Genomic DNA, 70535 nt, shown 5'->3' on the forward strand with positions numbered 1-70535 from the left:
AAGGCGCTCCCATTGCCTGAGCAGAGTTAGCATCTTGCAGGATTGCCCCATGGCATCTTCTCTGAGAGCACAGAAATGTTGATGCTTGTAACCTTCCCACCGCCGGGTAGTTAAAAGCCCAGTTAAGGTGCAAATGTCTCCCCGGAAGATGGAATAACCTTTTTTCTGCAGTCTGATTACTTGTGTTGAACGTACACAGTCTATTTCATGGCTGGTTTGTGTGATTCACTGTGTTACTCTAGTTATGGTCTGAAATGCTGACCTGCTCCTTTGGGCTTAAGAAACAGCTACATTATGAAAGAAAATAAACCAGCACCCTGGTGAGATGCTGACATGAACACACAGCTCAATGTTTGCTCTCTGATGTAACATGGACACATCAAACACAGCTGAAAAGAGTGTGTCAGGGGAAAAAAATCCCCTCCAGTAAAGTCCCTTTATGGTTGCCAAAGACGCCCCTCTGTGGTGTACTTGCAGTCGCTGTACAAACAAAGTGACAAGCTGAACCAATGCTAGCAAATTGACACTCAACATTCCATCTGTGTTTTGGCTTTTACTTGTGACAACACACTGTGTGTGTCCATCCATGCGTTTAATACGGCACAAAAAACTTGGTTAACTTCAAAATCGTAGGGCTAATTAATAATAGTCCATAGCTCATCTGTCTTGTGTGGCTCTTCAGCAGTAGAGCTCAAAGTGCTCCACAGAGGAGGTCAGTATCGGTCTGTTCCTTAGCAACGCAGGCAGACATGTGCCAACGTGACTAGTGATTTAGGTGCCTGATTTAAGCCACCTGAAAAAGGCCTGTCAGGAAGATCAGGCCCCTTTTTAAGGCATCACACGTTGTGCACCCAGGTTGGTACTGAACCTCCCAGGCTCAAACAGCAGAACTCAAAGGAATCGCTAGTTAAGGCCACATCACGATCAGTTCCCAGCCGCTCAGGACACACCTGCCACTGCTCACAATCTCAGCTCCTGCCCACCAGCCACAGCTCCTTTCTCCTGCTGAATCCACAGAGACGCTTTTCCTGGGAAGTTCTACACTGGGTTACCTTTGCCTTTGACATGCTGACGGCACAGCGTTAGTCCACAGGCAGGGACTGGACTCCGTGAGGTGCTCAGCCCCGGAGGGGAGACGATTTCATTGGGAACTCAGGGCTTGCAGCGCCTGTCAGGATTGGGCCCGGAGGGAGTGACCCTTACACACACACACACACACACACACACACACACACGTGCGAATACTCCAGTATGGTACATGCAGCGAGGAGGGTGAGGAAGGGCTGCAGCAGCTGCTTGGGAAAGGTGCTCAGTGCATGGCGCTGTAAGGAATTCCAGCACACGCTTTGCACCATACTGCACGCAGGGAGAAGGGGCTTTTGATAGCACCAGGTCTCTCGGCCAAAGCTCTGTCACGAAACAGCAGGCTGCTCATTCTGTCCTAGTCCGTCGCACTGCCCCCGACAAGCCCCTGAGAGGCCGTGTTTCCAGAGGCCCCGTTGCAGAGTCACCACAGTTGACTTCGAGCTAAGGCCTGATAAAACACGTTAATGTTTTTAACAGTCCCCGGCCGGCACGTCTCAGGTGTGCCGGCCCGAGACCGCGTCGAGGCTTTTCCAGCGGTCTGCCCGAACGTTCCCAAAGGCGGGAGGGAGACGTGCCAGTGGCGGGTGAGCACAGGACTTAGCTGCAACAAAGAGCAGTGCCCATGGTTATGTTCGTGCTCAGCCGCGCTGTGCAGATGTCATTGCTAGCGCCATCCCTTTGGCCCAGTCGCATCAACCCAATGCTCAGCTGCACCCGGCCAGGGTGAGGAAAAGCCCCCCTCCCCTCCTGATACTGGGGCCCAGATGGCCCCTGGCATAACCCAGAGCACCCCTTCCGGTTAAAACTCCTGTGCTACCCATGGGGACAGCTCCTGCGGCCTTGGTCCCCCCAGGGCAGTCCCAGCAGGCCGCTCTCGGGACACGTGCAGTCACCAGCCAAGCGATTCTGAGCTCCACACGATTCCCTCTCCCAGCATTCCTGCTGTGGGGCGCACATGCTTTCTGAGCGCCCTGGGTTGCATCAGCAAATGGCAGAACCTCCCAGGGCTGGGCTGGTGCAGCATGATACACAAATTGCAGTCTGCTGGGTAGAAGGAAAAGGTGAACTGAGGCCTAAGGGGGAGGATGGTGTGTACTAATGCACTGGATTTCGAGCTTACCCAGAGCTCTTCTTAGGCTCACGAGCTTGTCTCTCCCCACAGAAACTGGGCCTATAAAAACTACCATCGCCCTGCCTTGTCTCTCTAATATCCTGGGACCAGCAGGGCTACAACGCTGCCTAAAGCACAGAATGGCTGGGAGTTGGAACTATATTCCGCTGGAAAATGCAGCTCCCCAAACTCAAAATGCTTCCTGACATTGGGTTGATTTCCCCAGAATTTTGTTTTGGAAGAAAACCAGGGGGAAAATTCTGACAAAGTGAAAACATCCCATTTCAACATGTTTGAACAAAACGTTTCAGTGTTTCAATTTGAAATGGTATTTTAATTGTGAGTGTTTTAGTTTGTCACATCACATGATACAAAGTTAAAATAAACTCCAAATCAAAACAAAATGTTTCGATCAACCTGAAATGAAATTTTTTCAGCATTTTCCTTTGTGTAGAATTTTCAAATGTTTGTTTTTGTTCCAATTTGGAATGAAGCCAAATCCTCAAAATCCTTTCTGAACTACAATTTCTATCCTCTGTTGCTCTAGAGACACCAGAAGATCACAGTTCGGTTTGCAGGGCCACCACCAACTTCCTGTGTGTCTCCAGCCTTGGTTCCCCCGCTGTAAAATGGGGATAATACTTCACACTTCGCATCCAAAGTGCGCAAAGTGGCAAAGGAGTTTTACCAGCAGTAACAATTCCTTATCTCCGAGGGCTGTTGTGACACTTAATGTTTGCAAAGTTTTTTCGGAGCCTCGGCCGGAAGGTGCCACAGAACAACGTATGCCCTCTTGACTTACCTTACCCGCTATCCTTAGATTTCCTTATATACTAATAGGAGAAAGATACCAAGAAGCCTCAGTTTCCTGAGGCCACTTCACAGCTGTTTGAGAGCAAAAAGGTGCGGGAGGGAATCTTTTATTGGACCAACTTCTCTTGGTGAGAGAGACAAGCTTGCAAGCCCACAGAGCTCTTCTTCAAGGCTGGGACGGTTCCCGCTATTTTAGTATGTCAGGACAAGAGGAGCACAGTCACCTTGTCGAACTCTTTGCCAGATGATGTTGTGAAGGCCAAGGCTATATCAGGGTTTAAAAAGGAACTAGATAAATTCATGGAGGACAGGTCCATCAATGGTTATTAGCCAGGAGGAGCAGGGATGGTTTCTGTTTCCCAGAAGCTGGGAATGGGAGACAGGGGCTGGATCACTTGATGATTCCCTGTTCTGTTCACTCCCTCTGGGGCACCTGGCATTGGCCGCTATCGGCAGACAGGACACTGGGCTAGACTGGCCTTTGGCCTGACCCAGTGTGGCCATTCTTATGTTCCTAAGCCCATCGCAGGATTTCTAGCGGATTTTTGTCACACATACCTGGCTTTTGTCAAGTAGACAGGCATGAGCTTCAGCTCCAAGTGCCAAACGTGGCTGCCTAAAGGAAGGCCCCCAAATCTCTCGTTAGGCCCTTCGGTAAAAGAGGGATAATGTTGAGTGCTGCTGAGCAGCCTGCAGTGGCCACTGGAGTCGAGGTGAGGAGTCGGGCTCAGAACCCCCGGACACTTCTAGGCAAGAGCCTAAATATGGGTGTTGTAAACCCTAAATTTCAACAACATTTTGAAAATTCAAAATCTGGGGAGGGACGTGAGGGGAAAACCAGGAACATTTTCATTGCCTTTTTTTTTTACCAGTAATATCACTGATAACATTATTTGAAATTTGACCCAAAAAAGGGCAAGAATTTTTTTTAAAAATCCATTGTTTCCACACTGACCTTTTTTTGTCTGAGGGGGTGGGGAGGAACCAGGTCTGGGGCAAGGTTCCGGAGAAAGAAGCGAAGACTTGTCCCAAAGACTTGATGATACAAAAGCCAAGGTGAGTGTGGGGTTCCTGGTCATGTTCGAATCAAAGCACTGTGGTGGGGTAGCCATGTCTATCCCAGGATATTAGAGAGACGGGAGGTGGGGGGGAGATGCTATCTTTTAGTGGACCAACTTCTGGTGGTGAGTGAGAACACAGCTTTCGAGCTTACAGGGAGCTCTTCTTCAGGTCTCCTTGTCTCTCTCTAAGAAACAGTGAGTCGTTAATGTGTAAGTGCCGAATCACAGGGTACTAACCTAGCAGGGAAAGGCCAAAAAAGAACGAGTGGCTAGAAGCTGAAGACAGCCAAATTCCGACTGGAAATCAGGTGCAATTTTTAAACTATTTATTGATTTAGAAAGTTTTAACAAGTTTACAAATCTTTGCCATTTAATATCAAAACCAAAACAATCATTACAACAGAGAGTTTTGTTCATAGAGAGATTATACAGGCAGATAGTCAACAAGTCTTTCTGTTTAACTGCGTGTTACCATGGGACCATCATTACAACACCTGCGTTGTTTCTAGTGATTGTATTCAGTGACATCTCAATGTACACATCTACCAGACCAGGCATGTCTAGAAAATATTAATATTCAAAAAAATTAGTTGTGCTGCGGATTTTGCAGGTGACTATTGTGTGTGACTATTGAATAAAAGGTAACCAAATATTTAAGTATCCATCGGTCCTCTGTCAACGTTGCTGGGTCTGTAATTGGCGTGGTAATTTTTCCATAGCCACAGGCTCCCATATTTTTTGGAACCATTCCTCTATCGTTAGACTATTTTTCTTTTTCCAGTGAGAGGCTAAGGCACAAATGTTTAACACGGAGGGTGATGAACCATTGGAACAAAGTACCAAAGGAAGTGGCGGATTTTCCGTCTCTTGATGTCTTCGAATCAAGTCCGCGTCTCTCTGGAAGATCCGCTTTAGCCAAACACAAGTTACTGGGCTCAATACAGGGGTGAATGGGTGAAATTCTCTGGCCTGTGCAATACGGGAGGTCATGCCAGCTGAGCTAATGGTCCCGTCTGCCCTTAACCTCTAGGGATCTAGAGGTTTGCTCAGCATTACATTATATTTAACAAATCAAGGCTCGGCTGCTATGATCGAAATACGCACTCTGAGAACAAGCTGACTTGCAATTGCAAGTGTGTGTATATCCCACATTTGAAACAAACTACGACCATACGCGTTTAGTGAGGAGGGTGGCGTGTATTTGTGCTGAATCCCATGCAAAGGTTAGGCACAAGCCTAAGGAGAAGATCCTCTCCTAACTTTCCCCACACTGTGCTATAAGTAGAATATGTACCATGTCTTTTGGTCTTCTGAAAATCGGTGGCTGCCATCAAGTGTTTCTTGATCCAATTACAATCACAGATCTAGTTAACATCAATGGGTGAGCTAAGGCCCCTTTCTGACATAATAGGAGGAGCAATTAGGCCCCTTTGAGTCAGTGAGCTACAAACAAAGGAGGAACTGCCCAAGGCCCATGGCAGGTCACAGCTCAGCTGTGCGGCCTGAGTTATATAAGAACGGCCATACTGGGTCAGACCAAAGGTCCATCTAGCCCAGTATCCGGTATTCCGACAGTGGCCAATGCCAGGTGCCCCAGAGGGAATGAACAGAACTGGTAATCAGCAAGTGATCCATCCCCTGTCGCCCATTCCCAGCTTTGCCCAAACAGAGGCTAGGGACACCAACCCTGCCCATCCTGGCTAATAGGTCCATCAATGGCTATCCTCCATGAACTTATCTAGTTCTTTTTAACCCTGTTATAGTCTTGGCCTTCACAACATCCTCTGGCAAAGAGTTCCACAGGTTGACTGTGCACTGTGTGAAGAAATATTTCCTTTTGTTTGTTTTAAACCTTCTGCTTCTTGATTTCATTGGGTGACCCCCTAGTTCTTGTGTTGTGAGGAGGAGTAAATAACACTTCCTTATTTACTTTCTCCGCACCAGTCATGAGTGTATAGATCTCAATCATATCCCCCCCTTAGTCGTCTCTTTTCCAAGCTGAAAATTCCAGATTTTATTAATCTCTCCTCATATGGAAGCCGTTCCATACCCAGTGCCAATTCAGGAGCTAGGAGATTGGTTTTGCAGCTGGGTGTGTTGGCGCAGAAAACCTGGCGAAGCAGTGGTGAGTGTAACACCAAGAGGAAGCAGCGTGACAGGACTTCCTGGGCGCAGAGCTTGCCGATGTGGCAGACTTGGGGATTTCTGAGCAGGGAACCTACCTACTGCTGCTTGTTTCTGCCATGTTCAGGGGAACAGGACTCGGGGCACATTGTCTGTAAATTGCACCAGGAATGTATCTGACTCCTAGCATTGATATCCTGCCTAATGGAAGCAACCCTGCAAGGGCCCGAACACCGGCTAACGGTCTGGGCCAAAGGGACAACAGTATTTCAGGGCAGTAGGCTCCTCCTTAACTCAGCAGCAGTGAGCTCTGCCATCTTGTTCGTGGTGCTGTCAGGGAGGTGAAGCGAGCAGCCTCTGCTCAGGGTGACTAGAAGAGGATGCTTGTTGCTAGGGAGAGTGAAATTCTTCTTTTCCTTTCCCTGCTCCACGTCAGCCCCGCTGCTCCAGCAAGGGCAGTGGCAGGAGCAGACTGCGGAGGGAGAGGTTACCAGCCCAGTGGAACGGGGCTGGTTCAGACTAGGCAGGACTTTCCGTTAGCTGGTCTCTCTGAGTGATGCAGGGCTTGTGATCCTCACGCGCCTGGCTGAGACAGGTCCAGTTTGTGAACCTGCCTCACGTGGAAACGCTTTGGGGAGGGAGCTGATGTGTACGGCTCTAACCAGCCCCACTGCATTTGACCCCACGAGTACAGACCTCAACCCACCTCCTACTACTGCCTGAGCTAAAGCATTAAGTGTCCAGACCAGCAGCAGTAGCAGACTCCTTCACTTTCTCCGGGGCTCGGCCAGCAGGAGGAGCCAGAGCGCCCATCCCCTAGCTTGGGTGATGTGGTCAAGGGAGAGCTCATTTTCCAAAGGATACAGTAGCCCTGCAAAGGAACCTGGCCGGCGGCAGGTGGATCAGGGAGATGCTGAGCCCTGCAGGCCCCCGTTAGAACAGGTTTGCTTTGGAAACAGAGCTGTGTTCTCCCGTTCTCTCCCTCCCGCCTGCTTTTTTAGTGCCCAGATGAAGCCAATGCAGCAACTTCTTTCTTTACAGCTTTGTTTTTTCTCCGTTCCTTCTTCCCTGCAGCGATAATGTCCCTGTGACTCAGAACTCCCTCCCCAAGAGGGACTGGGGCACATTGGCGTATTAATCAAATACGAAACCTGAAGGCGAGGCTCCGGCACGCCTCTCCAGGTAACCATTCTTGGGATTGCAGTGCAGGGCTCCCAGCAGGTGAACATACATCCCTGGCCTCGGGGCAGGGCACCAAACAAAGGAATGCTTTATACGGCAGCTGGTTCTGCCACATACTTGTCATTACTGGTCACAGGTGGGGCTAAGTAGCACTGGCTATAAAAGCCCAGGGCTCCACTTTTAGCCACAGTGAGCTGAAGAATGCAGTCCCTGCTGGTCCAGCAACCTTGTCCTACCTGCTGGGCTCAGGGCCAGGCTCAGGGCCAGGGGAGGAGGGAGGGAGAGGATGACGTGGCAGCAGCCAGCTGCCATTTGGTCATTCTCAGCTCACTGACCCCTGACTCAATAACCTCGCCTAGGCCTCCCATTGGCTCTTTGGCTGGAAGGGGGAGTTGGTGCTTTACAAGTTGACATGCAGCAGCCCTGGACTCAGGGGCTGCGCCCATCTCGGCCATGGCTGCTCAGGCCTGCTGCTCGTGCAAACATCCAGGCTAGAGCTGAAAGGGCCACACGGCTCATGTTCCTGCGGCCGGGGGGCTGCTCCGAGGAGCAGGGGCTGAGCCACTGGCCCCACACAGGCACAGGCCTTGGGTCTGTACTAAAACAGCCAGATGGGAATGCGCGGGCTGGCTCCCTCAGCCCCATTGCTAGTGGGGCCTGAGCGGCCACTCTATGGGGGGTGGCTCCGTGAGCCTGAGACACCAAAGACATGAGTCAGGCCCATTCCTGCATATATACAGAACTGGCCGCCAAGGCCTGTTCCCCTGAACATGGAAGAGCAAAGCCAGGGCCAGCAGGGTCCTGGCACAGCAGTCCCAGGTCTGCCGCTCGGGCCAGCACCATGCCCAGGATACCCTGGCGCTCTCTGCTTGCGCACAGGGTCACACCCACCATGCCTGCCTAGCCGCTGCTTGCAACCAGAGACACCCCTGTTACTCGACCGGGGTTAGCCCTGGCCTGACACAGCTCGTTGCCTTGGACGGTGGCCACCTGCTTTTATAACGGGGCTTGGTTGCGCCTGTGCTGGAGCAAGCGGGTGGCGGGGGGGGGGGGGGGGGGTGTTGTTGATGCAGCCACTGGTTTCAACGAGGGCTGTGAGCCAGTAACAGCGTTCAGCACGACGTGCCCTAAGCGCCGAGGGAGCCTTGCACAGACGCAGGTGACGACTCTCTCTCTGCCCTGAGGTGCTCACCAGCCGAGCGCCTGACCCTACAGGCTGTGCCGGATGCAGGATCTCTGTAGCTGAGCCACACCCCATTGCCGGCAGCCAGGTGGGTCCAGGTGTCTGCCCATGTCCCACCGCCTGCAGGATGGAGCTTACGCCCAGGCCCGACCCTGTACATAAAGCCAAGAAGCCAGGCCCCAGTGGGGGCAAGGGACAATGCTAAGACCCCACTGGGGGCCTGCATGAGATATGGGCACAGCACAAAGGTGCCTTTACCGAGGGGGGGAGGAGCGGCTGGATCAGCGGGCAGGTATTTTTCATGAGGGATGGGAGAGGGGCAGTAGGTGGTGCATGGGGGGGCAGGGCCAACTCCAGGCACCAGCCTGGCAAGCAGGTGCTTGGGGCGGCCGCTCCAGAGAGGGTCAGCACATCCAGATATTCGGTGGCAATTCGGCGGACGGTCCCTCACTCCTGCTCGGAGCGAAGGACCACCCGCCGAATTGCCGCCGCAGATTGCGATCGCGGCTGTTTTTTTTTTTTTGGCTGCTTGGGGCAGCCAAAACCCTGGAGCCGGCCCTGATGGGGGCGGGGGGGAGGGGGGGCACAGCGATGCAATTGGTGGAGGACAAGGCGCAGGGTACTGAAACTGGTGACCAGTGCGGGGAGGAAGGGAGGATGTAGAAGGATCCAACGCTGGAGTCATGGATGCCGGGGCTGGGAAAGATGGCCGAGGGGCCTGTGAGCATAGTGCTGGGGGATAAAGACGGGGGGGCATCCAGAAACCTGTTGTTGGGGGGTTGGAAGGGACTTGCCCTTCCACTGAACGCATTTCAATAGCAGGCGTGTCACTGCGCTCACTGCATTTTGTGGGCCGCGTCCCCGCCCAGCTGTACGCACAGACCCACCCTGGGGCCAGCCCAGCACCGGCGTGCCAGGGACAGTAACATGCACCAAGTGTTTAATGTGCCGCCTTTTTATTTTATTTTTTTAAAGCATCTTCATGAACTGTATCACCCAGCGTCAGCGGGCTGCAGGTTCTCAGCAAGTCTGCCTCTGCCCGGGGCCAGCCTTCGAGCCCCTCGCGACTAGATGTGCGCGTTTAGTTTAAGTTCAAGGTGCACAGCGTGTGCGTTTATTCACCATTAACACACGTCGTCTATACATGGCTCTTGTGATGGCACGTGAGGCCTGGTGGCACCATTGCCCAGTGCCAACTGCCGTGTCTGGGTGTGCCAGCAAGTTCTGCCTCTCGGGCTGACCTGGCGTGTGGGTGCCAGACGTACTGTGCAGAGGCGGTGAGCGGCCGTTGGCGCGGGTGTTGTAAGTGTTCGTGCTCCACCTGGGGCTCTGAGTAGCGTCAATTCCTGGGGTCAGGGCACAGGCCCTCCCCTGGGCAGCTGCACTGCACGCTCTTGGGCGGTGCTAGCGCTTGGCAGCGATGGGGCACTGACATCAGACTGGCACAGCTCAGCTCCCCTCTCGGAAAGCCCCATCTGGCACCATTGCACTGTACGGCAGGAAGTGGTGCAGCACGTCCCACTCCACCCACCAGCGATCCATGGTGCTGGGGCCTGCCAGACAGGGCCTCCAGCAGTGCCCAGCACGTGCCCGTGCTTTGCTAGCGACCCACAGGGCCTCCACCCCTCAACACACACGGCTGCATCCCCAGGCGCGCCGGCCAAACTCTGCCCCGGGGACGGGAACCCACTGGCTGCCTTCCCCACGGCCTTGGGGGAGGGTAGCTGCCAATCTGAGCTCTTACAGGAGACGGGCAAAGCACACACACACCCCAGCCCACTCCCCAAGTGCCAACACCATTCACTGGCATTGTCTAGCTGAGAAAGAGCCCAACTGCTCAGGGTGCCCCCCAGTGAGGCCAGACTGGAAACGCAGTCCCCACCCCCTCTTGCCCCGCAGCACCGGCCTGGGAAGAGCCCCAGCGCTGCTGCTGTCTCACACACACACACCCCAGTCTGGAAGAACGGGGGGTGATGAGCCCCAGAAGCGGCAGTGCTGGAACCGGGCACACGTGTGGTCAGACGTGAGGGGGAGGACAGAACTGCCAGGCAGGGGACAGGACAATGGAGGGGGTGATCTTCTGCAGCAGGGGGCCAGTCTCAGCTCACCCAAGAAGTGCCGGAGCGTTGGCAACATTAAATGGCTCCACACACCCTGTCCAAAAATGGGCTGGGTTGCGGGGTTCGGTTTGTTGTTTTAAAACGACTGCGTCCTATTGCGGGGGGGGGGGGGCTGACCTTACTCCTTGCCGTGTTGGGATTGGCCCTACTGCACCACGCAAACTCCCCCCTCCCCCCCCCTTGTCGCCTCGCTGTGTCACACCCATCACCCTGCGTGTTAGAACTGGGCCGCCCCAGCTTTGTGTGTGCCCAGCTCATGCTGTGTGTGGACCCGCTGGCCTGCAGGGCACCGCCCAACCCAGCACACAGCCACTGTACCCAAGCGAGGGCTTCGGCTGGGACCGGAGCAGGGCAGGGGCTGTGGTCTCCGCCTAGCTCACATGATGGAGCTGGGCATCAGCTGACCAAGCACCATGTGCTGGAGCCCATAGAAAGGCACATTGAGGGCTGGGTGTTAGACCCTGTGGTGACTGTCGTGCATGGGGCCCTCGCAGAGCCCTAGGGACTGCCCAGGAAGGGGGCCTTGGGGGGGTTGGAGGGGGGGGGGGTGCTGCCTGCCAAGCTTGCAGAGGCTGGGCCACTATCACCCAGGGATTTGTGTCATTTTTCAGCTGATCGTGAGCTGTTTATTAAGAAGACGGGTCCTGAGGAAAGGGCATTTTTGCGCTGCGTGGTGCTGGGGCCACCCGGCTGTGTTGCTTTGGGATGTGCCTTGGTGGTGGTGATACTGAGGAAAGGGTTGGGGACACGAACTGGCAAGATTGGGCATTACTGTTGGCTGCACTGGCTGGCAATTCTGCCCCCGGCCAACCCGAACAGCTGCAATCTGTTTTTGAAGGCGGGGGGGCGGGTGCTTTGAGTGTTATGGCTGATAGGGCGTCGGACTGAGCTGGGCAAGTGGCTGAGGCGCACCCCAGCTAACGAAGAGTTTGGGGGACGCGTGATGAGCTGGTGGTGCCGCAGGACTCAGACTGCGCCCGCTGCCTGTTATGCCAGTTGCTAACATAGGGGTTCTGCTGGCTCCGTGACTGCAAGCAAGTCTGGAAGGAGCCACCTTTTCCCCCATATATCTTGGGCAGTGCCTAGACCTTCTGCTGGGCTTACCCCTTCCCTTGTCCCCGCCGGATTCGATTAGCGCCGTCTGTCATGGCACAATGCACATATGTCATAGGAAATAGAGCAGCTCCACCGGGAGCGATTGGGGGCCCCACCCCAGAATAACCTATAGACACGTAGGGCTCAGACCCAGACTCTACTCCAAATCAGGCAGAGTGGAGATTTGAACCTGGGTTTCCCACTTCTTAGGTGGGTGCCAGCCAGGAAGTGCTATCGGGGGGAGGGGCAGCTCTTGCTTGCAAGACGGGTTGGCCTGGCTTAGACACCTAACTCGAGGGGAGGGTTCATGATCGAGAACCCCAAATGCATGATGGGGGAGGTGTCTCTCCCACCTGCAGTTAGGGCCTAACTTTCTTTGATGCCCCACCCCTCTCCTCCACATTTCCTAGTGGCTTGCTCGGCTGGCTTCTGTGAACCCCTTTCCAGGCACCTGACTCTCCCTCCTGCATTGTGCAGGGAGCCCTGGTGCCCAACTCAGGGTTGGGAGCTCCCCTAGGCAGCAGAGTATCTAAAAGGCACCTAAATCCCCCTTGTGACACTCATCCTTAGGAGCCTAAATCCCCTTGACTTTGTTAGATTTACTCAGAGCTCTGGTGGACAGACTTGAGCTCACGCCGCTTGCGCTACCCCACTCAAAATAGCTGCATAGCCGTTCAGGGAGGGAGGCAAGTTCAGAGCCCGAGCTCCAGCCCAGACCCCGGTGCCCAAACAGCTATTTTTAGTGTGTTAGTGCGAGCCCAGGTGTGACGACTTGAACTCGGAGCCTCACTGCCACGGGCTGTGCAGACGCACCCTGCCTGGCAAAGTCGCTTTCCAGAGTCTACCTATGTATCTTTGAGCAACGTTAAGAGTTAATCATAACAGCACTAGTGTAATGGTGTTAAATTCTCTGCAGCGGTTATGAAAAGACGACACAGACAAAGATTTTTGGAAAATCCATATCAAACTTTTTTTTATTAGCTATGCAGTATTTGTAAATTTCAAAAGATTTTCTTTGTGAATTCTTCCTAATGAACAAACCAAACAATTTGTTTGAGAATAGTTTATTATCCCTTTTGCGGTGATCATTATTTTAAAGTTAGCCTACAGACTACGCAGCACACCATCTAAATAATCTTCCCTCATCTGATTAAGACAACAGTAATTCCTTGGATGTATAATTTGCTCTCTTAACTCAAGAATATCCACATTGCCCCCCAGGGAAGCAGAATAGTTGTTCCTGTTTCTCATTGCAAAGTGAAGAGAACGTTTACAGTGACTGCCTGAAATACTGTTCTTTTACAACAGACGTTAAGGAAAACCCTTACGATGAATAAGTCCCAGAGCTGTGTTTCTATGTACCAGGAGATTTTGTACTAGGTCTGTTGCTGTCTGGATCAAGAAGAGAAAATATTTTGGTTCAAATATTCAAATTCAGGTGCTTAAAATTAAGCGCCCAAATACAGCTTCAGGTGTCTAACATTAGGCAGCTAAGTTTGAAAATGTGGCATGTATCTTTCAGAGCGTCAGGATTTTGAGTTGTTAGACCCTGTTCCTGCTTCCATTGAAGTCAGTGGCAATTGGCCTATTGGCATCAGGGTGTCAGAGCAGCACGTATACGTATTTGTGACCTTAAAAATGCTGACGCAGCTTGAATTATTCTGTTCAACGTGGTGAATTTTACCAATTCGTGTATCTGCTTCTTCTCCATTCTCACTCCCAGTGTTGAGAAAATGACAGAACATGTCACTCGTTTTTCTGTCTGTCTTGCCCAAAGAGCCAACAGACACACTATCGCCTTTCTTTGACAGTTGCTGCAGAATATGGCCCTGATCCTGCAAGCAGATCCCTGCAGCTTTGCAGAGCCCCCATGAAGTCAGTAGAGGTCTGCATGGAGCTGAATGCCGGATCGGGGCCCCTTTGAGCTACTCTGCATGTGGTTTATGTAAAATTAAACAATCCCCAAGGAAGTAAGCTGAAAGAGAGAGGAAGGCAAAGAGATGGGCCATGGTGAATGATGTCGTTATTTGTAGACCCCAGGAATGAATCAAGGTACTCAGTTGGGAGGCTTTCCTTTGAAAGTTTCATAGAGTTTGAGGCTAAAAGAGACCATTAGATCATCTAGTCTGACCTCCCTGAATTTCACAGGCCAGTTAATTTTCACCCAGATACCCCGATATTAAGCCCAAAGACTTGATTTAGACTAAAGCATTTCAGTCCTCAGGAGGCTAAACTGTTGAGACCAAAGTTCCACCAAAGCCCGAGGCTCCCTTCACTGGCAGGGGATTGAGAGATGCCCTTGATTCATTCCAACAGCTGGCCCAGTCCCAGGGAGATCGGACAAAACAGAGAGAAGTAAAGCAGGTTCCCAGTTCCCTACAACAAAACTGTGTCTGACTTAGAAGACACCAAAAAGAAACCATTTTGCTGAAAAATAGATATCTCCAGGCTGATTTTTTCTTCGTTGTCATGGTACCAAGTCCAAAGCAATGTATAGTAGTCTGTACATCAAAGTATACCAGTGTAAGATGAGCAATCATGTAACGACGTATGCTTGGATCGTAACTGGGAAGGATGCTCAAGAGGGATTCCTTAAGGCTTAGGGGAAGCTTTGGAGGTTTTATGATGATTTCCATCTCAGCAGAGAGAACCCTTTATGGATCACGTACGTCAAGGTGGCTAAAAATGCAAATACCTACAATGGAAACAGCTGGAGTCAGCTACAGTTAATTGCTAAAGGATATTGTTTGCTTACACTGGATTTGCACTTTTATTTGTGTTTGCCCATTCAGCAGTATTCGTATTAACCAGTACAGTACTTGGAGCCCAAAAGCAGTGACTCCATTCCAGAGTTGCTCAGGGTAAGATTTTCAAAGTCACCTAAGTGATTTAGAATCCAAGTGTCACTGAAAATGGGGGTCAAGTTCTTGAGTCACTTAGGTGCTTTTGAATTGGTTTCCCTGATCCTCACAATTAGTATTGTGAGTATCTCACAATAGGCGGGGTCTCAATCTCTGGTGGCGTCTCACACACTTTTCCCCTTTCTCAAATGGCTGCCATCTGCCATTTCTTTCAATGGGGCTGAACCAGGGGTGAAAGTAACTTACAGGTACTGCCGGAGTCCTGAGGGAGGCATGGCCTCATCTGGAAGAGGTGGGGCCTCTCAAGATTTAAAGGTCCTGGGGCTGTGGCAGGGCCTTTAAAACAACCCGGGGCTCCCAGCTGCAGAGGTGGCTGGGAGCCCCGGGGCTCACGTGCAAATTAAAGGGCCCAGGGCTCCGGCCGCTGCTGAGCTCCGGGCCCTTTAAATCCCCACTGCAGTTCCAGCTGGGATTTAAAGGGCTCGGGGCTCCCCGCCAATACATTTTGTTCACCCCTCCACTGTGAAAGCTATTTGACACTTACCACTGCTGCAATGTCTTCCTGGTAAATTTTAAATTGAGAGGCATTGTCGCTGTTGGATTGGGCCCCAATGGTGGCAGTGGCTTGTAAAACAGCAGCACTCAGGTAAAACAGAGCAGCCACTGAATGATAGAAAGCATCCTAGAAAACAATAATAATTAACAATCATTTCCAGGAATGCCATTCAGGTCAGAGAGGGAAGAAGGTACTCGAATCAAACACACACACTCTTCCGGCAGCGTGATGAAAGCACACACAGCCCCCACACAACTAGTTCATTTAACTTAAGACTCAGGCCAGAGTGGTTTGTGCAAATGTGATCCTGTCCAAGTCTGGCAGGTTGGCAAATAGATTTTGGCAGGAGCTGCACTGTAGCCCAGATCCTCAAAGATATTTAGGTGCCTAATTCCCAACGGGCCACTCCGAAAGGGAGTTAGGTGCCTGTATACTTTTGAGGATCTGGGTCTTTGCATCTCCACCTGTGATTCCATCTCCACTGATATCAGTGCCTCTTGTACGTGATATAAGAAGTGTTGCAGGGGCCAACTGGCAATGGGCAAATGGAAACCCATTTCTGCCACCATATGCTGGAAATTCTGATCTCACTAAGATGGGCAGGTACTCTTTGTTCGGTGTTTGTACAGCACCTAGCACAGCAGGGCCTGGCCTGTGACTGGAACTCCTAGGTGCTACAGTAATACAAACAATAAGTAAGAGAGCAGACAGGGGGACTCAAGGCAAAATCCCCAATTTTCCACAGGGTTGTGGTATATGGAGGCTGTTCTCCCCCATGTTGCGCCTGTGTGGAAGGCCACTCGGAGCAGGCCTCATTGCAAGGGAGCTGAGCTCCCAGTTACCGCAGGCCATGCCCTTCTGCTGAGACAACAAACAACAAAACCACCAATCCCAGCGGTACCACATCTCTGCCACTGTAGCCACGCTGCCTGCCCTGGGCACTGGGGTGGGGGCAGCGTGCGGAGCCTCCATGGCCGCCCCAGCACCTAAGGGTTGCAGAGACCTGGCGGCCACTTCCGGGAGCCACGCGGCACTAGGGCAGGTAGGGAGCCTGCCTTAGCCCCGGGCCCCCACTGCGCCGCTGACCGGACTTTTAATGACCAGAGCCATCAGGGTCCCTTTTCGACCGGGTGTTCCAGTCAAAAACCAGACGCCTGGCAACCCTAAGTGAGGGCCCAGTGATCCCAGGGAGGAGCAGAGCAGTTACATCCCCACCTGGCACTGTCTTGAATGGTACAAGGGCCTGGCTAACATGCTGCTCCGTGTGCCAGGGCCCCCGGAGGGCATGGCCAGTCAGTATGGGGCTATGGCAGGAGGGGCAGGGCCCCAGAGCCCAGGAGCCATCTTGTCCTCTTCCACCAATGACTCCTGAGGAGACTGGCTCCACCCTGCTCAGCTCGCCATCAAGGAGGACCTCTTCGTCCCGCCTCCCAAGACACTGGAGGAATGTTCCAGTGGAGAGGGAGGGAGGGAGGGAAACTTGGGATTCTTAGATTTTCTAGGGCACTCCTGAACCGTCATGTCTGAGCCCCTCACAACACCCCTGAGAGGGAGGGAAGTAGCTTTCCTGTTTAAACAGATGGGGAGACTGAGGCAAAGAGATTTGCCTGAGGTCATTCAGGGAGTCTGTAGCAGACCGAGAAACAGAACTCGGGTCAGGACAGAGCAATAATCGGAATTGCCATCCTATGGGAAGTTCTGATATTTCAACTCCCCCTCTCCCCGCTGAATTGGGACAAAGATGAAATATTGAAATTTTCCCCAGAACAAGTTTTCAAAACATTTCATTTTGGAAACAGTGAAAAGTTGCATTTCAGTTTGTTGAATTGACCCCTAAACATTTCACTTCAAGTCAGTTCAACATTAAACTGCATTGCCTCATGGGAGTTGTAGTTTGGGCATCTCAGGCCTCCATTCTCCCCAATGGGCTGAGCTCCCCAGCCATACTTCATCCTCCATGATGCACCTGAACTCATGTGTCTCACATGGTGTGCGCCATGGGGCTCCGTCAGAGTAGAACCGGTGTTGCACCATGGGAGGTGTGGTCCAGCCAGGGAGATCCGCCCATAAGCGAATGGGGACATGAGCAGTTTGAATTACAGTTCCCATAGGGCAATGGCATCCCCATTGGGAATGCAGTTTAGTGGTGAATTGACCCAAAGCAAAAATATTTTGTTTTGATTTTCCTGAAAGAAAATTGAAAAGTTTCAGCAAATTCAAAATCATCTTGTGGAAAATTTTAATTTTGCAAAAACTATTTCCCGTGAAAATAATTAACAGAACATTCCCAACCAGCTGTAACTCTGATCTTCCAAGTCCTGTGCCAACATCTAGTGCATAAGAACATCCTTTCCCTGCATGTGGCGCTATAGCTTATCAATGGCTGACATCTCAGAGGGGGCAGAAGGCTCCCCGGAAAGAAAGGGCTTTGGAGGAGAAGAGGGAAGGGAGGTACATCAGGAGGGGTGTGGACTACAGTCCCTTCCTGGGGCTATAGTGAAATGCAAAACACAGCTTTGCTAATTGCTCATCAGAACAGATGCAATATGCACAACTGCTGGGCTTCCTGCACCAGCAGCAACGGAGGCTGCTTATTCTGGATTCAGGGCCTGATAGCAGCTTTTGATAATCCTGCAATGGCACAGTGAGAGGCATATAAACCCAGTCTGCCAACACACATGCTTAACTTCACTTGACACCAATGAATAGTCCCATTGATTCAAGTACATGCCTAAGTGTTGGCTGGATCAGGGCCACAGTGCTCAGACTGTATGTGTCAGTGAGCTATACAAAGACAAGATCAGCTTACCACTGCGATCCAAGGAGATTTTCCACCATGAGCGCCACAGAAATAGAGGCACATGAGAAGAGTTGAAAATGTGAAGCAGAACACGGAGACAAACATAACCCAGCCTTGCAGTAATGGAGAAGCTACCCTGGTTGAGGCCACCAGGATCCAGACAAGGCCTCCAAAGACCTACAAGAAATAAGCAAAAGGGAAAGAGAACAGAATAATTCAGATTTCGTATCTTCCATCATTATGTGTCATGTTATGATCTCAAAAGACATAAGTCCATTGGTCTCAACCTGAAAGCTGTACATCAAGATTGCCTTCTTTCCCCAAGAAACTAATAGGGATATTAATTTAACAAACCCCGTCTTAATAAAATACAGCAGTTCCACACCTAGATTTCCCTTCTTCTCAGTCAATTCACAAGGCAGCAATCATCTAGTTCTGCAATTTATTGTCGTATGGGGGGGCAAATCGCCATCTCATACATGAATACAGGCAGTCCTCAGACTTATAACACAATTGGTTCCTTACAATTGCGTCGTAAGTCGGAACGTTGTAACTCGGAACCGCAACTACTCCATTGTGGGATGAGCGTCGTAAACTCAAAACCTATAGTCGTAAGTTGATTCAGGGTGTCAATCTAGAAGCATTGTAAGTGCAATTTGACTTAAATCGAACGTCATAAGTCTGAGGACTGCCTGTATTTAATAGCCCCAAAACAAAACACTTATGAGGGGAAGTGTTTCCTCCATGGAGTCCAACACTCAGACATAATAGTAGAGAAATTTTGCACAACCCAACTGCTACCTCTGGCCAAAGTTTGCTTAATTTTCCATTTTTAATGACATTTGTTGTTGAAAATTAGATTTTCTGTTAACAAAATAAATTCCAATGAAAAATTGTGTCTGCATCTTGGGGGGTTGTTGACCAGCAACTGGGCTCAACACTGCATTTGTTGAAATGTAAATAAGTAAATAAATAAGTAAACAAACAAAACATTTTTAACCCTTCCTGTAATATTGGTACTGGTTTTCTAGCTAGCTGTGCAGCTGCCATTGGTGTGCACATAGGCACTGTAAGTGCACTTGCAACAATAGACACACAGCTTTACATTGGCTCCTGGCTCTCCTGCTTTAACAATGTGGCTCTTAGAGTCAAAGGGCTGGAAGGGACCTCGAGAGGTCAGCTAGTCCAGTCCCCTGCACTCAAGGCAGGACTAATTATTAACTAGACCATCCCTGACAGGTGTTTGTCCAGCCTGCTCTTAAAAATCCCCAATGATGGAGATTCCACAACCTCCCTAGGCAATTTATTCCAGTGCTAAACCACCCTGACAGGAAGTTTTTCCTAATGTCCAACCTAAATCACCCTTGCTGCAATTTAAGCCCATTGCTTCTTGTCCTATCCTCAGAGGTTAAAGAGAACAATTTTTCTCCCTCCTCCTTTTATGTACTTGAAAATTGTTATCACATCCCCTCTCGGTCTTCTCTTCTCCAGACTAAACAAACCCAATTTTTTCAATCTTCCCTCATAGGTCATGTTTTCTAGAACTTTAATCATTTTTGTTGCTCTTCTCTGGACTCTCTCCAGTTTGTCCACATCTTTCCTGAAATGTGGCGCCCAGAACTGGATACAATACTCCAGTTGAGGCCTAATCAGCGTGGAATAGAGCGGAAGAATTACTTCTCGTGTCTTGCTTACATCACTCCTGCTAATACAGCTCAGAAGGGTTTGGCTACACAAGGATTTACTGTGCACTAACTTTAGGCTGTGTGCACTGACGGGTGTCTCTACACTGCACTTAGACACTCGTGGCTGGCCCGTGCCAGCTGACTCGGGGGCACAGGGCTTGGGCCAAGGGGCTGTTTAATTGCGGTGTAGACATGCAGGCAGAAGCCTGAGCTCTGGGACCCCATGATGGGGGTGGGTCCCTGGGAGGGCCGGTGCTACCATTAAGGCAAACTAGGCGGTTGCCTAGGGCACCAAGATTTGGGGGCGCCAAAAAGCGGTGCACCCAATTTTTTTTTTTTTACAGCGTTCCTGGGCTGAGCTGTCGGCGGCACGCTGACACGTGCGGCTCAGACTCCCTCTCCCAGTGCAGCGGCCGCTCCATGCAATTATTGTCATTGCCGGCGGGGGCGGCGTGCTTGTGGAGGGGGCATAGCAGAGGTGCGCTGGGGTGGGGAGGCGCTTCAGGACGGGGGGGGGGAGCTACCGCAGGGCTGGGGGGGGCGAAACTTCCTTGCATCGGCCCTGGTCCCAGGCTCCAAGCTGAGCCTGGCTGTCTCTACAGCAATTAGAGAAACAAGGTGGGGAGATCAGACCTTTTATTGGACCAACTTCTGTTGGTGAGCGAGCTTGTCTGGGACCAGTATGGCTACAACAACACTGCATGCTACACTGCAGCTAAACCGCCCCATAGCCTGAGCCCAAGTCAGCAGGCATGGGCCCGCTGCCGGTGTCTAACTGCAGCGTAGACACATCCAACTTGGCTTTCATACACACCGTACAATTCTTAATGCGTTCCAATGGGCCAGTGAATACTCTTCAATCCACTTTGAAAGTGAAGTGAGTGTGACACACCGTACCTCAGAATGACACCCTGTAGCCCCCACAGATGTCATACAAAGCATGCCATGTAAGGTATCAGATGAAAGGTCATGATCTGCTGAAACCTGCTTGTCTGTCCAAATATGTATATCGTTAGTGTGTATACAGTTATGAGATTGTACTGTATGGTTGTTAGTGAAATATGCTGCAAGTTTGCTAGTGACACATGAAGGATCCCTGCCCAACGGGGTGTTGACCACCCATTAATCAACCTTGTGACTCAGCCATGCAAGCATCACACAACGGGAATTGCTCAGTCATTGTGACATGGGGACTGATTGTTCACTGTGACTCAGCAAAGCCCACCAGGACGTGCCTCACTAGTGTCTGCCAGGCACATGGGCCAAGGGTGTAAAACAAGGAACAATAGCATCATGTCTTCACCTTTCTCCTTCCCCACCTACACTGGACACAACCAGGATCCTGAGAAGACAAAGGTCATCTGAGGAGACTGGTCCAGGCTCAGGGGGAAGCCTGTGCAGTAAGGACTGTAACATCCAGTGAGGTGAGAACATTGATCTAAATACTGCCTCGTGTAATAATATTTAAGATTAACTGTGTGCTTATTTTTATGTTCTTTGGTAGCCATCTCTGTCCTTTTATGTCAACCATTTATAATCACTTAAAACCTGTCTGCCTGTAGTTAATAAACCTGCTTTATATTTTACCTAAAACAGTGTGTTTTGCTTGAAGTGCTTGGGAATTCTCAGATCAGATTACAAAGGCTAAATGTCCTCTCCACATTGAGGGAGGGGTGGACTGGGTAATAAATTTATACTGGTCAGGCTTCTGAGCAGGGCAGAATAGTACAGCTCTGGGGTCCTAGGCTGGGGAGCTGCGGGGAACTGGCTGGAAACTCTCCATTGTTGGTTCATGAGTGGCCGGGAGAAGCATTTATGTAACTCAGCTGGGTGTGTCCCCGCCTGTGGATGGCTGTGTAAGTGCAGGACCTGGAGAGGTTTGTAGCTTGTCACAGCATCACAGTGGGAGAGGGAGCCCAGGTCAGAGGAACAGAGGGCTCAGTGGTACCCCACTTCCAGGTTGCACCCCAGGGATCCCATCACAGTAAGTTCATTGTATATTGACATTCGTGCGCGCACACTGCTTATCCACATAAGCTTAGCAGGCCTCTGATGGCTATCCCACAATGCTTTGCATGCTGCCAGGAACAACCTGTCGGTTTACTTGTGTGTCCTCCAGTGCTCTGGGGTTACGCTGCGCTGACGTGCCCTCCCTGTTTAAATGTACGCACAGAGAACCCTGTGTCTGAGCCACTCCCGTCCTTTAGGTGGGTCTTTACTCCTCACTTCTAATCCTCACCCATGTTAAGGGTCGCTCCAACCTCATCTGACAATCAGTCAGGGGCTTGTTCACCTGCACATCTACCAATGTGATATATGCCATCATGTGCCAGCAATGCCCCTCTGCCATGTACATTGGCCAAACCGGACAGTCTCTACGCAAAAGAATTAATGGACACAAATCTGACATCAGGAATCATAATACTCAAAAACCAGTGGGAGAACACTTCAACCTGTCTGGTCATTCAGTGACAGACCTGCGGGTGGCTATATTACAACAGAAAAACTTCAAAAACAGACTCCAACGAGAGACTGCTGAGCTGGAATTGATATGCAAACTAGACACAATCAACAAAGGATTGAATAAGGACTGGGAATGGCTGAGCCATTACAAACATTGAATCTATCTCCCCTTGTAAGTATTCTCACACTTCTTATCAACCTGTCTGTACTGGGCTAGCTTGATTATCACTTCAAAAGTTTTTTTTTTTTTCCCCTCTTACTTAATTGGCCTCTCAGAGTTGGTAAGACAACTCCCACCTGTTCATGCTCTCTGTATGTGTGTATATATATCTCCTCAATATATGTTCCATTCTATGTGCATCCGAAGAAGTGGGCTGTAGCCCACGAAAGCTTATGCTCTAATAAATTTGTTGGTCTCTAAGGTGCCACAAGTACTCCTGTTCTTTTTGCGGATACAGACTAACACGGCTGCTATTCTGAAACCTGACGTTCTGAGATGCTTTTATTTATTCCCAGCTTTGTCCTGGGAAGGGAACACATTTCTTTGGCTAGTCTCAAAAGGCCCAATAGTTCGACACATTGAGAGAACCCACTGGATGGAAGCATTGTGCAAGTCCAGAATCAATCCAGCATGTATGTTCACATGAATGAGGTCTTCTGCAAACCCCGGAGGAAACATTTTCTGGTTCTCACCCAACTTAGTGACCAACTTCGAAGCCTATTGATGCAAGAGACACACTAAGCACTATGTAGAAGTATTTTTACTCTTCCCTATCCCTCCTGGAGATTAACAGCTGCATGCCTCTTTCATGAACTTAGAATATACACGTTTATTAGTAGGTCTAACAACAAACCAGGCAGCAATCACAACACAGTTGCACAAATAGGGTCTGAATTTGCTTGGGCAGTTGCTGGACTCTGCAGACGATCCATGACTCGCTAGCAGCGAGGGGCTGTGGAGATCCCCAAGAATCGGTAGGTGCTCAGTTGAAACCCAGCGCAGTGTGGAATGGGAGGTTAAAAAAAAAAAAAAAAAAAAACCTGTTCCAGGTATCGTTTTCTGAAATTCTTCACCATAAGTAGGTAACATGAGCCCACACACCGGGAGAGAGGGACCTAGTTTACTCTGTTAAAGCAAAGAGCAGGACAGCCTGATGAATAGCCCCTCCAATTATCTGTCAAGTATGGGAAAGGATAATGAGCCCAGAGCCCTGCTATTTCCCCCAAAGCCTCAGTGTTGTCAAACACTTCAGACAGCTGTTCCAACATCTCTTAGCACCATTCACAGCCATTAGCAATGGAAGAGTGGCTGCTGGCTGCCTAATGTCACTTCTCCTCTCTCAGGCAGGCAGAATTCTGCCCCACAAATCAAGCCTCACCCACTTCACCTGTTGTAAAAGTGTCTGATTTGAGAGGTCATGAAAGCTGCTGCTAAGTGCCTTGTTCACCTCCCTCCCTCCCACACATTTCTGTTCCCGAGTTCCCATACCATTTTTTAGCTTGACATTGAAATAAGCAAACAAAAAAGAAAAGAATGCAGCCCCTCCGGCACAATGCTGAGCTCTCATGGCCTGGCAAGCTGCAGCAGAGGGCCTCTCGGGAGGAGGGGGGGAGTTTTGGGGGTTGATTTTTACCCCTGAAGTTTTGAGAACGTTCTGTTCTGGACAAGCGGGGAATACGACGCGGCCAGGCTCTCTCGCATCCAGACCTCTGTGGGGTCTAACCAGCCTGCCCCTTTCCAGGCCTGCCATCAATAACACTCTTAGCACGACGCATTTGAGAGAAAGTGGGACACTTCTCTCACACTTATTTGAGGAGCGCTCTTAAAGGACTGAGCCCTGACTGCCCATGACATGCTGCTTTCTAGAAGGCCTGGCCACAGTCCCCTCTAGTGACTGGCCTGTACCGAATACAGGAACCTCCACCTCAGGTCCTACGGATTTTGCTTTTAGTGCTCAGGGTCTTAAATTAACCCCTTCCCACTCTTCTCATACAGAGATCTCACAGCACTGTACAAAGGCCAGTATCACTACCCCCATTTTATAGATGATGAAACTGAGGCACAGGGCAGTGAAGTGACTTGCAAGTCACCCAGCAGCAGAGCTGGGAATGGAGCCAGTCCAGTGCTCTCTCCACTGGTCGATACGGCCTCCCCTGCTGAGGGCGATGTCTGTCTCCCCACCGCTGACTGCGGGGATATAGCTGTATGCTGCTGTGTGACCCGGGCAAGTCACTTCTGTTTCCCCTCCTGCCCGCTCCCTCCCTGTCTGTCGGGTCTGTGAGCTCGTTGGGGCACAACCTGCCCCTCAACCTTGTGCCTGTGCAGCACCTAGTGTGATGAGGCCCCAGTGCCAACCAAGGCCTCCGGGCACTAACGTACTGGAATAATTGCAATCTGCAGAGACCGCCTGCCACACACAGCAGCTCAGCAACGGAACTTGGCAAACAATTAAATTACCATCCTGAAAAAGGGTTTGAACAGAACAGGTGCAGGGATGTGGTGATTTTATTTCACCTTGCATGGATAATATTGACCAGAACATGGCCTGGTCCAGCGAGCTGATCCACAAGGCAAGATCCTTGTACCCCGGTGGAGCTGAGAGCAGGATCAGACCTATGAAAAGACAATGTGGTAAGTGAGGTCGTCCCCTTTGAGCAGTCTGAGGTTCTGCGTTTGTACAGCCTCTAGCACAATGGGTCCTGGGTCACGCTTGTGTTCCTAGGCACTACAAATCGTCAGCATCCACGGCAGTTTAATGGTTCCCTTCCTAGATGACACCGCTTAGAGTCTGAAACAGAGGTGTGAGATCTCAGCAGAACCTCCCCACCTTTACTTACGAATTGTGAGGGTAACGCAGAGAGCAGCGCACTGGGAACACCCGAGTGTGTCTGTCATGTTGCAGCATTTTGTAACTAACAAAACCCCACGCTGCCCATGTGCCCCCAAGCACACAGCGCTTCATGCACTTGGAATCCAGAGCTCCACAGATGAGGCCTCCAGTGAAATATGAGAACGGCCACATTGGGTCAGACCAAACATCCATCTAGCCCAGTATCCTGTCTTCCGACAGTGGCCAATGCCAGGTGCCCCAGAGGGAATGAACAGAACAGGACAATTATGGAGTGATTCATCCCCTGTCACCCATTCCCAGCTTTGGGCAAACAGAGGCTAGGGACACCATCCCTGCCCATCCTGGCTAATAGCCACTGATGGACCTGTCCTCCATGAATTTATCTAGTTCTTTTTTGAACTCTGTTATAGTCTTGACCTTCACAACATCCTCTGGCAAGGAGTTCCACAGGTTGACTGTGCACTGTGTGAAGAAATACTTCCTTTTGTTTGTTTTAAACCTGCTGCCTATTAAACTCCTTTGGTGGCCCCTATTTCTTGTGTTATGAGAAGGAGTAAACAACACTTCCTTATTTACTTTCTTCACCCCAGTCATGATTTTATAGACCTGTATCATATCTCCCCTTAGTCATCTCTTTTCCAAGCCGAAAAGTCCCAGTCTTACTAAGCAACAGAGGGTCCTGTGGCACCTTTGAGACTAACAGAACCACAGGACCCTCTGTTGCTTTTTACAGATTCAGACTAACACGGCTACCCCTCTGATACTTGACACCAGTCTTACTAATCTCTCCTCATACGGAAGCTGTTCCATGCCCCTAATCATTTTTGTTGCCCTTCTCTGTACTTTTTCCAATTCTAATATATCTTTTTTGAGATGAGGAGACCACATCTATATGCAGTATTCAAGATGTGGGTGTACCATGGATTTATATAGAGGCAATAGGACTTCCAGCTGGCTCCCCAGGCAGGCAGCTAGCTGGAGTGATCAGTAAAAGAAAGGCTGTGTTAGGAGAGTAAACAGACAGCGGGCAGAGGAATGTGGCCTCCCCTAGAGGCAGCCCCATTATGCTGATGTGGTATCGCATTCCCTTCCCTGAGAGGCTCCCTTCACCTTCCCCCATCTGAGTCAATGCAACAGCAAACAGCTGAAGCTGCCTTTGCCTGGGTTTTCCACATAGTTTAAAGCTGTCAGGGGCTCATCAGTGCTGATGGACCATAGCTAAAGGTGCAGCCTTTTGGGTCAGCCAAGCCCCCAGAGCCGGCTGTATGAACCGGACCCGCTGCAGCCTTAGGCGGGAAGTCCCAGGAGGAAAGGCTAGAGAGGGTGGCCTGTCTGCTCTCAGCTAGAAGTGCCACCAGAGCCGCCTTTCTTGGGGCATCTCAGTCCTCCCAGGCACGCCTAGGACCTGGAAGAGACTCTCCGCCGAACCCCAGGGAGGATGGAAATCAGAACAGCTCCCCTGAAGGCAGTGACATCGATGCAGCCGCTGTGGAGCCGGCTCCCCAGAGCTGACCTAGGAATGCCGTTTGGTTCAGTTCCAGCAGTGCGTGACGGTGAGGCGTGTTCCCTGCCAGCCTTGCCCTCCCAGCTCCTGCCTCAGCACCATAACAACCTCACGCAGCCACCCGCTCCGGAGTGCGGCAGCCGGTCTGTTAACTCCCCCAGCCCTAAGGTAGCCAGATTTCTGAAACCGCCAGAGAACAACAACAACAGTCTCCATTGCCCCAGCCAGCGACAAAGCCACTAACACGTCAGGGGAGCTCCAGCAATTAGTCTCAGTGCTAGAGACGCTTGGAGCCAGAGATACCAGTCTGGAGACACAGCTAGATGTGGTGACTGCACAGACACCCTCCAGCCAAACACACACAATCAGGGGCTAGTGTGGGAACATCTCCCCTCCCCTTGTTATGGGAGTGCCATGACTTTCGCTGCTGGGAAGTCAGACCGGCCCCTCAGGCCTGCTCTACACACAAGTTGTACCACTTGAACTATCCCAGTGTAGTTGGAGCAGTTCGACCCCCTGGCGTGGGCACAGCTGTCCCAGTATAAAGGTTCTTATCCCAGGATAGCTGTATGGGAAGGGGAGTCGCGGAGCTGCAGCCACACTACGGTTTAGAAGTAGCTCGGTAAAAAGCCCACACCTGAACGGTGTGTCGAGTAGTGTAGAAGGGAACAGGTCATATGTGATTATTGCTGGCGGGTTCCCCAAGCCCCGTAGGGAATTGGGAGCACAAATCCCACAGACTCGTTTCCCATCAGCACTTTTGAAAATATGGCCCTGGACAATGGCTGTAAAGGCTACAGAGAGAATCAAGCTTCTGCTCATTACAGCGCCGGATTCCAGAAAGCTGTGTGCCCTTTAGCTGCTTCTTCCGAGGACTGGTCAGCGAATTCTAGCCCCATCCTCTGGATCCGATTTCCCGTCTCTGCTTTCTCAGGGAAGAGAGTTCTAGTGTGCTCCTGCTGAGGTATCAGACTTTGCCAGTGTCCCACTAGCTGTCTGGCCAGCAAAATGCAGCAAGGAACACAAGATGGGATTGTTGCTTAGACTGCAGGCTAAGTCCTGGAAATACAGGTTTTCTTTTTCAGCCAGTCAGTTCACATTGCTGCATCCAATAACTAGCTCGTCAGTGGGGAAAGTCCCTTCTATGTTGTGGGTTAACAATTCTGTTGCAAACTTCTTTTGTTGCTCTTTTGTTACTAGTAGGGCACTTTGGGATTTGTAGCCATTCCTTGACGACTGTTTTTACAGTTCTGCAAATACACTTGTAAAACCAACACTTCCTTTGCAAACAGAGACAAGGAGTTGGAAGCGCGGCCCGTTGTTCTCCAGAACCCGTGTGAGGGCAGGTGTCCCAGGGTGCCTTGTTTGCGTCTTTTCCCTCCTCTCTCAAAGGCGCTGGCACCATGTCACCAGCTGCTGTGAGTTACACAGCGGTGGGTGTTCCCGAGGCTGCGGTACAAAAGCAAGCCAGGAGCCTAGGCAGTAGTGGAGAGTAGTGCCTGGACTCCAGCCAGATAGAATCACAGAGTCCAAGGCCAGCAGGGTCCACCTGACCGCCGGTGTCACACAGCCAGGGAGCCTCCCCCGGCCCAGACCTTGCTTGCGGGGGTCTTTCAGAAAGAGATGCAAAGTTGGGTGGTTCAGACCGTGCCAGAGCCCGGCTGAGAAATCCCCTCCACTCCCCATTGGGCTCAGAGCACTGACTTCATTAGCGGAAACAGGGTTTGCTCTTACCTAAGGGACCGCGGTTACTCTGCGCACACAGCCCCTCGCAGGCTCCTTTCTCTCCTGCCGGCTTCCATTCATGCTTCACCAGCACTGAGCCATGAACCCACAGTGGGCGATGCCCAGTTTAAATGGTTTTATTCCAAACTGCCTCCTACACAGTCGAGTTCCCCTGACATCCTGCTCCCCTGCATCCAGTTCCCACTTCTCCCTGTCCATCGGGCCATGCCCTGAGCCCAGACCCTCCTCCCCTCCCTCCATAGCCAGACCCCCGCAGCCCCGTCAGTGCCCCAGCACACGTCCCCTTCGTCCCGTCCCTCCATCCAGGGTGCAGAGGCCAAGGGCAGGGTACAGTGAAGGGGGAACTGACCCTGGCTTGGTGCTAGGGCTGGCACAGGGGCCAAGGGGAGCCAGCCTCACCCCCTTATTCAATGGATCCCAGCATGGCTCTGGCCTAGGGTACGGCTGCCCAGCCTTGCGCCACCAGCTGCTCTTGCCTGGTGGGATTTCGTGGGAGTGGTTGATAGCTGGTCACGCTGGCCACATCTTGTCTCACCCAGGAGCGGTGCCAGGGTTTTTGGCGCCCTAGGCGGGGGTCCTTCCGCGCTCCCGGTCTTCAGGGCGCTTCCCTTCCTCCCGAGGGGAGGGCACGGCGCCGGAAACCCGGGGCGCGGAAGGCCCCCCCCGCCCCGCCGCCGAATTGCCGCCCCCCCCCCCCAAATCCTGGTGCCCTAGGCAACCGCCTAGGTTGCCTAAATGGAAGCGCCGGCCCTGATCTCACCTCCAGTCTTCCCTGAATAGCTCCTGTTCTCACTCCTCTCCACCGCTCTCCCGGCTCCTCTCCTCCCCCAAACCTTCCCCCGCTCATGGCCTAACTACCTCCGCTCAATAGGCGACAGGTTTCACCAACAGGCTGGAGTGAGAAACTTTCCCCAGGCTGGTTTGTGGTGCCTACTCCCTGCCTAGATAACAGGGATCCTCCCCTTCCTCGTGCTCCCTACACTCACTTGTCGTCTCGCCTGAAGTGCCACGGCAGACGCCTCAGGGAAAGATCCTGGCCCTTCCCGTATGTGCAGCACCCGGCACCGTGACCGGGACCTCTGGGGGCCCGTTACATTTTCCTGACTCCTCCCTTGGATCGCTGTGAGAGCTGGCTGAACAATGGTTTTTCTGCTCACCAGCAAGTCTGAAAAATCGGGGGTGGGGGTGGTGCTGGGGTTGAACTGAAAACAAAACGTTCGTGACTTGAAAAGTTTAAAAAAAAAAAAAAAAAAAGTTGCTCAACCCAAATTGTTTTGGTTCCATTTCAAGCATTTTAATGTTTTTGAAACAAAGACATTTTAAATCAAAAAACAAAACATTTTGTTTAAAAAAAAAAAACAAAAAAAAAAAAAACCAACCATTGACATGTGGTGATTTGGGGGGAATTTTATTAGTTTTTTGCCCCCCCCCCCAAACCAAATTTGGCAAATTCAGCACAAATCTGTGAAATATTTCAGGGCCACTGAAGCTGCCTGTTTCACGGTAAATAAGTTTCATATGGAGAGTTTCACCCAGCTGGGGTGACCAGATGGAAAGTGTGAAAAATTGTGATGGGGGGTGGGGGTAATAGGAGCCTAGATAAGAAAAAGCCCCAAATATCAGGACTGTCCCTATAAAATCGGGACACTTGGTCACCCTACACCCAGCACTGATCGCTATTCTTATGCTCAACAGCTCTGCCCCCGCACTTTCACTACCCCCATCAGGAACTCCTCCTTCCCCCGCCGAAGGCTAGAGAGCCGAGTTCAAAACGCGCGTTGCTGCTCCTCGGGGTCACTGCTCTCCCAGCCACAGGGCCAGGCGGGGCCCAGCTTTGGACCCCCTTGTTGCTACTCTAAAGGCTGGTCTACACTGGGGGGGGAGCGGGGGAAATCGATCTAAGATACAGAATTTCAGCAGTATCTTGGATCGAATTACCTGGGGTCCACATGGCGCGGGATTGACAGCCGCTCGCTCTGGTGGAGTTCCGGAGTCGATGGGGAGCGCGTTTGGGGATCTATATAGTGCATCTTAACGAGACGCGCTATATCGATCCCGGATAAATCGATTGCTACCTGCCGATATGGCGGGTAGTGAAGACGTACCCTAAGCAGCAAAAGCAAACCAGCTTTTCTCTCTGCCATTGTCTGCAGCTGAAAGTGTTTCCAGCCCATCTGAGCTGCGCCGGGTACACCCCCCATCAGTGTCACCTGGGTTTGTTTTCAGCACGGCTCAGCCATGTGCCCATGGCTGCTGCCCAGGCTACATGCTATGTACACGTGTGCTAGCTGGAGCAGGTGTGCAGGAACAGGGGCCTCACACCCCCACCCCCCAGGGTAGCCCTCGCCTAAGTGACTCACTTAAGTCAAACAGCAAGTCAGTAGCAGAACAGGGCACTGAACCCAGGTCTGAGCCTAGGGTGACCAGATGTCCCGATTTTATAGGGACAGTCCCTATATTCAGGGCTTTGTCTTATATAGGCACCTGTTACCCCTCATCCCGATTGTTCACACTTGCTATCGGGTCACCCTATCTGAGCCCCAGGCCAGCACCCTAACCCTGGACTGTCCTTCCTCCCCTGCCTGAAACCCAAGCTCCTGGAGTGAGCCAGGCCTCATGGGGCTCAGGCTAGACTTTTACTGTTTAGTCTCAACCACTGTAGCCTCCAGCCCTTCTTTTCCGGTTGCATTTGCTTCTCCTGCCCCACCCAACTCTCCTCTGGGCACTGGCAGCAAAGTGAAACTTACTCGATCTACATCTCTGATCCTTCCTGGGGTAACATCGCAGGAATGTAGGTTGCAAATTCCAAAGGAGCCTAAAGGGAGTTAGACCCCAAACTCCTGGCACTTAACTCCCTTAGGAAATCCCAACCTTCTCACATTTCACTTTGCTACTTCAGCAGCGAGGAGGTGCAAGGAGAACGTGAGAACAGCTCAGGAGGTTTTTGCTGCTCTTCTCTGCCTTTGGAGTCTGCTACTTCGTGCTACTTCTCCACTCTGGCTGCACCTTCTTTTCCTGCATAGCTGACGGGCCACACAGATCGGCGCTTGGTGGGCTGGGAAGAAGGTGGCACCTAGATGGGGAAACATCCAAGCTCTCTCTGTGGCACTCAGCCTGGGGGGTAGTTAAACAGAACGCCCAAAGCCAGGCTCGGGGGCGTGGGGCCGTGCAGATGAAAATGACAATATTTACGCAAACCCTGAGGAAGCTGGCCCTCGGAGTGTCACGGGGCCGGATGATACTCTTTCAAATCAAGCAGTCATGCAGCTAAAATTTCCCCACACCTTTCTTTGGAAGTGTTTCCTCTAACAGCACTCATCATTTGTGATGAGGGTCCTGACAGCTTTGTTGTGTTTCTGTAGCTACAAAAAAAGTGGGGGGGGGGAGAAGAGGAGCGGGGAAGTGTTCCCTTAGTAATCCAAAATTATGATAATAAAACCCAGCGATCACACGGGATGTAACAACTCAGGGCAGCTGACTTCGTGCCAGCACCAGAATCAAATCAAACTGTCCTCAGCCAGATTCACAAAGCTCATTGGAAGGACCAGTTTGGCAGAGGCCAACAGCCTGTCGCAATGAGAGCACAAGGGTCTGCCAAGATGGATCCACTTGCAGGAGGGGGGCCACCGTCTGAGCAAAACCTCCTCTGGCAGGTTGCATCAGAGTGATGTTAAAAAGCAGAGAAAACACCCAACCTGCAGCACATTCCGGTCTGGTTTCCTCAGGGCGTCTGCTTTGAGCTGGAGGGGCTAGAGGGGCCCCTGATAACTTTGATCAAGCTAGCGCACTGCAAGCAGAGGGCAGCCAGCACGGCGCGAGCAGCGGGAAACCAAAATGGCAGGTTCATGCTCAGGGCGGCCTGCCCCTGCTGCCGCTCACACCACTGCAGCTTGCGTTCGATGTGTAGCGCTATCAGAGCTGGCCCAGGTACGTCTCCTCCAGCTGGAAATTACCTCTCCAGCTTGAAGCGCAGACATACTCTACATGGCCTTGCTATCACAGCTTGTCTGGAAAGCTCTGAACATCGAATATCTGACTAGAATTAGGGTTCAGAGTAGCAGCCATGTTAGTCTATATCCACAAAAAGAACAGGAGTACTTGTGGCACCTTGGAGATATTTTTGCTGGTGCATAAGAGGAAACTGATGTTTACTGGCATTTAACGATAAAAATCTAACCCTTCCAAGACTAATTCTAGTCAAAAGAATAGGAGTACTTGTGACACCTTGGAGACTAACAAATTTATTGTAGCATAAGCTTTTTAAATAAATTTGTTAGTCTCCAAGGTGTCACAAGTACTCCTATTCTTTTGACTAGAATTAGTCTTGGAAGGGTTAGATTTTTATCGTTAAATGCCAGTAAACATCAGTTTCCTCTTATGCACCAGCAAAAATATCTCCAAGGTGCCACAAGTACTCCTGTTCTTTTTGTGGATATAGACTAACATGGCTGCTACTCTGAACCCTAATTCTAGTCAGATATTCGATGTTCAGAGCTTTCCAGACAAGCTGTGATAGCAAGGCCATGTAGAGTATGTCTGCGCTTCAAGCTGGAGAGGTAATTTCCAGCTGGAGGAGACGTACCTGGGCCAGCTCTGATAGCGCTACACATCGAACGCAAGCTGCAGTGGTGTGAGCGGCAGCANTAAGAGGAAACTGATGTTTACTGGCATTTAACGATAAAAATCTAACCCTTCCAAGACTAATTCTAGTCAAAAGAATAGGAGTACTTGTGACACCTTGGAGACTAACAAATTTATTTAAAAAGCTTATGCTACAATAAATTTGTTAGTCTCCAAGGTGTCACAAGTACTCCTATTCTTTTGACTAGAATTAGTCTTGGAAGGGTTAGATTTTTATCGTTAAATGCCAGTAAACATCAGTTTCCTCTTATGCACCAGCAAAAATATCTCCATCGATAAACATCAAAACTTACAGACAGGCAAAGTAAGCAAAATGCTGCTTGAGAACGTAGTGTTTGATTTAGGGATATTTACTTTGTATACTTAGACATGGGACGTTGCCAATTTGTGTTTTAATGGTTATAAAGCTTTAACTTTTATAAGGTCAACATCTATCGGCATTAAATAAATATCTGACCTCCCCGTTGTCCGGCCCCCAGAGCTTCCCGCAACCGTGAAAATTTTAATTGATAAAAATAGGGGGGGGGAAAGATTGAAAAAAAAAAAATCTGGGAAAAGATAAAAAAAAAAAAAAAAAAAAAAAAAAAAATCGAATTCTGCCAAGTCTAACCATCATTAAAATAGTTGTCAACACAACACATTCTGAATTTCCCAAATGGTAAAACCAGATGTCCTGATCATGTTAGCTCATCTCAGGACCTTTTGCCATAATAATGGATGCATAAATGCTTCAAATGTCGATGTTTTCCCCTGATAAAAGCAGTTGCTATATCAACCCAAGAAAGACAATTTCAGTTTTAACATTGTATTGGGTAACTCTTATCTTTTAATCAAAATTTTGTTACCAATGCATGACTCCCCCTAAGTACACAGCTGGGAGCGATAATATGTCCATAGGAATTTTCAGCACAATTGATATCTACAATTATCTGATTGTTGGCATGAGAACACCTTCCGGCTAATAGGGCCTAGGAATAGCTAACAACTCGCAAGCCAGTGCTATCGCCTGAGTGTTACCCAAGCTTTGGGGGCCTGTGTCTCCATTGCCTTTCCACTTGCGCGGTCGTTACCCATGCAAAAGGAGATGGAGTCAGGCCCTTGCAAATCAGGAGACTGACTTAATCATTTTCCTTTCTGCTGCGCCAAACCCTGGTGCATTCTGTTCACAAGGGATTCAGCAACTTTCTGCAGCTGTTTGTGTTCACCAGAGTTTGCACTTTGTGCTCACTGAGTTCTAGCAAACAGGGAAACAAACTCAGGGCAGCACGTAACCGAAAGTATCAAGTTTGGGCTGGTTTCGGGGCAGGATTAGGCTGCACAATCTGCAGTGGCAATAATAAGGGAAGGGAAGTGGTAATACCACGGAGGCCAGGTGGGTGACACTGTGAATCCGCCTGCCCAGCGTGCGGCAGATGAGCAGGTTGGAGGCGTGGGTTGTATCCAATGGAGCGCTGTCCAGGATCAGCCCAACAGGGAAGGGGCTGCGTGTCTGGTGTGCGGAGGATGTGGAAAGTCAGGGGCGGTGTTTGGGTTCCCAGCTGCAGCGGTGACAGAATCAGTTACTAATTCTGGCACAGGCAGGGGACAGACCACAGTTAATCGCCAGGGCTGAGGAGCAAAGGGCTGGACCTGCCCCTGGCGACTGTTTCAATCTACTTTAACTAGCACCTAGCTGAATCCCTGGCCTCTAGCTCCCAGAGGCCCAGCTCCCCAGCGGGTGTGAGACACCTCTCCTGTGGGGCAGGGGGTGTAGGGACAGGATAACCCTGGGGACGCAGAGGGCTGTCCCCACCCTCCCAGGGAAGAGCAGTCCTTCCCTCTGGCTCTGGGGCTAAAGGCAGACAGGGCCGGATACATGAGGGGGAAGGAGACCCAGTGCCCAGCAGAATTTGGGGCCTGGATTCTGACACTGGCTTTCCCCAAGGATAGCAGCAGCCTCCCAGGTCTGCCTGTTGCGAGAGGACAGGGCCTGACAAGTGCTGGGCACCATGTGGGGCTGCAATCCCTCCCCCCCCCCCAGTTCTCTCCTGGAGTCAGGGGCAATGGGTGACATCCTGGCTTTACTGAGGCCAATGAGAAATCTGTCATGGGTGTCAGTGGGGTCCAGATTTTATGCAGAGCTGGCAGGATGGGGGAGGGACACTGACCCACCCCTCAAACAGCAGTGGGGGGCACCATGAAGACCGCATGGGACAGGAGCCCCTACAGCCAGCTTCCACCCCCACAGCCTCTCTGGCCTCAGGGCTTGTGACTTGATTGCATTTCTCGCCTGCCGACAGAAGGGAACTTGTGCTGGGGAGGGACGGTGCAGGGAAGGGGAACAAGGCGCATGAAGTGTGGTCCGAGGAGCTGGGGCAAGGATTACAGATGGGGAAAGATATCAGTGTAACCTGGGGTTTGACGACCTGCTGCAAGCAACGAGGAGGAGTGAAGAGAGTCTGGGCCAGAGGGACGAGCTGGGGTACAGATGTACGCGGTGCTGGTCGCTTTGTCTGTCTGTTGGATCCCTCCCTGTCTGCCTCTTGCACGCCTGCTTCTGCTCCAGTTTGCACCACTGTAATCCCACTGACTCAGGGGAGCGGCTCCTGCTTTGCACCCGCGTTAGCAGGGCACAGACAGCCCCAGGCTCGCTACACCAAATACAGCCACAGGGCCCGTGACGGTAGTTAGCCTCCCTCTGAATAGGTCCGTAATATTTTTGTTCAAGGTTTTTTGTTTGTTTGTTTTTTTAATAGTTCCATTGCAAGCTGTTTCATTCTCACACTCCTCTCATGTTTCACGTCAACAATCACAGCCAGCTACATACCTTTGCATCACCCCCCTCTGGCCAGGTTTCATTGGCTTCTTTTCATTCTCTGTCTAAAGACTAGAATTAGGGTTGCTCAAAACAACAAGGACATTTCGTGAACACTTTCTGAAATGTTTCCCATTTATTTTTAGAATTTCAAAATTCTAAACATTTTGGCCAGCTCTAGTTCCAACAGCGAGTGAGCGCTCACCAAACAGATCACTTTCAAGCTAAAGCTTTGAACAAACAGTATGTATGAAGCAAGGTGCAATTCAATAACACAGAACATTTGCTCTGCTTCTTGTCCAGTGACATTTTTGAAAGCAGATTTTCAGTGCGCTGCACACAGTGTATTTCCCCTGCCAGTTTTCTCTTCCTTTATCCCATGCTCGGAGTCGCACGTGGACCAGAGATCCCCAATGGGTGTAAATCACTGCCAGTCCAATGAAATCTTTAGAATTACACTGATTTACAGCAGCTAAGGATTTGGCCCTGTGTCCTGCCAAACACCGGGAGTAGCACTCTGCACTCCTGCCCACATCAACTGGGTGTTCCCCAGCTGAACAGACCTGCCTGGCTAAATCCTTCCTACTCGGCGGGACCCCTCTGAAGAAGTGACCCTCTTGCTTAAGAATTCTATTGAGAAAAACTAACTGTTCTCAAATCCATGCTGGAGCAAGGAACGGAACTGGTTCGATCTGTTTAAATTGCAATGCATTGATCCAACATGCCATCTAGAATATCGATTGGCCCTCAGGGGGTTGTGAGGTTATTTCGTGGGGGGTCATGAGCTGTCAGCCTCCACCCCAAACCCCGCTTTGCCCCCAGCATTTATAATAGCGTTACATATAAAAAATGTGTTTTTACTTTATAAGGGTGGGGGGGGTCGCACTCATACGCTTGCTGTGTGAAAGGGATCACCAGTACAAAAGTTTAAGAACCACTGGGATAGTTCTTCAAGTAGTGTCCCTGTGGGTACTCCACCAAATGAAGTCACGGTCCGTATCCGTCTCCTCCCCATATCTGCTTGCTAAACGATCATCTTCCAAAGGGACGAGTGCCAGGAGAACTCCTCCTCCCAGCTAGTGGGGTGCGTGCGCTGCACAAAAGCGGCAGCAGCACGTACGTCGCTGGCAAAGGGGAGCTGGATTTCTGATCTCCCCTCAGAGAGATTTTTGGGTGGATTCTAAGAGCCACTGTGGAAGAAGAGAACGGCCCCTCCTCATCCTGTCCAGCTCTCCATCCACTTGTCCCCTCCTCTCCAGCCCCTGTTCACTATCACATTCCCCAGCCTTCTGTGGAAATTATTCTGCTTCCCAGGAGCTGCAGGCCCCGTCCTGTTATCTCGGGCGCTGGGCCCCACCTGCAGTTCCTTTAGTCTCACTATCTCCAGGGCTGTTCTCAGGTGGCTTATCAGTTTGTTCAATGGCGGAGGGAAGTGGGCATAATAAACCCTCTGAGCTGTTCAGTGGTCTGACTGTTTGGCCTCCCACGGTCAGTGGGCCGCAGTACCTGGGTGGCCAGGCCTAGTCAGGGGGCAGATTTCAAGCCCTGGGGGGGAGCGGTGTTTTTCCCTGCAGCTTATCCTTTCTGGGAAGGGAGGTTGCACTCTGTTCCCAGAGCCAGGCTTTGGGCTACACAGAAGGGACGCATTCCTGCCACTCCCCCAGGCCCCACTCTAGTGAGGCCCCAGCAGAAGGCCGCCCCCGCTGAGCGAGACCCAGGTGCAGAGCCCGCACACCTGACCTGGCCGATGGATGCGGTCGGACATGTCTGTCACTGGGGTGGCTCCTCGCTGTCCCGCTGCTACAGCTCCTGACTTCCAACCTCCCCCCTTCGGCACTCTGCTAGTGTAACGCCAACAGACCCCAGTCGTCGTCGGGCAGGATCGAACCTGGGACCGCTGGAGCTTAGTGCATGAGCCTCTGCCACATGAGCTAAAAGCCAACTGGCAGTTAGCTAAGGCTGTAGCAGACTCATTTTCTCTAAGTGGTCTCGGTGCCACTAGATGGGCCAGACACCACACCCAGGAGGTGTGTGGGTTACACTCTCTCTCTTTTCCGGGTGGCTGCTGCCAAGGTGGGGGGACCCGGTTCCCACAGGACTGCGCTAGGGTCATTGCGGGAGCGAAAGGGAGTCTATTGGGTGGCCTCCGAGAGGCTGCTGCATGGGGGGGGGGGGCTGTAGAAAGGCCCCCCACAAACCTGTTGTGTCCCTCTCTGGGAAGGAGAGACGCCATTGCTTCGGGGGGGAGGGGTACACAAGGCCAGTGGAGATCTCCATCTGCTGCCTCCTCACTGGGGGGCGGGGGAGAAGAACATCCTCCCCCCATCCGGGTACCCCTGCTTACTGACCCCATGACGGGACTGGACTCCACCATGGGGCACAGAGGCACCACCACAGGCCCACTCCTGGACCTTGGAGCCTGAGACTGGTCAGACACCCTCCTCCTCCTCCTCGCGTGACATCCACCCAGGTGCAGAGGGGTAGCCAACGCCTTGGCACCATCTGATGGCTACAGAACCACTGAAGGCCACAGCCCCCTACAAATTCCTCTCTGCTTCTTACTGCGAGTGAGTGTCATGATGCAGACCACCCCTAGGATGGGCCCTACAGCCAGCAAGCTGGTGAATTCGGAGTCCTTGCCCGTAGCTAGGCTTTCTTGCTAGTTACACAGGGACGCCACATGCTGGCTCAGAATTTGCCCCAAGGGGTCAGAGTCGCGGGATCCATGGGGATGAAGGGGCTGCATGCGAGGGGACGGTGATGTCCCAGAGACGCAGACCAGGCTCAGGGAAGTGGGTGGAAGCACAGGATGGACATGGCGGGGGGGGGGGGGGAAGACTGGGTCAGAGCAGCATTGCTGTGAGCTCATTGTCTGCTGCTACAACTCCTGCAGGGCTGCTCAGAGCCGCAGGCTGAGATGTGGGTCTGAGCGTGAATATTCTACGGCAGTCACAGATCTCGGTGATACTAGGGCCCCGATTCTGCAGACAGCTCCAAGCTGCTTGGAGGGAGCCAGCTGCAGCATCAGTGCTTAGACATTTGTCCTGTAGAGCCAGGCCTGAAAAGCACCGAGTCCTTCCACTCCTGAAGGAGTTACTGGGAGCAAAGGGTGCTGCGTAACTCACAGGGGGCTGTAAGAGCTCAAAGGTATTGAGACCCCGGATGTCCATTAATCTCAGTGGGAATTAGGAACCTAAATTGATCTGAGCCTGAGCATTGGGCAGGATCAGGCCCTATGTGACCTAACGATCCTGAGCTATCATTGTTTAGACAGCACAATGTAAATGCTAGTTTCCACTTGTTCAGTTACATTTGTTTGAAAAATGTGTTACCAGCAACGTAACATTATCTCCTGGTTTCCTGTTGTTTTAAAACTGCACAGAGCAGGGGGCAGGGCAGGGGAGATCGGGAGAGGAAGGAGCCTCTGCCCTGGGAGACCTTGAACAAATCCCTTAAACCGTTCAGGCAATGTCTTGGACCCACTGAAGCCAATGGGACCAGCAGTCTTTCACCCTGGGAACCAGTTTGCCCACCGGTCACATCAAGAGCTGGTCAGAATTCCCCCCCCCCCCCCCCGTGGGAAAACTTCAGCTTTTCACTGGAAAACTGAAAAGTTTTGGCCCAAAAACTGCCACAAAAAAAACAAACAAAACAAGCAAACAAAGGTAATTTTGCAATTTTTATCTGAATTATTGGTTATTGGCTAGAAAAAAAAATCTGAGATTTTTGTTTGTTTTATAAATTTTTAGAGGAAAACAAATATTCTCTGCAAAAATTTTCATTTTGTCAAAGCTCCACTTTTCTGTCGAAAAACAGGTTAGATGGAAAAATTTTCAGGCGGCCTTAGTTATATCTTTAATGTTTGTTAAATACCTGGAGAGTCACTATCATTTTCTGAATATTACAGTGGGAGGTTACATAATAGGCCTAATTCTTTGTCCTTGTGCCTATTCATCCAATACCATCTTTAATCCCATGATCTCATACTACAACTCAAACATCATAAAATGCCATACAGTTGTTTTTACCACCTTCGATGTGTTGTATCTTGTAGTGCTGTGTCTGCCAGGGTTCATGCCAACCCTTCATTGGAAAGTCTAAACTTAGCCAAACTTTTACAACATTCCACATATTATGTATACAGTCAAAATTCACTCGTTTAAAAAGGCCTCCAAATTTGCAGCCAAGTTAGATTTTGGCTGCCCCTCGGAAAGCTTGTACTGTGCATGTATCAATAGCTGAATTGCAGTCACAGACAACAGGCTTCATTTAGCCTATTTAACATTTTATCTTCTGCCGTGCTGCCAACACTTATCCAAATGCATTGATCAGGAAATTGGGCACAGGTAGAGGCTAAGATTATGAAATTTGCCTAGGAGATTTGGCTGTCCAATTGCCATTAATGCTGTGGAAATCTCAGCCGTGAAGTCCCCACTCTTTTCTCCACTGTCCCAGTTATGATGGTCTCACTTAGAAAGTTTGAAAAACTCTGTCCACAACCGCACCCCTGAATTCATGCCCCCAGCTGTATCCTGCAAGGAGCACAGTGAGCGGGGGGGGGGGTGGGGGGGGGAGGAGGGAAATTGTACACTGCCACAGTGCAGAGGTGTGAGCCAGAGGTGCACAGCGCCATACCGGCACATGGCTTAAACACTGTACTTTACTCAGAAACCTGCAACACAAAGCCGCTGGGCACCTTCACAACCATTGCTCTGGTTCTAAAAATTCAATTAAAAAAAAAAAAAAAGCCCAAACTTACAAATTCGGGGATAAAGAGGAGATCAGGAAATGTCGACAGGACCGAGAAGCCGGTAGGCAAGGAGACTGCAGCAGCTGCTGATGACATCTTTGTCCTTTCAACTGCACCACCTGAGAGACACTGGTTCTTGCAACTGGAAGGGGCTTTCAAATGCAGCCTCCTCTCCTCCCTCCCTGAGGCAGGTGAACTCTTGACTGGTCAGATGGTTGAATGCGACCTGCCTAGAGGGAAGGAGCTAACATAGGTGCGGCCAGCTAATTTAACAGACTTGCCTGTTGTGTTTATAAGCCCTGGGAGGAGACTGCAGAGCGTTAGATTTTAACTTTCCCCTAGCGTCATTAGATACACGTCATTAGAGCTCCTGGGCCAGGCAGAGTGAATAGTAGAGACCCGCTGGCCCAGACGCTGCTGCCAGAGCTAGCACTCAAAGAATGGGGCCCAGATCCTCAGCTGGGGTAGAGCAGTGTCATTCCATTGACATCAGTAGAGCTATGCTGATTTATACCCACGATGGACCTGGCCTGGCTTTTGGCCAGTGCTCCAGAACTGCCTCCACAGCCGCTCCTGTGAGATTTCTGAGGTTTCCAGGGTCCCACCCACGGCAGAGTCCAGTCAGGAGCGGCGTCAGGGTTTTTGCCGCCCTAGGCAGCAGCGCTCCTCCTCTGAGCATTCAGGGGGTCTGAGGTCTTTGGTGGGGGGGGTCCTTCCGCTCCACGTCTTCAGGGCACTTGGGCAGCTCCCGGAGCGAGTGAAGGACCCACTGCCGAATTTCTGCCGAAGGTGGCAAAGTGCCGCCCCCCAAATCCTGCCGCCCTAGGTGACCGCCAAGGGTCACTTAGTGGAAGCGCCGTCCCTGAGTCCAGTCCCCCACTGCAATTGCAAACTCCTCAGGTGTTTCCCTAGCAAACGGACATGGCTTGGCAGAGCTGGGAACAATCCTACACTGGGAGAGGAGAGGATCCAGGACTCCTGGTTTTAACAGTGAGAGCGGCTGACTGGTGCGACAAGTCACCAAGGGAGGTGATGGGTTCTCCACTGATGGGCGTATTTAAATCAGGACTGTTGGTCTTTCTAATAGACACATCCTAGGCTACCCGTGGGGCAGAGACTTGGTGCAGGACTCACTGGGGGGGCTTCTCTGGCCCGTGCAATACAGGGGGTCAGGCCAGGTGATCTAATGGTCCCTGCTGGTCTTAAGATCTGGGAATCTAGAGATGGGTGCTGCACCAGTTCCAGCTCCACTGGGCAGCTGTAGACCCCCTTTTACTCCAGCACTGGGGGCTGCCTGGTGCTGATAGTGGCCAAGGTGCAGCTGGGGAGCAGTTCTAGCGTGCATGGTGCGAGCTGCCCAGGAAGGTGTTGCTTTGCAGCATGCCAGCAGCCCCTAACTTTGGGGAGGGGGGATAAACTCAGTCCTGTCTTTAGAGGACAAGTGCCTTTGTGGGAACAGCTGGGATAAGCCACATTCCCTGGAGCATAGGAGGAGCGGCCCAGCCTGTAGCGATTCCTCGCTGGGCTGATCTCGGACCAGGTCTTTGGGCAAGCTGCCAGCTAATGGGCCAGGCCCCTGGCCAAGGCGGCCCTGTGATTGCGGTGGATAGTGACTCAGCAAAACTCTGGGTGGAGGCCCGGGGCAGGGCTCATTCCTCCTTGGGGAGTGCAGCTCAGCTGCCTCTGTGAGGCGGAGCCCCTGGAGGGCTAGTGCAAGTGCCCTGAAAATGGGCATGTCAAGGGGAAGGGGCAATTGAATGAAGTCCTTACCTAGTTTATGGGAGCAAGGAAAGGGTTAACAGCTGCCACAGTGATGGGGCACAGATCCCACTCCTCTCCAGCCACAGAGCAGGGTATACTCACCAGCCCGGAGTGGCCAGTCCCTGGTCCTGAGGAGAGCCAGGGCTGGGGTGAGGTGAAAGACAACCAGGCCTGGAGACCAGAGGCCTAGGTACCAGGTGAAGACAGGACGTAAAGGGACCAGATCGGCACGGATCCATGGGGTCTGCAGCCTAACTCTGATATCAGCAGGCCCCAGCATCCAGAAAGGAATCAGGTCCCCAGACAGAGACCGGCTTGAACGTTTCCAAACTGACAAGTGTTGGGTTGTTTATTGGCCTTTCTGTTTTGGAGCCTTGGTGGGGAGGGGTCACGTTTTCAAGCCCTGCTCCACAGCCACAAGGGCTAGACCCAGGTGTGTTCAAACAGAAGTTGAGATTCTCACGTCATCACAGGACTGCACAAGCTGGGACTCCCAGAAACACATCAACTCTCACGAGACAGGAGGGGGCAAGGCTGGTGCAGACCCAGCTTCTTGACCTTGGCACCTTTCAGGTCCGTTAGTGAAGTTGTGTGGAGGGGTCTGTCTGGGGAGGGCCTCCACAGGGGCATGCGATGAGCGTCTGTTTAGTTCTTGGCAGGCAGATGCCTAAGAGTCCTTTGCAAAGGCTCAGAGCAGAGTCAGAAAGCAGAGCTGGTCTGTGCCCGTATTGCCCTGGTTGACACTGCTCAGACGACATGCAGGGTCACTAAACTGATGTCGCTTTTGTATGTTACATGACGACCGTGAGGATGGGAGACTGTTTCTTTCAATCTGTCGTAGGAAGCCAGGCCGGGGGTGCGAGGGAAATGTGGAGGAAGTAGTTCTTCCAGGGCAGTGGTTTTCAAACTTTTCTGGGGACCTAGTTGAAGAAAATTGTTGATGCCTGCGACCTAACGGAGCTGGGGATGAGGGGGTTGGATTATGGGAGGGGCTCTGGGCTGGGGTAGAGGGTTGGGGGTGAGGGCTGTGGGGTGGGACCAGAGTTGAGGGGTTCAGGGTGTGGGAGGGGGCTCTGAGCTGGGGTGCAGGAGTGGATCAGGGCTCTGGGATGGGGGTGCAGGGTCTGAGGGTGGGGCCAGGGTGTTTGGGGTGCAGGAGGGGGCTCTGGGTTTGGGGGGGGGGCTCAGTGCTGGGGCAAGGGTGGGGTACAGGAGGGGGGGTCAGGGCTCTGGGCTGGGACTGAGGTTTGGGGTGCAGGAAGGGGTTCCAGGTTTGGGGGGGACTCAGGGCTCTGGGCTGGGACTGAGGTTTGGGGTGCAGGAAGGGGTTCCAGGTTTGGGGGGACTCAGAGGTAGGGACTGGGACATGGGCTTATCTCAGGCAGCTTCTGGTCAGCGGCACAGCAGGTGTGCCAAGGCAGGCTTCCCGCCTGTCCTGGCACCGCAGACCATGCAGCACCTAGGAAGCGGCCAGCAGCAGGTCCGGCTTCTAGGCGGAGGCATGCAAGCGGCTTCACATGACTCTCGCCCACATGCGCACACACCCCACTTCCTATTGGCCAGGAGCAGGGCCGGCTCCAGGGTTTTTGCCGCCCCAAGCAGCAAAAAAAAAAAAAAAAAGCCGTGATCGCGATCGGCAGCACTTCGGTGGCAGCTCTACCGCTGCCACTTCAGCGGCAATTCGGCGGCGGGTCCTTCCCTCCGAGAGGGAGTGAGGGACCCGCCACCGAATTACTGCCGAAGACCTGGACGTGCTGCCCCCCTCTGGTGGCCGCCCCAAGCACCTGTTTGCTGAGCTGGTGCCTGGAGCCAGTGCTCAGGGTGGGGGCAGCGCGCGGAGCCCCATGACCGCCCTGCCTAGAAGCCGGACCCACTGCTGGCACTTCCAGGGCGCAGCACGGTGTCGGAACAGGTAGGCACTAGCCTGCCTTAGTCGGGTAGCACCACTGCCAGGACTTTTAACGTCCCAGTCCGCGGTGCTGACCAGAGCGAACCAGTGCCTGACATGCTGCCACCCAGTACTGGGTCACAACCCGAACTTTGAAAAATGCTGTTCTAGGGTTAATCTTGATTTTCTCCTAGTTCATTCCTGAGCAGAACAAAGAAAAGGACACTGATTCTTTAGCACATGACAAATACCACAGGATGTGAAAAATTGACAATAAGTAAATGTATTTTTAAGAGTCAGTTTTGAATGCAACTTTGAAGTACTGCAATGGGGTGTCCGTGTCCAGACCTAGCAAGACAAATGTTTATTAGCTACCTGTCAGGAAACCTAGCAACTGATTATTAAGAGGATTTGTAGGACGCTGTAGCTAGTGGGTGATGAAATGGGCTTTTGTTTAAAGGTGTCACACTGCAGCCAAGATGCATTAGTTAACGAATTTAGGTCTATTTAACCTAGCATAATTAAATATACATGAAGCCAACCTGTAATTATGCTAGCGTGGGGCATTATGGATTTGCTAGACTATCTGGCCCAGAACCCTAGCCTGGTTGCACGGGGTTAATGCCAACAGGAGAGCACGCTGTACCATGAGTCTCTCTGCTCATTGCAGAGAAAGTCTGCAGCATTCCAGCACTGAAGTGCCCAGGTCGGTGCTGACAAGATGAGAAATCTCACTCAGGGTTCCTCTGCACAGGTCTGATTATTCATTACACAAAGCCAAACCCTGACCCCTGCTCCAAGCCTGGCTCATTGGGGTCAAGCACCTATTGCCCAGGTGGTGCTGAGGATAGAATCAAGTCAGTCCACCCTTTCCAGACTGCATAGCACCCGGAGAACTGCTCTCTGACTGCAACTACAGCCTCAGCCAGGCTGCTGGCAGACTCTCCTTACATGGAGCGATGCCTCAGACCTGGACCAGGGAGGCACGCCATCACCCCCACCCTGCCCTCACCACACACAAAGCCGTGACGATTCATCTCCATGATTAGCATCCCTGCAAAGTGACTCCTGTCTGAGACCTTCCACGTCTCATCTGCAGGATCAGGCCATTAGCAGTAATTCCACTGACCAGCAGAATTCTCTTTCATTAACACCCCTTAAAAATCACCAAACCACTGCATACTGCAAGGAATCAATGAGACCTAATGGCTATTAGCCAGTGCCCTAATGTTACACCATCTGCATCGCCTCATTCACCTGGGGGTGAGTGAAAGACCCACAATATTTTGATGGAATGGATCACAATCATTGAAGTGACTCCAGGAAAGTGGAAAAAGCCAATTTTCTGCTCACCTTTGAGTGGAGCAACACAGCCCCCTGGCGGCCTATTCAGTTACTCACAGGCACGTCTTGTGAGAACAATTCTACAGGCCACCTGCCAGGGCCCAGGGGTCGGCAGCTGTGCCCTGCCCCGGCTGGTCTCTCGCGCAGGGATGAGAACACTGCTGTCGCACCCTCCCGCGCTCGGCCTGCTGTGGGAGCTCCATTCTGTAGGCCTGAGTCAGCAGCAGATCTTGGCATCCAAGAGTCACTCCTCTGCAGGGTATGGGCTGACTTTCCCCAGTGACCCAGCCAAGAGAGAGTGTCAGCATATTAGTAGCTTAAAGCTTATTCCTCCCTCCCCCTACACACACACACACACACACACACACACAGCTGCTGCCTCTTCAGAACAAAGACACCCTGCCCTGGTCACAGCTCCTGCCACCAAGGCCCTTTGTGCATTACACTGTCACAGCCACTGCAGCGCTGGGCTGGGCCAGGCTCCCAAGCTTCTGTCTACATGTGCCCCATCTGCCCCTTGGCAACCCTCCAGCCTGCCTGGTTCTCCACCTGCCCGCTGCGGCATTTCCCCCTCATGTTTCCGCACCAGGGAGACAGAGACAGAATTATCCCAAACGAGATGGCCTATGGTATTAGCCACATAACTTCACGCACCCTAGGATCTCTAACGAACAAGGAGTCTGGCTGTCAATAGGAGAAAGTGTTTCTCTCACTCAGACTGTGTTGTCCTTTTGAGACCAGACCATCTGTCATAGGGCAGAGCCCCTTCCCTACCAGCAGGCTACAGCAGAACAGGTGGACCTGCCTCAGTTTCCCTCCTTCAGAGTCCCCAGTAATTCGATGACAGCTCTCATGCCAGGATCCTAACAAGGGCAGTCAGGCCCAACAGTCAGAGCAGGGTCAAACCTGAGATAGTTGTAGCCAGGAGTTCGCAGTCAGGTTCCAGGGCAGCGTCAATACCCAGGGTCAGCGGCTGAGTCAGGTTTCAGGGTCTGGGTCAGGAGGCAAAGTCCAAATCAAGCCAAGGTCAAAGCCAGGACTTCAGGAGCAGAGATGATCATGGCAGCTACAAAAGACCCACACTATTACCTGGATACTTTCCCAGAACACCCCTTGGGTTATATAGGGCAGGGAGCCAATAAGGGCCATGCGACTGCTGCCCGTCAGCCCCTTGAGGCGGGACTTCCCATGATCGGTGTCCACAGGGGGTCATCAGCAATGGAGTGACACTAGTTACAGCTACTGTGGGTGGCAGCATGGTGCTGCTTGCTACCTAACACCCTTACAGGCCTGGGTTCTAGCCTTGCTGGGCCTTGGGTTTTGTCGCTAACAATAGCCCTCCTTGGGGCCAGTTTATTACTCATCCCTGGTGTAAAGCCTCCATCCCAAGGAGTCCCAAAGCATCTGCCATTTGTCCCCCCCATGACTGCAGTCCTTACAATCCAATGGCTGGACTCTTTGTTGGCCCCTCAGCCCTTCCACTATTTCAATAGGCAGTGGAGGTGGGAGGAAAAGGGTTAAAAGTGTAGGAACGTAGCGCAGTGGAGTCTCCTATAAATAGAGCAGGGGATGCCACTGCAGAGAAGTGCTGCATTATTGTGACCATCTCAGAATAGCTGCCAGATCTGTTACTGTGACTATCTCTGCAGAGGCCTCTCAGTGGCACTTAAGGAAGAGGAGAAAGACTGCACCTCAGCTGACTGACTAGTCCCGGGCACGAGGCCACATGGGGCTGGCATCAAGTGAGTCTCAATCTTGGCTTCGGGAGCCTTTTAAAAAATAGTTATTGATCGGGGAGGCGGGAGTGTTGAGGACTATCCTGCAATGTCCCCTTGGAGATCTGAGGATCTCCTCACTTCTCCCCCCAAATCACATCCCCCAACCTGAAGGGGAACAGAGGAACAGGAGTCCAAATCTGAGCTCACCAACCTCCCCTCTGAGCAGGCTCAGGCTGGATGTTCTGCCTCCACAACATGCCTGGACATCCCAGCAGGGCCATAGCAAACCGCCACTGGATTCACACCTGGTTCAAGACCCTTTTCTCTCTCCAGGCCTCCACCTGCTCATCGAACTGCAGAGAAAGCAAGTGCCGATTGAGCTGAGGTGAGAGGTGTTCCCAGTGGAGAATCTGACTCACTGTTACAATGGGGCTTCTCCAGCACACCATGGTTCTGTTAAAGGCTTGTGTGCCAGAGCTCTCGTCAGAGCATCTAGAGACAATGCCCACATGGTTACGGCTGAGGGCCCCCTGCCGTGGGGAACTAGAGCACAGAGTGATGAGGTTCTTTGTGGATTTCCCCAGAGAGGCTTTTCCTGCAGGTTTGAATTTAGAAATAAAGATGAAGAACCTTCCCTTGGTTCTCTCTGTCTTCTCATTCCTCTCTGCCAGGCCTTTGGCTGTTTGTCTCACTGCTCCTGGACAAGGTACAGCACAAGGTGCAAATAGGAATGAGGTGAGCAGGATTTTCTGCAGAGAATGGGAAGCAGACAAAAAGGTCACAGAGATCAGAGATGCAGAGGATGTGAAGATCATCCAGTCTCTCTCCATGATTATGCGGGACTGCTACCTTTGGTGCATTTCAAGTCTAATTGTAAAGTCCCAAGAGATGGATAGGGTTAGGCCCTCCTTCACACACAGCCTGAGAGCTCAACCTCCGGATACGTCTCCTGAGATTCCATTTCCTCATCACATCCTGTTATTCCTTGTTGTTATCGTCGTCCAGCCTTGCCCTGGGAAATCTCTCTCCAGCCATGGGGAGAACATCTTCCTCCACAAAAGCACCTAGCAAGTGCACCATGCCAACAGCTCCAGTACAGCACACACAGGCCAGTCCTCCCAGAGACAATGGGGCAGTCACATTCATCCCACTGAGCCTCACAAAGGCGGGGGGGGGGGGGCAATTCTGTGCAAACAGGGAAGCGAGATCCTTAGAACTAAGTTCCTCATGAAAGCTCGTGTTGTTTCACAAAATCCCCAGCCACCGCAGCTGCTCCTTTCCCATGCAGACCATGGCAGGAGTCAGAGGATCCGAGGGACTCTCCCTGGGGGGAGATGCTGCAGCAGTGGGAAAGGGAGCCCTCAAAAGCCATTACAAACAGGTAATTTTTACTTTCTTCCCCACTGACGACAATGGGCCTAATTCTGGAAGAGCTCTATGCCTACAGGTGAGAAGAAAGCATGGGGCATATACAGAGGATGTGCTGTATTTGAAGTAGCATGTATCATATGTAATAAATGACTGGGAATTTCAGGTACACAAGGAATACAGGGCAAAGCCCTAAATCAGAAAGCCAGATTCAAAGTGAAGCACCTTGGGCCAGTAAAGGACCTTGTTACTGGGGACAGAAGCCCTCCCCATGCCCTCATCAAACCCAGTGGGTCAGTGTTCGAGACCCTAAAGCTGCAGGGAGGGGAGAGGAGAGCCAGAGGGTCTTGGAGCAGCTGGGTCAGGTCTGTTGTTGTTAGATGGCACTGGGAGCTCCCTCCACCCCACATGGGAACCCAGAGGCAGCACCACACAGTTAGGAGAGGGACCAGAGAAGGGTTTAATACTGCGTATGTCCCAATGCAGCAGGCAGGGTTCCAACCATCAGCAGGGACTAGTTCTTTGTATCCTTAGTACTCCTTGTGCACTGAGGTTAGTGGTGTCTATTTCTTTGCTGTTGTTGCCTTATGAATGACAAAGTCATTAATACCTCCTGATGGCTATGTGCTCTCGCTCGTTATGCTGGCTGGGGGGTCCCCACAAACCAGGAGCCTTGTTCTCCTCAGGACTGCAGAACTCTTGCTGTCTTGTTTCTAACCTATAGCTGGAACGATTCACCCTCCTCTCTGGGCTTGGGGGGTGGGGGTTACAGGGTGAGGAGCCAACAGGCACTGGTGTTTCATGGTCTCCTTCAGGACCCTGAACCTCCCAGCTGGTGAGTCGCCGAGTCCAGCACCAGCTCCCTCAGGACAAAGGAGCTGCCCCGCCAGGAGGTCCCTGCCAATACGGACCATCTGTCTGCGTGAGAGGCGAGCGCGTGCACTGGGCTGGCTGGGGAGTGAATACTCAGCAATGACCCAGTGCCCTTGGCGTGGGATTGCTGCTCACATACGGGGCTCTCCTATGTGCTAACTCACTGGGAGTTTGGTGCGTGGAATGACTGACTCGTGGGGGGCTTGCTGGCCCCTTGTGCTGCCCCATCTGGGTGTGGCGCCCACCTGTTGGGTCCTGTCTGCGACCCAGACTGACAGGTCTTCGGGGCAGGGCCTGTCTCTGAGCTCTGGGTTTGTGGAGCACCCTGGTGCTCAAGCACCCACCGCACTGGAATAACAAGCAATAAACACAGACCCCATCACACTTGTTCTTGTGTTAGTGGTTCTGGTTGAGTTGGGACCAGGGCTTTAGGCCAGAAGGTCTCAAACTGGGGGTCATGAGCCTGCAAGGGTCACGAGGTTATTACATGGAGGCTTGCGAGCTGTCAGTCGCCATCGCCAATGTTTATAATAGGTTTAAATATAATTTATAAGGGGGGGGGGTCGTCACGCACGGAGGCTGGCTGTGTGAAAGGAATCACCAATACAAGTTTGAGAACCTCTACTCTAGGGGATGGTGGGTGCTGAGTCCTTTGGGCCACGCTGGCCTGAGTGGGGCAGGTAGAGTGGCTAGGTGCCAGGTTTTCAACCAGAAAGTCCAGTTGAAAAGGGGACCCGACAGTGTCCGGTCAGATCTACTGACCAGACACCCAAAGCGGGCAGGGGAGGCGGGTAGGTGCTGGGTCATCGCCCATGCCAGCCCCTACTCAGCTGGGGCCACCTCCTACCTGCATCAGGCAGCTGCAGCTCCCAGCCCAGGCTCTGCAGAGTCCCTGCTGACCCGGGCAGGGGGTGGAAGGGGAAAAACAGCAAGCAACTAGGGGGAGGGGAGAAGAGGGGTGGATGGGGACAGGGCCTTGGGGGGGAGAGGCAGAGCAAGGGAGGTTCCAGCACTCGTGTCCAGCTTTTAATGATCACCACAGTGGCAACCAGGGCTGGGCAGGGAGGAGCTGGAGCCCCGTGGGGTCAGCGCTGGCTGTAGGGACAGGAGCTGGGGCTCCGGGGGGGGGAGGGGGGGACTCAAGGGTGAGAGAGAATCATGGGGCAAGCTCAGGGCAAGCCCTATTGCCAGGTAGGCTGGTGCAGCTGCTTTAGAGCTCTGTCCCCCGCCCGATGCCATGGAGGTGCCATCTCAGCCTTCCCAGCACCAGGCAAGAAGCTCCACACTTGGGTGCCGCCCAACCAAGAGCCTGAGGGCAGCCAGGCCGGCAAGGAGGCACCTTCCGGCTGAGTCTAGCTTCCTGGGGCCTCCCTCTGCACCAAGCAGAGCGCAGCCAAGAGGCAATGAGCTCCAACTCTGATTCGCAGCCCTGGCCTGCCCCTAACAGCAGCCTCCTTGGGTGGCTCTCTCCTTCCCCCACTAACAACCCCCCTTCAGTGGCCTCCTTTCCTGACCACTCCTCACCCCTCACCCAAAGCTGGCTCATTCCCCACCCCTGCATACTAACATCCCTATTGGAGCCTAGCTCCATCCCCCAGGCTGGGATATGGCCCTGCCAGGAGGGTAGCTTCCTTGTCACTGCGGCTGGAGAGACACAGAGCGCTGGCTGCTTCCCCACATGAAACCAGTTAGCAGAAGAGGACTGAGGTACTTCCATGAGAGCAGAGAACTCTGAAGTCCACATGTAACTTCAGAAACAAGCCATTCTCTAAAACAGGGGTTCTCAAACTGAGGGTCAGGACCCCCCAGGGGGTTGCAAGGTTATTACATGGGGGGGGGGGGGTCGGGAACTGTCAGCCTCCACCCTAAACCCTGCTTTGCCTCCAGCATTTATAATGGTGTTAAATATATAAACAAGTGTTTTTAATTTATAAGGGGGGTTGTACTCAGAGGCTTGCTATGTGAAAGAGGTCACCAGTGCAATAGTTTGAGAACCACTGCGCTAAAAGAACTAAAAAAGAGCCACCATGGCTTAACATCCTTGTAAAAGAAGCAGTGAGAGATAAAAAGGCATCTTTTTAAAAGTGGAAGTCAAATCCTACTGAGGTAAATAGAAAGGAGTGTAAATTAAGTGTAAAAATGTAATAAGAAAAGCCAAAAAGGAGTTTGAATAACAGCTAGCCAAAAACTCAAAAGGTAATAACAAAATGTTTTTTAAGTACATCAGAAGCAGGAAGCCTGCTAAACAACCAGTGGGGCCCCTGGACGATCGAGATACCAAAGGAGCACTTAAAGACGATAAAGTCATTGCGGAGAAACTAAATGGATTCTTTGCTTCAGTCTTCACGGCTGAGGATGTTAGGGAGATTCCCAAACCTGAGCTGGCTTTTGTGTAGGTGACAAATCTGAGGAACTGTCACAGATTGAAGTGGCACTAGAGGAGGTTTTGGAATTAATTGATAAACTTAACAGTAACAAGTCACCGGGCTCAGATGGCATTCACCCAAGAGTTCTGAAAGAACTCAAATGTGAAATTGTGGAACTATTAACTATGGTTTATAACCGGTCCTTTAAATCAGCTTCTGTACCCACTGACTGGAAGATAGCTAATATAATGCCAATATTTAAAAAGGACTCTAGAGGTGATCCCGGCAATTACAGACTGGTAAAGCTAACATCAGTACCAGGCAAATTAGTTGAAACAACAGTAAAGAATAAAATTGTCAGACACAAGGAACATAAATTGTTGGGCAAAAGTCAACATGGTTTCTGTAAAGGGCAATCATGTCTTACTAATCTATTAGAGTTCTTTGAAGGGGTCAAACAAACATGTGGACAAAAGGGATCCAGTGGACACAGTGTACTTAGATTTCCAGAAAGCCTTTGACAAGGTCCCTCACCAAAGGCTCTTATGTATTAAGTTGTCATGGAATAAGAGAGAAGATCCTTTCATGGATTGAGAACTGGTTAAAAGACAGGGAACAAAGGGTAGGAATAAATGGTAAATTTTCAGACTGGAAAGGGGTAACTAGTGGTGTTCCCCAAGGGTCAGTCCTAGGACCAATCCTATTCAACTTATTCATAAATTATCTGGAGAAAGGGGTAAACAGTGAGGTGGCAAAGTTTGCAGACAATACTAAACTGCTCAAGATAGTTAAGACCAAAGCAGACTGCGAAGAACTTCAAAAAGATCTCACAAAACTAAGGGATTGGGCAACAAATAGCAAATTAAATTTAATGTGGATAAATGTAAAATAATGCACGTTGGAAAAAATAACCCCAACTATACATATAATATGATGGGGGCTAATTTAGCTACAACTAATCAGGAAAGATCTTGGAGTCATTGTGGACCATTCTCTGAAGACGTCCTCCCAGTGTGCAGCGGCAGTCAAAAAAAGCAAACAGGATGTTAGGGATAATTTAAAAAGAGATAGAGAATAAAATGGAAAATATCTTATTGCCCTTATATAAATCCATGGTATGCCCACATCTTGAATACTGCGTACAGATGTGGTCTCATCTCAAAAAAGATATACTGGCATTAGTAAAGGTTCAGAGAAGGGCAACTAAAATGATTAGGGGTTTGGAACGGGTCCCATATGAGGAGAGATTAAAGAGGCTAGGACTTTTCAGCTTGGAAAAGAGGAAACTAAGGGGGGATATGACAGAGGTATATAAAATCATGAGTGGTGTGGAGAAAGCGAATAAGGAAAAGTTATTTACTTGTTCCCATAATATAAGAAGTAGGGGGCACCAAATTAAATTAATGGGCAGCAGGTTTAAAACAAATAAAAGGAAGTAGTTCTTCACACAGCGCAGTCAACTTGTGGAACTCCTTGCCTGAGGAGGTTGTGAAGGCTAGGACTATAACAGTATTTAAAAGAGAACTGGATAAATTTATGCAGGTTAAGTCCGTTAATGGATATTTGCAGGGATGGATAAGAAGGGCATCCCTAGCCTCTGTTTGTCAGAGGGTAGAGATGGATGGCAGGAGAGAGATCACTGATCATTACCTGTTAGGTTCACTCCCTCTGGGGCACTGGCATTGGCCACTTTCGGCTGGATGGACCTTTGGTCTGACGCAGTATGGCTGTTCTTATGTTTAGAGACAGGATCATTTGTGAGAAATGTCCAGATTTCAGGAGACATTGCAGGGAGAAAATGACTCGAAACAGTAAGTAGACAAGACCCAGGTCATCCCTTTTACTGGATCGACTTCTGGGGGACAGACAAGCATTTGAGCGACACAGAGCTCTTCCTCAGCACTGGGAAAGGCATTCAGTGTCACAGCTAAATACAAATTCAAACATAGTTTAGCGTGAGTACTTAGCACCTATCTGTTCCCATTCATCTGATCCTTCCCTAGGCAGTTCAGCTGCCCTTGCTATTTGGATGTATGCAGTGGTGCAGCTATTAGGAGACAAGGTGGAAGAGGTAATATCTTTTATTGGACCAACTTCCCCTCAACACTACTGATTTTTAGTGTAACAAATTTGGGTGAGGAACATACTTCAGCAGGCTGGGGAAGCTGGTACTTTGTACATGTTCTGTGATTAAACAGGACTGCAGTTGTCAGACTAGTCTTTACATATGCTGAAATTACATTTTAAAAGTGTTCAAAAAAATCACCCATTCAGGAATGGGAGAAAACAGAACTTAGGAAGACAGTTATTGCCAGGGTGGTGTAACACTGTTAGAAATGTTGACTGCTTAAAAACTAAAATTAATGCTAAGTGTTGCTGTAAGCAGAAGCTGAGGAATCATAGACAATCTGATTTTACTTGTCGTGGACTGGACTTGCAACAAGGAATCAGTGTTCCTGTGATGTAAATGACAACTGTGAAACAGAATCCTCAATGACTGTGTGTTACAACATTTCTATATGATGGAATGGTCCCATGTGTGACTACTTCACAACTGAAAGTGTATTCGCCTTAACCTGCTGCTTGAGGAGCATTTTGCATAAAAGCACCACAATTTGATAGTGATAGCCGCTTCCCAGGAGGGATGCAAGTCACAGCTGCAGTGTTGGCCAAGTCAACCATGGAAGCTTGCACATACCCAAGCGGTCTCTGGGGAACTGTGCAAACTGCCTCTGTGTAAATAAGTGAGTCAATCAGCCCTAGAGGTAGGAGGGTGACAAAGTCTGCTTCCTGAAGCAGACATCCCACCACAAAGGGATCTGTCAGAACAGAAAGCAAAACCATACTGTGCAAAAAGGAGGAAGTACTGAGGCAAAGGGTGAGCGCCTGAAAAAGTCAGAGTGGCCACAAGAGGCTAGGGGGCTGTCCTCTCTCCTTCCAGTAGGACGAGTTTCCTAAGGGCCATCCCCATTACTTGTTTCCTTGCAGCCCACAGCTTTCCTCTTCTGCAATAAAGAAGGAACCTGTTCCAGGGGTCCTGATGACAGCTCCTTCATTTCCCTGTGCATCCCACTCAGTACCAACATTCCTCTTAGCATGTTTCACCCATTACGAGACAGTGTATCACCAATTAACAGCTGTGTTAAAGCATCACTGAAGTGCGTGACAGTAAATGTATACATCAGGATTACACCACACAGGTGAGCATGGTCCCTGCAGTAGCAAGCACCAGCAGGAAATTTTCCTTGCCCTCAAACTTAACTCAATTCTTTAAAACAGATGCCTTCACAATCAAATATCAATTTAAGAACTCTGAGGGCACAAATGAGGTAAACACTGCCCTCTTACAAAGACTAGCTTGCAAGGGGGCTGTGCACTGCCTTTCCCTTTGTGATGTTTTTTAGATAATTCAGAATAAGATGAATTCTGAGCAAAGCCATTTGCTCAAGGGAATACAGAAAGACAGCACAGATCATAGAGTGAAGCTAAAGTTTTTGTTGTTGTTGTTGTTGTCGTCTATTTAACTTAAACCTGACAAAACTGTGGGAAGAGATCTGTGACTGATCCAAGCCCCTGGATAGGAGCAGAGACTCATTCTCATCTGAAAATTTCGAAGAAAAATGCTGGTAACTCATCTACAACTTTTCAGATTCAGTGGCCACAGCACATCAACCAAGGGAAGAAGCTGGAGTAAAACCTAAAAACAGCTACATAATGGTACCCCTTACCCTCTCCCCTATTGCCCAGTCTAGTTGCAGAACTTCAACGCTGGACCCCTACCATGAAGCCAATCTGTGTGGGTCCACAGACACACCTCTGTCCAGATCCACACCTGCAAAGTTGTACTGCAAGGGAGGTGGGACTAAAAGCAAGATTCAGTCAAGGAGCCTCCACAGCAAATGCCCTTACATTTATTTTTAGTGCATTTAATACGAACTACAGTGCTTCTGTTGCCCTTTTCAGGGGAAAGGCAGAATTCCTCCCCCCATTTCAATTCCTTCACATTTGGTATATTCCTCTCAGCCCTTGCTACATTTGTTGTCTGGTTTTTTTCCACTGCAAGTACTTTCCTGGCCCAATCTCTTCCTCCATTTCAGTACATCTACTTTTCTCCCCAGGTCATCCTCTTCCCAGTTCCAGGCCTGTGGGTCTTCACAGGCATCTAGTTTCCTCTTGGGGCTTGGTCTACATGGGAAAACAGCAGTAGCTTAACCTAAAGCAGTGGTTCTCAGCCACGGGTAGGTGTACCCCTGGGGTACGCAGAAGTCTTGCGGGGGGTACATCAACTCATCTAGCTATTTGCCTAGTTTTACAACAGGATACGTAAAAAACACTAGCGAAGTCAGTACAAACTAAAATTTCATATGACTTGTTTATACTGCTCTATATACTATATACTCAAACGTAAGTACAATATTTATATTCCAATTTTTCAGTTTAGTGTGCTGACACACTTGTATTTATGTCTGATTTTGTAAGCAAGTAGTTTAAGTGAGGTGTAAACTTGGCAGGACACAAGACAGACTCCTGAAAGGGGTACAGTAGTCTGGAAAGGTTGAGAGCCACTGACCTAAAGCATGAATTTAAACTAATGCAGCAAAGTTCTGTACTGACACTTGTTTCAGTTTAAGGGTTTGTTATTGCAGTTTAGTTCACACCTGTTCCCAACTAATTTACACTAAAGCAAAATCAAGAGCATTCACACAGTAAATTCACACCTCATGTTAAGCCAGTGCAACTCACTTACACAAGCCATTACACTGCTATGCTTCAACTTCTCTAGACTGACCTCACTTTCAGCTTCTCTTTGGTGCCTAGACTCCTCTGTACAATGAATAAGGATACCTGTAAGCAATGACTTCTAGGTATATTTGCTGAATCATTTCCTTATAATTATACAAGGTTATCTCCCATTCCCCATTTTTGGGGGTCTTGTATTTAAGGATTAGCAAAATGTTAATCACAGAATACTTAGCAATGGAAGCTCATGCTCCTATTGCTAAACCACAATGCACTGTACCTATGGAAAACTAGACCCCGCAAAAATCATGTCAAGGCATAAACCTAGAAAACTGGCTAACAGATTTAAGAAATAAGCCTGGCAGGTGACCATGAAAACTGTCAAAATAAGAGAACTTTACCAAAATAAGCCATTCCAACAGCTAGTACTCCAGAACCTTCATGTGTGAACAAGTCTAGGGACCGACCTGTTCAGAGTGTTGGGACTACTTAGTTGCAAGAGTCTTACAGACACGAGTGAAGCCTAACACTAGATGAGAAGTCTATTATCGGAAACTTGTGGATTACTCAAAATTTGTCTTTTGGGCCAAGTAATTTTCTATTTACGGTACTATGTTAAGGTTTATACTTTTACAAGCATAATCCACCATTAGACATTTCATTAGCAGCACAAACAAGTCTGTTCTTTCAAAAACAGTGCCTGTGAAGGTGCTCTAAAGCGCTCTCCCTGAATGTTGAAACTGGTATTTAACTACAGCATAAGAACGGCCAGACTGCGTCAGACCAAAAGTCCATCTAGACCAGTATTTTGTCTTCTGACAGTGGCCAATGCCAGGTGCCCCAGAGGGAATGAACAGAACAGGTAACGACCAAGAGATCCATCCCGTCGCCCATTCCCAGTTTCTGGCAAACAGAGGCTAGGGATACCATCCCAGTTAACAGCCATTGATGGACCTGTCCTCCCTGAATTTATCTAGTTCTTTTTTTAAAGAGACCAGAATATTTAAGATCTGCAGGGTTTTTGTTTATTTATCAAAAAGGTTCCTGGCAGTCTAACAACATCTTTACCAAAAGACAGTCATGCGCAGTTTCAACATGAAGTGTCAAAGCCCCTTGCAACTTAGAGATCACAAAATAGGCTTCAGTTTGAAATACTTCCTCATATACAATTTATTTTATGCTCTTCAATCATGTATTTGGTGCGTACTACAGGAATTAACTTACCAGTACCATGAAAGGTTTTGCCTATCAGCATACAGGCTGCTTTATGATTGTAACATATGTTGCAGAACAGATCGTGACTGCATAAAGTCACTCGTTTAGTTCATTTTCCCCCCAATTTGTCTAATTGGACAAAGTTGGTTGCAGAAGAGAAGTCATGACAGAGCTGTATTTTTTTCTCCCTCAACATGCACTATTTAAAGGTAACCCGCAAAAAACAAACAAAAAACCAAACAAACAAAAAAAACCCCCTGTGCTTGTGCCCTTTTCTGCTTCTTTATATGTAAAAAGTAGGGGTAATTGAGCTGTTTACAAAAATTTAAACACTCTGGTTAAAAGTTAACAGCCATTTTTCACTGTGAGTAAAAACTCCTTTCAACACCTTCATTTAAGAATTCAAAACATCTGATACCTCACTGGTTCTCCAGTACAGCCAGGGAAGACTAGACTTTACATTCCCGATCATTTTAAGTTAAAAACCAGTAGAACAAAAGTTACACTTCCTTCCTTTCAGGATACTTTCAGAATCAAAAACCTATAAAAAAGGCACAAGCATCTTCTGTAATAACACTTTGCAGATCACCTTTAACTTGCGTCACCTCATCCATATCTCAGAACAAAATAAGAAATTAAAGATACATCTTTGTCAAGTTTGACAACCTGTATAATGTCAACTTCAATGACATACATGACTTGCTTTAAAGTTACTGAAGCATTAACAGAAGCAGTAGGGCTACCACAAAGGTTTTTAGTTAGAAATACACATTTTATTTCTATGTGTCAATAAAAAAAGTCCCACATTTTCAGATCACAGGATGCAAATGCATACAACAAAAAAAGTTGCGCACTAATCTACGAATGTGATGTCACAATTTAGAAGATCCCGATCCAGGCCAATTGTTATTTGATTGAAAAACCCTTCTAGGACTAAGCCCTTACCATTTACATCAGACACAAAATCCCTTATAACAACGTAAACAAAATAACTTTCTTCCTAAAAGGTTAACTTTGAAATTTCAGTCCATTCTTACAGGACTTGCACTCCTCCTTCGAGGGCTTCCTGATGGTGAACGACTGAAAGTGAAAGAAAAACAGAAGTTAGTTGGAGTAACTCTAGTGTTGACTTGGAACTTCCGATATAGCCATATCGCCAGAGGGGAGGGAAAAAAGAAACCAAGTATTTTCTGTAATAACCCAATAATCAGCACCAATGAAAGTAGATAATTAGTTTTCCTTTTAAAATAGATCTTACACACATTTCCTCATTAACAGGAAAGGATAAAAAGGAGGCTACAAACAAGGATCTTGAGATCAGGCACACAGTGTGGCAAGGCACAAGCTACTCCAGTTCCCATGCATTCCTTTCCTCAAGAGACTTCAATCAAGCTTGGAAAAGTGGTCCCCTAGGGTTAAGATCATACTTATTCTGAATTAATGGAAAATGGTTAAAAATGGCTCAAACTAAAATGGAAAAACTAAGGCTAATGATTAATTACATAAACTATGCAATGTTCTAACAAGTACTCATCTGGGTTACAAAAGGGAAATGCAGAAAATTCTATCCTGCATTACCATGTAGCAACAGACTGTACAGCTGTTAGTCAAAACAGAGCCACCAGCAAGGTGGACCGCAGTCTGACTTCAATTCGATCAGATGGGTGTTTGTTACAAGAAGTCTTTAGTTTATGTTTTGCTTCACACATTTAATCCATTTACAGTTTTACTCTGAGCCATTTACATTTTCCATTCAAATTTTTGACTCTGGTTCTATCCCCCACCCCTTGAGAAAGTAGGTTCAGTCCTTCTGAAAAGGATTTAATTGTAAGCCAGAAGTAGCCCACTGCACCTCCTAGAACACAAGTTAATCTCATTATGACCCTGGAGGTTTTTAAATAGACTGCTTAAAATTGATTCCCCTGTGCTTAAAATTTATTTCATGCTTTAGCTCACCACTTTATAGAGGCTTCATTAACTTGCGATTATACGAGGATGGAAATACAGCAATAGCCAAAGGCAAGATCCTCATAATACAACATGCACCCAGTTTCTTGGAAACAGCTTTACCATGATGGGCTTCATCTTAGTAATCAGTGTCCCATGCATTAATTAACACAGCCCTGTCCATCCGAAATGCACCTTACAGTTAAATCACAGACAAAGTATAGGGGAAAGTTCTGTAATCTCAGTCAAACAAGTTTTCAGTAGAGACCACTGAAGACAACATTTATTCTACACCCAGCAGTCTTTAGTCGCAAGATTCAACTTACCTTCTCTTTGGAGATGGTGATCTGGACTTTGATCGGCTGCAAAATATGGACACAAGTGAGAAAAAAAGTTACATGAAAACAATTCCTTCCATATTTTAAAATAGTGAAAAATCTACAAAAAAGCTGTAGTCAGCATTTTAAATACGCATCACTGAATGTATGCAAAAATCCTTTAAAAGGATTTGTATGGGCATCAAGCTAATCCCCACCATCCCTACTTCTAAGGCAGATACACTGCATGGTTGCATATCTCCACAGGCACTTGGCAAGAGTTCTTTCATCCTCACTGTTCAATGTCAGCACTGATTGGCTGATGGATAAACATGAGGAAGCAGCTGTCAGTGTTGAGCTGAATACCGTTCTACTTCAAGATTTATAGAGATACTGTACGACACCTGCTACAGTTAGCAATAACTGAGTGTCATCGGTTTCTGAAAATATTGCACTGAAGTTTTTATCTGTCCTCATCTCGAGATGCAGTCACCATCCATCACTACTCATGTAATGAAAACATGCTGGTACATTTCAAGTCAGGTGCTCAGATTTGTGTTTCATCCCACCTATTTCTACTTCTTGGCAACTCTTCTGTGTAGTTTTGTTCGTTCAGAAAATCCATCAACAAAAACCATTAGCACAAGGGAGCAGTGCCTCCTTAATATAACTACCATCAGAAACGAAGTTCTCCTGCTGTGACTGACATTTTAAAACTACCAACAAGATGTGAACATCTAACTGATTCTAGAACTTCTGTAGCTCTGCAGCCACGAGTTCCCTTTGTTCTTCTGTAAATAAGCCATTAGAATCTTCTGCTTGCTTGAAGGTGAAGTTCAATGGAGAGTATCTTTAAAACCATTCAGTGTATAATGACAATGCTTTGACACTTTTCAGTAACTCCCATCCTGAAAAAAAAAAACTCTTCCACTACTAGACCACTAAACTGCATACATATGGTATGTCACAAAGAAGATTTATATTAGTATTTGAATTCTAGGAGTACCTCATTCATAGAAAAACAGTCCCAGTCCTACATTTCAGTAACATGCCCTACTATTTGAGTCGCCCTAGCTGACACAAATTGCTCATAGTTAGTTGTTCACTGCACACCACTAGCATATGCAAGTGAATCAGGGCACACTGGGGAATGGCTACATGGACCTTTGAATGTAGGGGGAACTAATGTTAAGTTTCAATATGACATCCATGAGGTAACAGGCAGAAACAGCACATTTTAGCATCAAGAGGGAGCTTCCCCCAAACACACCCCAAGGATTCCCTTGAGTTCTCCATTACTGTGCATTTGTATTTTGCTAGGTGCTGTTTAAGCTTTTTTCCAGCAAGTTTGGGGTTTAAAACTACGAAGTCTCCCTTGTAATATACTTTCCTGGCACCAACTTCATTTTTACAGGACACATTAGGGTCTTAGTGCATGATGGTGAACCACAGGCAAACTTCTGGTACGTGAACAAGTTTCGCCTAAGATGCATCTATCTATGGCCGAAACAACTACTGCATTTGACTAAGTAAACCTGTAGCTTTAATTAATTATGGCAAACATCTTACCTGCTTCGTGGCCATAAAGCAGACCTGGATCTGGATCTGGATCTAGACCTAAAGTTTGAAGAAGGAAACTAATGAAAGCCAACTCAACTCCACAAGAAGAATTAATTTCTTTATTAATACACAGCAATGCAGTAAGAAAAATACAAATGCACAGCATTTGCTGTCTAGGTAAAAAACTCCATCAAGCAGTCAATACTGCAGCAGCAATTTTGTTATCTGAGTAGGCTCCTGTTTGCCAGCTTTAGATAGAGGCACTGTTTTCCAAAAAATCAGAAAGCAATCACTCAAATGTGGGAAGTTGATGTCACTGATAAGCTTATATTATGTTATGCTATGCAAAGCTATTTTTATTTACATAATTATTGTGGCCAAAGCCATGGAGCATTTACATTGTTTGGGGTGTGATTTTATTCACACAAGGACATAACTAGGCTGGCAAAACGTTTAAGTATACGCCAGACCCTAAGACCAGCTAAACATGTAATACCAAAAATTCAAGAGAACTGTTTCTAGAATATTCACTTTAGTTGAGGGGAAATTCACCCATGTTAATATGTTTGGTCTTGAAGTGAGCGCTCAAGCCCTTTTCATAGAACCTACTCCCCAAATAACACAAAGAATGAATTTCACACTACCTCCCATCATACCCTTCAAATATTCTGAATCCATCTTAAAAGAAACGTTGGCTGATAATCATAATACAAAACCAATTACCTTGATCTTTTTAAAGAACGTGATCGGGATCTGCGGGGTGAGGCCGATCTAGATCTACGAGGCGACACCGACCTCGATCTGCGAAGGGAAGCTGACCTGGATCTGCAGTGAAAAAATTGAAAATATTATACAATGCTTTGCTTGTCTTTAAAAAAAAGGTGAATAGGATGTTTGACTTCTCTTAAAAAAGGAAAGCACAAGAAAGTCTGAAACTCACCTCCTACCACGGCTTCGGCTGCGTGACCGAGAATACCTTCTTCCTCTGGACCTTGAATGAGATCTAGACCGTGACCTAATGTTAGGTTAGAAAAAGTAAGTATTAGAAAACAACTTTAGCAATTAGCGCACGTGAGCCTCTGCTGAAGTTAAAATTTCAGACAACTAAAAATTAGTGTCTGTCAGTTGGAAAAAAATCAGGGCCTATTTGTTTTGAGTATTTTTACTACCTAGAAAAGATGTTAAGCTGAATTACATTTAGAATTACATTATAATATAAAACACTGTAATGTGTATTAAAATAAACCTTGCAAGTTTGCAGGTCGACCCTCTTTGGCCCAAGGTCTAGCAGATCTAGACGATCTAGAAGTATCTATAGCCGATCGCTGCATCTAGGTGTTCTCTTCAATCTAACGACGATCAAACTGACAGCCAAATGAGCCAGGGTGAGGCTTGATTGACGCAAGAAGATTTTTCTAGGTGGGAATGTGGTCAATCTGGTGTTCCTCTTTCTAAACCGGAGGGGGGGGGCCCCAATTGAAAGCCAAATTTACTGTTACGGCGATCACCGTCTCAAATTTTCTGCCCTTTAAAGAATATGGTGAAGCTAGGTGTAGATGGCTCGAGGGGATCTGGCCTCTTATGCTGATCACCTCAAGGTCTAGGAGGATCTTAATTGTCGGATTTTGCAAGGCGCCTCAGCATGAAACCTTAAGGCTTGTGACATTCTGAATCAAGGCGACTGACTCAAACGAAGAAACCTGAAAGGTTTTGACCAGGTTGATTGTTAATATATTAACATTTAATACGAAATATCAACACAATGTAAAATACACCTGCATGAACACAGCATTACAGTTAAATTAAACTGGCATAGCATGCTCTGCTTGGCTAACAAGACTACAGCTGCACCTAGCACAGAGACCCAATCGCGCCTGTCCCCCACGTACCTGCTCCGCCGCCGGCGACTATAGCGATGGCAGTCATAGGCGTAGTGCCCCTTGTCTCCGCACTCGTAGCACCGGTCGTTGGGATCGAAGGGGCGCCGCGCGGGAGGCCGGTCGTAGCGGGAGCGGCGGGGCATGCCCGTGGACAGCTCCACCCTCACGCGGGAGCCGCACAGCACCCTGCAAGGCCAGAGAGCCGCCGGTCAGCGCCGCGGGCCGGGACTGGCGGGAATAGCGGGCCCCGCGCCCCCGCCGCGCCGCAGCTTCCCGCACCACCTACTTTCCGTCCAGTCCGAGCACCGCGTCTTCCGCGTCTCGCGGGTCCTCGAACTCCACGAAGGCGAAGCCCGGCGGGTTCCGCGCGATCCACACGGTGCGCAGGGGGCCGTAGTAGCTGAAGGCTCGCTCCAGCTCGCCCTTGCCGGCGCCGGTGCCCAGGTTCCCCACGTACACCTTGGTCTCTGCAAGAGCAAAGCAGGCGGGCGCTGAGAGCCGCGCCGGGCCCCCGCCGCCCCGAGCCCCTCTGCCGCGGAGGCGCCGCGGCCATCTTGGCCGCCCCACCCGCGGGGAGCCCCGGCCCAGCCGCGCGGCGAGCGCCCAACGTGCGCAAAATGGCGGCGGCCGCCTCCCCCGCGGCGAGCCCCACGCGCCGCGCCCCCGCCCCCCGGCATCCCCGAGGAGACACCCCCCCCATCATCATCCCCGCTGCCGGCCCCCCGCGCGGCATGGCCCGGCCCGGCTCCTACCGCCTCCATAGCGGCCGTAGCGAGACATGGTTCCCGCGCCAACCGCCACCCAGCCTAGCCTGCTGCCTGCCTCTCTGCGCGCAGGCGCCGCGAGCCCCTTATATAGAGTGAGCGGCGCACGCGCACAGCACCGCCGGCCGGCCGCCCGCGCGCTCGGAGAAGGCGGGAAGGAGAACCCCACCCCTTTCTCCCCGTTTCCATAGTAACGTGCTGCGGGCGAAGAACTTGTCCCCGCGGGCGGGGGAACGTGAGCGACCGGGGTCGGCGGGGGCCCTGTCAGCTCTGGGCGGGCGGGGCCCCAATAGAGCCACGGGGCTGGGCCCCCTTGGAGCTCCCCCAGGGGTGGGGGGGATGGGCCCCAATAGAGCCATGGGGGGCGCTAGGGGGCTGGGCCCCATTAGAGCTCCCTCAGAGGTATGGGGGGGCTGGGCCCCAATAGAGCCATGGGGGGGGCTAGGCCCCCTTAGAGCTCCCCCAGGGGTGGGAGGGGGCTGGGCCCCAATAGAGCCATGGGGGGAGGGGAGGGGCTGGGCCCCATTAGAGCTCCCTCAGAGGTATGGGGGGGCTGGGCCCCAATAGATCCATGGGGGGAGGGCTAGGCCCCCTTAGAGCTCCCCCAGGGGTGGGAGGGGGCTGGGCCCTATTAGCGCTCCCCTGGGATCAGGGGATGGGCCCCAGTAGAGCAAGGGATCAGCAGGACCCATTTAAAGTTATGCAAGTGCCTAAATATTTCCCAGATTGGGAGCGGAGACATTTTTTCAGCCATGTTCTGTACTCAGTTAACATGTACTGGGGTAACAGCTTCTTTCCGCTAGCTCAGGTTTGTCCGGACAGAGACTCTGCTCATGTAGTTGAGTCGGGGGATGGGGCTAATACAGATCCAACAGCAGACAGGGGCTTTAGTCCTAAATGACAACTACTGTCTTTGACATGTTTGAAGAAATTATGTGCATCTTGCTGCATGGCTTCAGAGTCCTGTAGAATCTCCTGCAGTCAGCTGTACTGAGGTAAGTGTGTAAATGTCTACGGGACCAGGGTCTTCCATGGTGAAAAGCATCCCGTTATTTTGTGTGCCATAGCTCTAAACAAGCCAACAGAATTTCATCTAACTTAAAAAAAATCATTTTGGGACTGACAATACGTAAAAGATATTTCTGTTTCTGGACATAACACCCATAAAAAAAGCTTGTAACAGATGTACCTTCTCAGCTGTGATTGTATTGAAGAAGAGTAATTAGGAACTGATCTAAAATTACGTAGATTACATATTTTAAAAAGGTACAAAAAAGGATAATGAAAGTCTAATTAATACTGCTTTCTGTTTTTTTTCATTTAATATAATATTTAAGTGATTATTTTAAATTAAGCTTCTGTCGCTGGTTGTGAAGATAATCTTCAAAATGAATCAGTACACTGATGTCTAAGAATCAGATACACAAACAATTGGAGTGAAAAGAATGTGAAATGCCCTATTTATTTTAATGGGAGTCTAATTCAAAGCCAACTGAAATCAACAGATTACAATGATTTAAAATGATTTTGGCTTAAACCCTCAATATGGGATTGAAATAGCTCTGAAGCCTATGAAAGTTTAAATGTCAGTATCCTTGAGGAGAGAGACCAGGTAGATGAGGTCATTTTTTTTACTGGACCAACTTCTGTTGGTGAGAGAGACAAGCTTTTGCTCTGACCCTGTCAAGAACAAATCATACCAAACTAACCTAATTTTTGACAGGATTGGTGGCTTAGTGTTACTAGGCCCGCCCCCCCCATCCACGATCAGATAAGGAAATTAGATTAAGAAATGTGTGTAGCTTCAGCTTCCAGCCATTTGTTCTCGTTATGCCTTTCTCTGCTAGATTAAATACCTTTAGTATCTGATATTTTCTTCCTGTGAAGATACTTTTACACTGTAATCAAGTCACCTCTCACACTATGCAGTTCACTCAGATTGGCCCCTGGGTCAGACTACACCGGGTATATACAGTCTCACAGCTCAGCCATACCCAAGTTACCGTGTCCTCACTGGTGCTGCACTCATGCACCAGCATCAGTAGGACTTCCCAAGGCTCTTTATTCTGCAGTAAGCTGGGGCACTGATTCTTTACGAGTGAATTGTGGGAGAATTTATCTGTCCTGGGCACACAGGTGGAACTGTGGTAAAGCATTGGAGGACTGTCAGCACTCAAATGACTTAGCCTGTGTCCTCACTGCAAAGTGGGCAGATTTCCAGCCCAAATGAAAGCTGAGCTCCAGCCTAAACTGCCAGCCAGGCCAGCTAGCCGAGATGGAAAGCACCACTTAGCTCAGCTGAGAGGGGTGTGTGTGTGTGAGAATGGGAGGTGGGTCAGGGCAATACCTGGATCAGAGCCTGGGCTAACTCTGCAATGAAGACATAACTTCAGTCTTCTTTTGATAAACTAAACAGATAGAGCTCTTTAAGTCTCTTACTGTACAGCACTTTCTCCAGCCCCGAATAATGTTTTGTGGCCCTTTTCAGCATGCTCCAATTTTTCAACTGTTTTTTAAAATGTGGACACCAGAACTGGATGTAGTAATCCAATATTGGTCTCATCCATGCCACATACAGAGGTACAATCATCTCCCTCCTTCTACTCCCCCATTTATACATCCAAGGATCACATTAGCCCTCTTTGCCACAGAATTGCCCTCAGAGCTCACCTTGGGTTGCTTTTGCACTATGACCCCTAAATCTTTTTCAGAGGCTCTGCTTTCTGTAGGGAGAGCCTGCATTCCATGTCCCTAAATGTATAATTTTGCATGTGGCTGTATCTAGATTGTGCCGTATGACTGTCCTGTCCTCCTCAGTATTTACCACTCCACCAGTCTTTGTCACCCACAGGTAGGAGGAGAGGCAATTAAAGGCGGACACAGAGGGGAGGGACACAGCCAGGAAGACAAGATTCATCAACTCAATCTTTCATATGAGACAGTGTTAGATAAAGAATTAGGATTCCATAGACTAAAATGTCATTCATACCAAATAACTTTTTTTATACAAAATATTAGGTAGTACAAATGCTTCCTGCTTTCAGCTGTACGACTGATACACCATCTGTTCCCTCACACACAGAATCAGCCAGAGTGGCTAACGCACAACAGTACCGCTCACCCTCACACATGTGAGTGGAAAATCAAGTCAACCAATAGTATAGAACAATTCTTAATTTAAGGGAAAAAGAACACCTCCCCTGTTTGAAATAGAAGCGTTTTAGATGAGAAGCGTTTGTCAACTTGTCCATTACAACTGCGTTGCAAGATGGCCTTGTATCAAGCTCTGGACTCGAGATAGAATAATTTCATTGGAGCTGCTGCAGTCTTCTGGCCCATATGGTGGGTCGATAGTTAATACACCTGCCACACACAGTGTTCTTTGTGACTCGCCTTGTTCTGTTACAGGGATGTGATTGGTCTCCAGCCAAGTCTTCAAGCTGCTCTTCCTCTTCTCCAGTTCTTCGTGGCCATAAGCTTTGCTCTCTTCTGGCATGAATAAGTGAGCAAGCTGCTCCTTCATTTCATCATCTCCTTCATTCACTATTTCAACTTTCTGTACAGCGTGACCCAGGATGACTGAGACACATACTTTTCCATCCTCCATGAGCTTCACTAGGACAACACTGCCGGGAAAGAGGACGTATATTGAATGATAAATCATTAACTAGAAAAAAAACAGTGAGAAATCTAGGCTGTGTTGCTCAAAAATGGGTGCTTAGAATTACATTAGTAAATACATAGCCAGATTTCCAAAATTTGAGAGCTCAGGAGTTCTCATTAGAAGTAACTTTAAAAATCATGCCACATAATCAGGCAAATTTCAGACACCTGTTTTTGAAAATCACACACACACACTGGAAGTGCAAACTTGACACAGGGTTCCTGAGTGCCCAGGAATATTATACCCTAGTCTGTTTAACATCTTGCACGTTGAAGGCCAGAACATAGAATTCCACACTTTAAATTACCATGTAAATACATGAGATAAATTCATCACCATTAAGGTGCTTGCAGAGGAGAGATTCTGCCTTTTTTGCTTGTTTATTATAGAACAGTGCCAGAATGCTTTTTGGTGGGGGAAAAAAAAGAATGGGAGAGGAGGGCTGTTTGTTTGTACATTGGAAAATCAGGTTTCATTTCCTCTGGAAGTCTCCCTTGGTGACTGGCAGTGCAAGGAGAGGACATCACTGTGGACAGCAGAAATAAAAGCCTGAAGCTATGTCTACGCTGCACACTTTACAATGGCATGCTGTTGTAAGGTGTGCAGTGTAGCTACTCTTTGTCACCAGGAGAGAGCTCTCCTGGTGACAAAATAAAACCATCCCCAACGAGAGGCGGTAGCTTCGTCGATAGGAGAGCAGCTCCCGCCAAGAAAACGCTGTCCATACAGGCACTTTTTGTCGTTAAAACTTCTGTCGTCCAGGGGGAATGTTTTTTTTTACACCCCTGAGCAACAAAAGTTTTAATGACAAAGTGCAGTGTAGACATGGCCTGAGTGATTGCATTGGGAAGGAATTTAGGGTGGGAACCACAAAGTGATTGAGGGCACAGCTATACTAGAGAGTTTACAGCGGCACAGATGCAGACGCACCGCTGTAAACTCTCTAATGTAGCTGTTCTAAGCCGACGGGAGAGAGCTCTCCCATTGGCTTAACTACTACAGCCCCCACAAGTGGCAGCAGCTGTGTCGGCAGAAGCTCTCTCACTGACATAGCGCAGTCCACACTGGCACTTCTGGCGCGGTAACTTATGTCACTCAGGAGGTGATTTATTCACTCCCTTGAGCAACATACGTTATGCTGACATAAGCTGTAGTGTAGATGTAGCCTGAGGCATTGCAATGCTGAGCATTACAGATATATCTTTTAGGCACCTAGAAAAAAAAAAATCATGGAAACAATGCTGCAATCCACAAAGCCTGAGTCAGACACCTAGGGTCCCTATACAATCAATGGGGAGACAGAGACGACTCAGAATGGGAGCCACAAAAGCCAGCATGCTAGGCAGCTCCCCACCTAAGCTAGCCAATGGGAGATGCTGACCAGAGAGGTGTGTGCTAAGCCCTGTTCCTCTCTCAAGAAGAGGTGCCTAAGGCTTGGTCTACACTTGTCGAGCTAGCTACTGCCTCTTGGAGAGGGGGATTAACTACACTGACATAAAAACCCCTGTGGATGTGAGAAGCATCTATGCTATGGTGACAACAAGGAGTCTGGTGGCACCTTAAAGACTAACAGATTTATTTGGGCATAAGCTTTCGTGGGTAAAAACCTCACTTCTTCGGATGTATGCTATGGTGCTACCGCAGCAGCACAGTAGTTGTGCCACTATGGCATAGACATGACCTAAGTCTCTGCTTAGCAATCCATAGATGGGAACCTGTCTCCTAGTGTCAGGCAGCTTAGGCACCTGAGCCACTTCCTGTGGGGACGAGTTCAGTGCTGCCTCACTCCACGCCAAACAGCCAGAGGAGGAGGAAGTGGTGCTGCTGCCGCCCACCTTGCAACTTTGAGTCCCGGGGGTAGAGCACTAACCTGTGATGGGGGAGCCCCAGGTTCAGCTCCTCTCTCTCTGCCTGAGGGGGAGAAAGGATTTCAACAGGGGACTCCCACCGCTCAGGAGAGCGCTCATAGCACTAGGCTATGGGATAGTCTGATGTGGGACACCTTCAGGGCAGCTCTACACTTAAAACACTGCATCATGTAGCTGCGCCGATGGAGCTGTGCCTCTAGCACTTCGATGAAGATGGGAGAGCCCTCTCCCGTCAGCATAGTCAATCCACTTCCCCAAGAGGTGGCAGCTCTGTTGATGGGAGAAGCTCTCCTGCTGTCAGGATGCTGCCTACACCGGGGGCTGGGTCGGTGTAACTACAGTCACTCGGGTGTGGATTTTTCACACCGCTGAGCAACAATTATACTACTATCAGTCTGCAGTGTAGACTAGACCCATGTCTCTCCTGTTGAAGCAGGTCTACTCTGGATAACTAATGACAGAGTGATTGGAGCAGGTGGGTTGGATCCTGCATCTCCCACCTCCCAAGTGGGTGCCCTACGCACTGGACTACAGAATCATTCTCTCTCTCCGGCCCAGCAACTTTCCACGGTGGAGATATACATAAATAGTCACTGAGTGAGAGTCTATAGTTCAGTGCTTAGGGTACTCAGCTGAGAGGTGGGAGTCCTGGATCCAGTCCCCCTGCTCCATTATTTACCCAGAGTGGAGCTTCAATGGGAGAAACTGAGGGGACCCCATCAGACTATCGTGTAGTTCAGTGGGGAGCACTCAAAGGATTTCAACAGGGGGCTTCTACCTTTCTCCCCCTCTGGTAGTGAGGGGAATTGAACCTGGGTCTCCCACATCCCAGGTG

At 49.8% G+C, this 70535-nt stretch overlaps 3 protein-coding genes across 3 annotated transcripts in view; all 3 read right to left on the reverse strand.

Annotated features, from left to right (window-relative positions):
- Positions 1–12977: 12977 nt before the first annotated feature.
- On the reverse strand, positions 12978–41058 carry MAL (mal, T cell differentiation protein). Its single transcript, XM_034763908.1, has 4 exons — positions 40437–41058; positions 18002–18169; positions 15181–15318; positions 12978–14470 (listed from the first exon to the last, which is right to left on the reverse strand). The coding sequence occupies exons 1-4, from the start codon at positions 40521–40523 to the stop codon at positions 14396–14398; spliced, it is 468 nt and encodes a 155-aa protein (XP_034619799.1). The 5' UTR covers positions 40524–41058; the 3' UTR covers positions 12978–14395.
- A 16429-nt stretch (positions 41059–57487) lies between these two features.
- Positions 57488–64267, reverse strand: LOC117874099 (serine/arginine-rich splicing factor 7-like). The gene is made up of 8 exons (XM_034763909.1): positions 64157–64267; positions 63691–63871; positions 63414–63590; positions 62465–62539; positions 62248–62349; positions 61534–61581; positions 59974–60009; positions 57488–58780 (listed from the first exon to the last, which is right to left on the reverse strand). Exons 1-8 carry the CDS (start codon positions 64182–64184, stop codon positions 58723–58725), a joined length of 705 nt encoding a protein of 234 aa, XP_034619800.1. The 5' UTR covers positions 64185–64267; the 3' UTR covers positions 57488–58722.
- Positions 64268–67147: 2880 nt separating this feature from the next.
- Positions 67148–70535, reverse strand: part of GEMIN6 (gem nuclear organelle associated protein 6) — a 10222-nt gene continuing 6834 nt past the window's right edge. The window contains exon 3 of the mRNA XM_034763910.1: positions 67148–67794. Within this exon, the coding sequence (XP_034619801.1) occupies positions 67419–67794 (376 nt within the window). The 3' untranslated portion in view covers positions 67148–67418. The remainder of the gene's footprint in view (positions 67795–70535) is intronic.

Source organism: Trachemys scripta, chromosome 3 (assembly GCF_013100865.1).
Source record: "Trachemys scripta elegans isolate TJP31775 chromosome 3, CAS_Tse_1.0, whole genome shotgun sequence".
Taxonomy (NCBI): domain Eukaryota; kingdom Metazoa; phylum Chordata; order Testudines; family Emydidae; genus Trachemys; species Trachemys scripta.

Coding starts and splice junctions, on each gene's coding strand:
- LOC117874099 (XM_034763909.1), bottom strand. CDS start 64,184: ATGTCTCGCTACGGCCGCTATGGAGGCG. Junction 63,591..63,690: donor GTGCTCGGACTGGACGGAAA/GTAGGTGGTGCG, acceptor CTGGCCTTGCAG/GGTGCTGTGCGGCTCCCGCG. Junction 62,350..62,464: donor AGCCGAAGCCGTGGTAGGAG/GTGAGTTTCAGA, acceptor TTTTCACTGCAG/ATCCAGGTCAGCTTCCCTTC.
- MAL (XM_034763908.1), bottom strand. CDS start 40,523: ATGTCATCAGCAGCTGCTGCAGTCTCCTTGCCTACCGGCTTCTCGGTC. Junction 18,170..40,436: donor TCCTCTTTATCCCCGAATTT/GTAAGTTTGGGC, acceptor TATTTCTTGTAG/GTCTTTGGAGGCCTTGTCTG. Junction 15,319..18,001: donor AATCTCCTTGGATCGCAGTG/GTAAGCTGATCT, acceptor ATTGTTTTCTAG/GATGCTTTCTATCATTCAGT.